General features: G+C 46.6%; 1 protein-coding gene and 1 long non-coding RNA gene across 2 annotated transcripts; both read left to right on the top strand.

Moving 5' to 3' along the window:
* Positions 1–30,865: 30,865 nt before the first annotated feature.
* LOC140213450 (uncharacterized) lies at positions 30,866–35,601 on the top strand. Its single transcript, XM_072284683.1, has 4 exons — positions 30,866–31,403; positions 31,585–32,274; positions 32,683–32,913; positions 35,588–35,601. Exons 1-4 carry the CDS (start codon positions 30,866–30,868, stop codon positions 35,599–35,601), a joined length of 1,473 nt encoding a protein of 490 aa, XP_072140784.1.
* Positions 35,602–38,461: 2,860 nt separating this feature from the next.
* On the top strand, positions 38,462–62,365 carry LOC140213803 (uncharacterized). The gene is made up of 5 exons (XR_011890788.1): positions 38,462–38,563; positions 49,747–49,890; positions 57,550–57,685; positions 58,434–58,631; positions 62,094–62,365. It is a non-coding gene; the product is annotated as an uncharacterized lncRNA (long non-coding RNA).
* The last annotated feature ends 9,724 nt before the right edge of the window (positions 62,366–72,089 follow it).

Raw genomic sequence — 72,089 nt, 5'->3', positions numbered from 1 at the left:
CCATGGTGCTTGGCTCAAGCAAAGGTTCGACTTATCGTACCAGGCATACGTACAAAAGCCCAACTCTCGTCTCCAGCACTCAAGCAGCTTTCACTGCTCTTGCTGTACGAGACGTACAACGATCATCATCATCTGTATACTGACGCTTCAACCATGGTGAATGGGTCTGCAGGATCGGTGATCTTTCCTGCAAAATCTTCCACCATAAAGATTCGACTCTCTCACCAGACTACATCGACTGCCGCGGAGCTTGCTGCTATTCGTTGTGCACTTCGTGTAATTTCTGAAGAAATACCCAAGAAATGGAGCGTGTTCACTGACTCCAAGGCTGCACTTTATTGTTTGGTTTCTGCATTACGCCGAGGACCCCACGAACAACTAGTTCTAGAAATCAGACTGCTGCTTCACCACTTCGTCGAGCAAGGACACGACATCACGTTGCAGTGGATTCCAAGCCACTGTGGCATAATGGGCAATGAACTTGCCGACGCAGCAGCACGATTTGCACATGAGGAGGGCTTGCAAGACTCCATTCCATTCTCAAGAACAGACGCTGCAACGAAAATTCGTGTGCTTGCAAATGAAGCCATCAAAACTTTATGGAACACACCAAGCTTAAAGCATACACGTCTACACCGACTGGACCCATCCCTTCGACTTCGACCCCCATCTGGACTCTCTCGACTAGAAACAGCAGTACTTTGCCGACTGTGGCTTGGTGTCGCCTACACAAGATCCTTCGCCTTCCGAGTCGGTATGGACGACAGCGCGGCTTGCAGACACTGCGGCGGCGAGGAGACCATCGAACACGTGCTCTGCCACTGTCCTCAATACAGCGCGCACCGGCTGTCACTAGCGACCACGTTGGCACGCCTTGACGACAGGCCACTTTCAGAACAGTCAGTTTTGGAATGCCGACGTGAACTGTCGTCGCAGCAAAAGTCGGTCAAGGCTTTGTTGACTTTTCTACGTGACAGTGGCCTATTAGAAAGACTATAATGACCCCATTTCATCCCTCTTCATATTTTTTTCTCACGCTTTTATTTTTGTCACGCTCTTCTTTCCGTCTTTACTTCCCCTTGCCCTTCCCCTAGTGCAGGGTAGCAAACCGGAGGTTTTAAGTCTGGTTAACCTCCCTGCCTTTCTCTCATTTGCATCTCTCTCTCTCGCCACCCGGAGTATTTTGCGTGCATCATCAATGCACCTTACGCCACCGTCCGCAGCAGTTCATGTCGCCGCAGCGCTCTCCTTTGTACTGGCCGAATCAAGTTTCATAACATCGATAATGACACCTGCTGCGTGGTGATGAGCAATAGGCTCAATGCTTACTGATACTACGACAATTCTCAGAGAAGTTTGTACGTGAACTTATTGTAATACCACCTTACCAAGGTACCGGTTACCCTCTACGGCAGAATATGGCTTCTGTAGAAGCAAACGACAAGGGAAAGCTTGATTGACACTTTTCTTGGATGAATATCTTCTTGTCCAACATGGTTGTTAGCCGCTCTGAAATAAGCTCAAACTCTTGTCCTAGATGTTGGCTACAATCTATTTCCGTTGCCACACGATTGGAGAGTATGTTCTGCGGATGAATATTCCCAAGTGAACGATACCCTGTTAATTGCTGAGTTACATCTTGCATCTCATATCAAGCTTTGCTACGGAAAACAACGCCATACAGCAGTTTATTTAGGTTTTCCGTGTTGCTTTTCTAATTATTTAATTAAATTATGGGGTTTTAAGTGGCAAAACCACTTTCTGGTTATGAGAGGCACACCGTAGTGGAGTCCTCCGAAAATTTCGACCACCTGGGATTCTTCAAAGTGCACCTAAATCTAAGTACACAAGTGTTTTCGCATTTCGCCCCAATCGAAATGCGGCCGCCGTAGCAGGGATTTCCTCCCGCGACCTCGTGCTCAGCAGCCCAACACCAAAGCCACTGAGCAACCACGGTGGGCCTTGAGTTTTCTCGTTGCTGAGCTTGCTCGATGAAAGATTATGATGATTTTGATTTCTTTTTTGTGGCCTCAGTAGCCATCGACTTGTTGCTGTTGCGACCTGGTGGCACGCTGAGTTCGCCATTTGTTATATTTTGTATTAACGATTCTCATTGATTTCCATATTTGTAGCAATTGTCTAACCAATCGATGCGTTATTTATCCTCTTCTTGATTACTGAGTACTTGCTTGCACAAATGCGTGTTAAAGTATTCCGCGGTAATTGTTTGTTATACAATAATTATTTTATTTTAATAAGAATTGCGTATGTAGTTGGACAATTTTTCATTTGTATTGTGGCCAACAGGGTGAAGACGCATTATAGGAAGAAGTAGCTACAGACTACGAGAATATAAGTGCAATCATAATTGCGTTTATTTCACTCTTTTATTATTGCGAAAGGGTCGAATGACCCATTGAGCGAAAAAGCCGGCGTCTGTAGCAGTGAAACGGCACCTCAATTCCCATTGGCTGCGACGCCACGTCACTAGCACACCTTGAAGGAGCAGAGCGGGCGAATCGGAACACCTGCTCGATAGCGCGCCGTGTGCTGCGTGAAGGAAAGGGTACTGCGGGCGACGCCACATCAGGAGTGAGCGCAGAAGGAGCAGATACGACGACGGGACGCCGCAGAGCGAGATGGGTTTTTGTCGACGAGACGCTTGCGTGACGCGTGCGTGAGTGTGCCGCTGTCTCGCTCTCGGAAGCTGGCCCGCATCTCGCTCTCTCCCGTCTACACTGGGCTTAGCTGCTGCGTGCGCCTGCCGGCCTTGGTGGCCGCTGCTTCTTTGTCGGTCTCTCGCCACGCAGGACGTCGGGCGCATGCGATGTTAGCACTGCAGGCTGCTATTGCTTGCTGGCTCGGACAGCACGTGCGACTATGGTACATTACTCGCAACGAAAAACTCGGAGGATCGCTCAGCGGCGCTCAAATGGACAATAGTGGTTTCGCATTCACGACTCATACGATGTGCTAATATGTTCCCGGGTTTTTTATTCTTATTTTTATTTCTGTAAACGCCCATGAATCGCACGGCGCGTTGATGGCAGAATACTTTGACCTAAGGAAGAAGTAAACGAACTATGACACGTAAGAAATATTTTTAGAGCAAATATGAACCTTTTCAATATTAAACCGAAACATATAAAGACATACGGCTAATATGGCCCACGTTGTGCCTTATAAGAGCAACAAACACTATATGGAACTAGACTATGTACAAGTTGAAGCAAAATGTATGATCGTGGTATAATTGATGAGCAATAAAATGGCCAATGTCGATACTGGCAGCGCAAATCACTCCATGTTGATAAACTGGCTTTTAAGCTGACGTGCCATCTACTGGCACTATCATCAATGACGGAATAGACGTTGAAGAAGTTTTGATTGGTCCTCCACCCATTTATGATCACAATGCGCTCCAACTGGTCAAGCCGGTCTTCGATCTCTTGAACCGACCCACTCTGAAAGGAATCTGGAACAGGTGAGTGAAGAAGGGTTAAATGAGGTGGGTCGGATCAACGTATGTCTTGTGGAACCTGTCGTGGGCTGGCGTTGACCATGGACAAAAGTGGGCCACGCTTGCGCAAAGGTAGGACGTCCTGGCTGGCTAGTTTCTTCATAGCTTTACACGTTTCTTATAACTGCGCGAAAAAAAACGAGGACACAAGGAAGAAACACACACCACACTACGAGGGCAGATTGCCAACTGTTTATTTTTGAAAAGCAAGCAACATACACATATTTCGTTCAGAAACCTGTGCACGAGTCCGCGTTGTCACTTCTACATGTGCCGATAAACATGAAAACGTAAAAAAGTATCTGCTGGGTAACAGTATATGCAAGATTGCAAGAATCGATCGCCAAAATGACCATAAGCCATCCCTGCAGCATCATAAGAGAGGGAGAGATAAAAAAAGATAGGACGAAAAACAGGAAGAGACCGCGAGTATGTGAAGGAAATGGGAATGGCACTTAACAAATAACCCGTGCAAAGGCGAATAATGAGGGCAGAAAATGGCTTGATGGAAGCAAAAAAAAGGCAAAATAAAATAACAACAGAACAACAAACGGGAAATATCACATCGAGCAACAAATGTGGAAATGACGTCAAGAAGGGATGAAAGCTAAAAATATGGCTTAATGTAAACAACCATGGAAAGTGGGGGTGACAGTGACTATTGAATTGACAAACGGGTCTATTCAAGGAGCGAGACCTGGTGAAAAAGCTAAAGCTTGGCGGCATTCACAGCACAAAGCACCTACAACAAACACAACCAGAAGTCAACCCCCCCCAAAAAAAAAATAAACTTACACTGCCAATAGAATTTTGCTTTTTTATATTTTTTATTTTAAAAAAATTTAAAAATTGTGTGGTATATGTTTCTTTCTTGTGTCCTTGTTCTTTCGTGCAGTTATAAGAAACGTCTATTGCACTAAGGTAGCCACAGGGATGAAAGCTATGAAGCCAAGCGTAGCAACTAATGGCAGAAACAATGTACGTGTGCTGCTACTGGCGACAATATGTCCAGGCTGGAGGCACCATTCCTAGAAAGTGTCCGGAGCAACTGACAATCTTACACAGCAAGTCTACCAGTATCACGCTGTACTGTACACAGGAGCCGAAGAACCATATTAGAAAAGCCGCCTATTTAAATCATAAAGCATAGAGGTGTGTTCTTCCTGTTCGGGTCTCTCGCAGTACGTGGCCTGAGACGGAGTCCCCTAAAGCTACAGTTGTCAGTTTCAGCTATATACAGCAGATACAGTAACACTATGCATGTATATATGTATATTTTTCTAAATATACGCATGTTTATATATGTGTATATATGAGTACGTAAACATTGGTAATACAAACTTGCTAGAACGCTTGGGTCGGAAAGAAGCCTTAACAGGAATTATTTTCCGATCTATGACAGATCGTTTCCGATAGAACGTTACTGCTACATTCGGAAATGATTTGCGATGGAAAATCTGTTAGCAAAATTTAGAAAAATCAAGTGGGACGACTCACACTTAAAGGCTTTCCGTATGACTTTCCGTATAACTTTCCGTATGAGTCTACAAAAGCTTTTGTTGAGAAGTCATAAAAATGTTTTGGTAATGTCCAACAAAAGGTATTGAAAGTACGTTGACTGTCTGAAACATTGTTGGAGGTTTATTGACGAGTGCTAATAACTTTCCATTACATTTCGTTGAATTACCCCTGAGCCATTTCAATTTCAGAAATTGGTTTACCGATACATGCGCATACAGCTGGAAAATGTGCATTAGCAAAGGAAACAAATAGGGAATACGGGCCCTGACGCTTGATTTCTGTGGAACAGGTGCAACCAGCAAAACTGTAATGGCGCGAAAAAACTCGCAGTGATGAAGATTCTTTGATCTGGTAGCTTTCGTTCTATTACAAGATGTAAACAGCCTGGCTGGTAGAAAGGACGAAGGGCACGTACTTGTTGAAGAGCTTGTTCATGAGTTGCTGGGCGAGGCTTACCTCAAATGAGAAAGGCAGAAATAAATCTTGCAATGAATTTATGAAGGAAGAAGTCCTATCGTCCACCAATATATAACTGATTATTTCATTTGTAAGAATAAGCCAAACAAAGACGACGCAAAATACTTGCTAACTCTTGCAACCCATAGAGCTATGTAATAGGCCTGTTGCAGAATTAAAACTGCAAGTATGTTATACCCAGCGTTATATATTAAAATTGCAACGACCCCGTCACGGTTGCTTTGTGATAAAGAAAAAAAGTCGTGGTTGCTTTGTGGGTATGGTGTTGGGCTGCTAAGCATAAGGTCGCGGGATCAAATCCCGGCCATGGCGCCCGCATTTCAATGGGGGCGAAATCAGAAGACACCCGTGTGCTTAGATTTAGGCGGAGGTTAAAGAACCCCGGGTGGTCCAAATTATTCCGGAGGCTCCCACTATGGCGTGTCTTATAATCAGATCGTGGTTTTGGCACGTAATACACCATAACATATTTTTAAAATGGAAACATTTATTTCTAATTACCTTATCACCGATGTGAAACGTTTATTTTTCACGATTCGTCCCTTCAGCGCACGGAACACAACTGTGTAGTTTCCTTCGTATTTAGAATGCTAATTATGTGCAATTGTCAAAATATTATTTAAGTGCTTTAACGCCCAATTTACAAAAGCAGCATTTAAGAAGGCGCAGAGGGAGGCCACAACAATTTAACGTGATATTGAAATCAATATTTGTTGTTAGCAAGTTTGTAGAGAGAGAGAGAGTGAACTTTAATGAGCACCAGCAGTTCAGTTGGCTGGGCCTAGGCCTCCCACGATGAGACGTCGAGGTCTTGCCTCTTCGCCGCTTCGTAGGCCTGCTGGGTCGCCCAGAGTTGGTCGTCGAGATGGGAGCTGCGCAGGGCGGCCTGCCATCTCGACGAGAGGGTCACGGGATTAAGGTTTTGGTATTGTTGTTTGCCCTCCCATAGCATGTGGGGGAGTGTTGCCGATTCAGTTTTACAGACCTTGCACGTCTGGCTCGGGTAGATGTCGGGGTGTATAGTGTGATAGCGTGTGAGGGAGGGGTATGTATTCGTCTGTAACAGGCGAAGGGTGGTTGCCTGTGCCCTGTTTAACTTGCGGTGAAGGTGGGGAAGGTTCTTCTGGCGAGGTAAAATGACTTTACAAGGTCGTTGTATCTTGTAAGGCGGTCGCGTCCTGCGGGTGCACCTGCACCGTCTCCGGCACGGTTGACTAGTCCGCGTGCTACGGAGTGCGTAACCTCGTTGAGGTTGGTGAGGTGCGGGTGGACAACGCCGGCGTGTGCTGGGATCCAGACGAGGGCGATTTGATTTTCAGACGAATGCGGGGCTTGTCGTAAGATACGGAGTGACTGATGAGAAATACGACCTTTGATGTAGTTCTTGACAGCTGCGTGAGAATCGCTCAGTATGGTGTGACAGGCTGGGTCATGAGTGGCCAGGGCGATTTGTAGAAAATAATTATTTTTCACTTTCATTTCTGAATAACACGACTAAAAACGTTCAAAGCGCTGGTCCATGTCGAGGGTGGTGGGGCGAAGCCGCGCGATTGTGCCAGAAGCGATAGTGGGTTGCTGATAAATTAGCTTTGCGAGATAAGAAAGGCATCCAAGAGGTGACAGTACTGACCTTTAGAATCGAAAGGCGGCATGAAGCATCACGTGGGTAGGGCTTCCGGCACACTTCGGGCTGAAGGTTTTTCAATCGAAGCGGAAGGATGGGCACATTTTAGGGCGTGACGCAAAAATCTTCACAACAGATGATGCTTTGAAGTTAGCGTAAATAGTTTCGAACTCACGTGGTGCCTGTCTGCACTACTTCTAATAAGGGCACTAACTGCATTAAATATAGTTAATAATTGATTTTTTTTCAATGGGCTATAAGACAGTGATAGCTACTTCGCCATATGTAACGTCTGCGCATTAAAGGCACGAAGGGCGAATAATAGCCTCCGCAGCAGTATTAAATGCAGTAAACAATTATGCTCTATTAAAATTTTAAAAAAGTGCTTAGGTTGAGCGGGCGAATTGTTACTCAAGAATTGGTCTACAGTATTTCAAAAAATTTTAACCATAGCGCTTAATCGACACGGACAAGAAAGACGACGCGACATGCGCTAATGTGAACTGCAATATGGACATAAAGATGTACAGGACGCTTAAACTTTTCCTTTGAGAGTGGAACTATTTTTCCTGTCCGTATCAATTCAGCGCCATGACCTCAATTACTGCAACTAATCAACTTTCACAAAGCCTATTCTCTTGGAATCATTTCAAGAAAACGTTTCCTTTGACATTTTTGATGAGACTGACGTCCCAATAATGGTAGCGAACGGTACCTAAAGGTACGTGAACTGCAATATTGGCACAAAAACATAGAGGATGCTTAAACATTGCTTTAAGAGTGGAACGCAATAGCAGTCCAATATACCTGACTGCTTCTCACATTTTGTAGCTTTTCTAACTTTAGCTTATGTAACTAATGTTTACCGGGAAATGCTAGCGGTGAACGCTATGTAGGAATGCAAGTTTTGAGGTAGAAACACGGCTGCTTGCGCGGGCCAATCAAGGAGGTTGTGAATTGGCGTGCAAAAAATTACATAATTTTCAGGTTGCCTGTTATTGTTTGGCACTTATAACATCTCAGTCCAAGAACGTTTATCATAAAGGCAGACCCTGTCGGTGTTTCCTTTCTTTCATTTTCTCCCTTTCAAATGTAAGAACCAGAGCAGAAGCGAAATTATCTCACTAGAGGGGGATCACCCAGTGCGGCCAAACCGGATGTGCGCGCCTGTCAATGGTGATGGCTGGACGGCGCGCACTATATTTTCACTTATGCTTGGGCCACGCGCTCCGCTGCTCAAGTTTCATTTGCCGCTGATAGTACTTCAAAGAGCATCTGACAGCAATCTCCCAGCTTTTCACGTTTCTGGGCCGAAAGACTTGGGGAATGTCAGTGCATGCAATGTTGGAATTGTACTGGGCTCTTTTTCTGGGCTTCTTGAGATACAGTTTACCTGTACTGACTAACACTTGCCAGACAAATCTTCGTGCTCTACAGGCTATTCAAGCTCGGGCTCTCAGGGTTTGTCTTTGCTTACCAAAATGCACATCGACAGTAGCGACTATTGCGATCGCCCGGCACCAACCCATAAAAACACACATTACGGTGGAAGTGTTGAGAGTGCACATTAGGCATGTTGCCCGTGCCCGTTCCCACCATTTGGCAACACTACCCTCACAAAGGCCGCAGGCATACTGTGGTACACTTTCGGAGTATTACATCTGCCTTCCATCAGGCTTCACCCCCACAACTAAGCCATCGATCCCTCCATGGTGTTTGGCTCGACCCGCAGTGCACCTCACCGTACCAGGAATCAGGAAAAAATCTGAGCTGTCATCATCTGCTCTTAAACAACTAACTCTGCTCCTTTGGCACGAGAGGTACGTCGACCACGTACATATTTATACTGATGGATCGGCAACTCTCCAGTGTTCCTCTGGAGCCGTGGTCTTCCCAGCGAAAGCCACGACCATCAGTTTCAAGACATGTCACCCAACGACAGCAATGGCTGCAGAACGTGCAGCTCTTCGCACTGCACTTCGTCTCGTCAGTCAAGAAGAACCTCGAAGATGGTCAATATTCAGTGACTCACAGGCAGCACTGTAATCTTTGCTATCAGGCCTGCGGCGCGGATCACAGGGACAACTGGTATTCGAGATTAGAGAACTAATTCATACCTTGACTGAGAAAGGACCTCACGTGACATTTCAGTGGCTTCCAAGTCACTGCGGCGTCATAGGGAACGAACACGCCGATAACACTGCTTGGTCGGCCCTTCAAGGGGACGAAGAGGAGCCGATACCATTATCAAGGACAGATGCTACTAGAAAACTTCGAATGTTCAGCCGTGATATCACGTTCTCCTTGTGGAACGCAGGAAGTTTTCTAAACAACCGACTCCACAACCTATACTCCTTTCTACGCCTTTGCATTCCAGCTGGGTCCTGCCGTAGCGAAGCTACACTTAGTCGAATATGGCTAGGGGTGACCTTCACCAAGTTTTTTGCTTTCCGAAACGGGTGGGCCGACGATGCCTCGTGTGATGACTGTGGTGACGAGGAGGCTCTTCAACACCTTCTCTGTGACTGTTCTAGCTATAATTTACAGAGACGATCGCTCACAATCGCGATAGTGCGCTTGGATTGAAGACCTCTAACAGAGGAACTTATCTTAAGGTACCGCCATCCAACGCCATCGCAGCAGAGGGCGACGAGGGCACTATTGCAGTTTTTTAAAGGCAACAGAATTGAACAAGCGGCCGTAGCCTGAACAGATGTTTATAGTGGTGCAAGTGCTACTGTGCTGTGCGGTGGCAGTATGCGGCGACAGTGACCGACTGTGATTGTATGTCTATGCTTCTTTCCTTCTTTATCTCTACTTTGTTATCTCTACTTTGTTTGAAGCACATGCCTTCATGTATGCTGATGACACAGCTCTTGTGGTCAGTAGCAAATCTTTAAATAATGCTGTTAAAACAATCAACAATGAACTTCAATATTATTACGATATGATTTCGCGAGAGACGAGCAGCCGCGAGAACGACGAAGAAGTTGGTCGGTGCCCTCGGCACGAGCGAGTGTCGGCCTGGCTGCCTGGCTCCAGTGTATATAGCGTGTAAATAGCATCTCTCGTCTGTGTCTTTCCACACGTAACATTTCTGGTGGAGGTCAGCGATCCCCGTCTTCACCACGGAACTCCGAAGTGGTCGGCACACCGAGCTTGTCACCATGCCTCCCGGTGACGCACCCGCCTCCGCAACGGCTTCGGCTTGTCCGACTGCTCCAGTCGTCACGGTTGCCCCACATCGTGACCCAGGTGTGTTCTCTGGCCTGGAGGGACAGGATGTCGACGACTGGATCAAGCTCTATGAACATGCCAGCGCTAATAACAGGTGGGACCCAACGATTATGCTCGCCAATGTCATCTTTTATCTCGGCGGCACCCCACGCGTCTGGCACCAAACACATGATGACGAAATAACCAGTTGGGACAGTTTCAAAGAAAAACTGCGGGAACTGTTCGGCGACCCCGTTGCGCGCAAGGCTGCCGCGAGAAAGGCTCTTGCATCTCGTGTTCAGTCACCTACCGAGCCATACGTTTCCTACATCCTCGACGTCTTGGCTCTATGCCGTAAAGCTGACGATCATATGTCCGAAGGAGATAAAGTGGCACATGTGCTAAAAGGCATCGCCGACGACGCTTTCAATTTGCTTGTTTTCGGCAACGTGTCGACTATCGATGCCATTATAAAAGAATGCCGTCGCCTTGAACAGGCTAAGAGCCGCCGTATCTCAAACCAGATTGCGCGCCTACCCAACACTGCTGCTACGTCGACATGTGAGGGAGACCACGTCAGACCACCACCTGTGACGATGTCACCCGCATTGTTCGCCGCGAACTCGAGGCCGCCTCTTTGCCAGCCTTCTCCACGCCGCATCCCGATCCGCCAGCAACCACCATTGCGATGATTCAGGCTGTCGTCAGACAGGAATTTGAAAACATGGGTCTGAACACCGTGTGTTCCACGTCTCGACCCAGCGTTCCCCAGTTATCTAGCGGCCCTCCTCGTCCCCGGCAGTCCTTTTCGGCCACATCTCGCCGCAACCCGTCCGAATGGCGTACACCTGATGACAGGCCGATCTGCTTCCACTGCTGTCGCATCGGCCACGTCGCCCGTCACTGCCGCAACCGATGGCCACCACCTCCTCGGACTTACGCCCCCACTTATTCCCGTACCTTCGGACCTTCTGTACCCTATGCCACCCGCCATGAACCTACTACTGCTGATGTCCCTGCTCCGAACCTTCGCTACAGCCGCTCGCCCTCACCTCGACGCCACCAGTCTCGTTCGCCCCAACCCCGCCGCTTTTCTTCGCCGCCTATCGCCTCCCGCACCCAGCCGGAAAACTAGGCACTGCAGCTTCTGGAGGTGAAGCTGCGTTGTCGACCCTGCCCTCAAATCCTCTGCTCACGTTACCTACTAACCGAAACCTTCTTGACGTTGACGGCTATCCTGTCACGGCACTCATCGATAAAGGAGCACATCTTTCTATTATGAGTGCTGCCTTCCGAGGACGACTGAACAAGCTCCTCACCCCAGCCTCGGCACGCGTCGTCCGCGTTGTGGATGGCAGTACTGTGCCTATCATTGGCATGTGTACGGCACGTGTCAGCATCGCCGGCCGCCACACTCCTGTACTCTTCACTGTAATTGCTCATTGCCCCCACGACCTTATTCTCGGCCTCGATTTTCTCTCCGCCCATTCTGCCCTAATTGACTGCTCTTCCAGTACCCTACGCCTCGAGTTGCCGATGCTCGCAGAACCTTCTGACGCACCCCACTGCCGCTTACGCTCCACCGGCTTTCTTCGCCTGCCGCCAAAGTCCATAGCCTACATTGAACTGTTGTCTTTCCCACCAGTTCCTGATGGCGAGTACCTCGTCACTCCTCTGGCCGACATCCCAATACAGTATGACGTCACCGTGCCTCACAGTATAGTAACTATTACTGCGAACCACACTCGCATGCCTGTCAGTAACTTTGGATTGGCAAAGCAAATTCTACCGCAAGGTATTTGCCTTGCCACCATTGATTGTCTCGGCGACCAATACGTGGCAGCGTTATCGACCGATGGTTCTCGCGACCTTAGCATGCCCATCGCGCCAGCCTCGGGCTTCGATCCCAACATAAAGAAAATGGTTGCGACGGACCTGTCCTCTACGCAGGCTGAAGACCTTTGCGAAGTATTATCGTCCTACCGCGATATTTTCGACTTTGACGATCGCCCTTTAGGCCAGACGCTCGCGGTCAAGCATCGCATTCTTACTGGCGATGCTGTGCCTATTCACCGACGACCGTATCGCGTTTCTGTGTCGGAACGCCGAGTAATTCAAGATGAAGTGAACAAAATGCTCGATAAAAACATCATTGAGCCTTCATCGAGTCCCTGGGCGTCACCTGTGGTGTTGGTTAAGAAGAAGGACGGCACGTGGCGCTTCTGTGTAGATTACCGTCACCTGAACAGCATTACAAAAAAGGACGTCTACCCGCTCCCACGTATAGACGACGCCCTTGATTGCCTGCACGGTTCCAGATATTTCTCGTCTATTGATCTTCGTTCGGGATATTGGCAGATTGCTGTTGACGATATGGACAAAGAAAAAACCGCGTTCATCACACCTGATGGCCTATACCAATTTAAAGTAATGCCGTTTGGATTATGCAACGCCCCTGCCACCTTTGAGCGTATGATGGACTCCTTGCTCCAAGGTTTCAAATGGTCCATATGCCTCTGCTACCTCGACGACGTCATCGTCTTCTCGCCAACGTTCGACACTCACCTTGAGCGTCTCACAACTATACTTGATGTATTTCTAAAGGCGAAGCTTCAACTGAACTCATCGAAATGTCGTTTTGGCCACCGACAAATTACTCTCCTGGGCCATCTAGTTGACGCTTCCGGAGTACAGCCTGACCCCGACAAAACTCGCGCTGTCCGAGAGTTTCCGGTTCCGAAGACAGCCGCAGACGTTCGAAGTTTTGTAGGGCTGTGCTCGTACTTTCGTCGTTTTGTTCCAGATTTTGCGACAATTGCTAGGCCCCTAACTAATCTTTTGAAGAAAGGCGTACACTTCTCCTGGGGTACTGCAGAAGCCGCCGCCTTCTCTCGTCTCGTCACTCTTCTAACCTCACCACCCATTCTCGCCCACTTCGACCCTGATGCCCCTACAGAATTACGTACAGATGCCAGCGGTCATGGCGTAGGTGCCGTCTTAGCCCAGCGTCAGCGTGGCAAGGATCGCGTTATTGCTTATGCGAGCCGCCTCCTAGCACCATCGGAGCGCAACTATTCCATTACGGAACGCGAATGCCTTGCTGTTGTCTGGGCAGTTGCAAAGTTCCGTCCTTACCTTTACGGTCGCCCTTTTTCCGTAGTCACTGACCATCATGCTCTTTGCTGGCTGTCATCGCTAAAAGATCCTACAGGCCGGCTTGGTCGATGGGCTTTGAGGCTACAGGAATTTTCATATACCGTGGTGTACAAGTCTGGCCGCCTGCACCAAGACGCTGACAGTTTGTCGCGTTACCCTGTTGACGACTCTGACTCCTCCAATATTGCCAGTGCTTCTTGCGTATTCTCGGTATCCCAGCTGCTTCATTTCGCCGACGAGCAACGCCGTGACGCCTACATCAGAGCACTCATCGACCGTTTTGAACACTCTCCGGCCGATGCTACTCTACGCCTCTTCGTCCTCCGCGACGGTACTCTGTACCGTCGTAACCTTCATCCAGACGGCACTTAGTTCCTGCTTGTAGTACCTAAACACCTCCGCTCCACCGTTCTAGAAGAGCTTCACGACGCACCAACGGCAGGACACCTCGGCGTATCTCGAACCTATGACCGTGTACGTCGCCGTTTTTTCTGGCCGGGCCTTGCCCGTTCCGTACGACGTTACGTCGCCGCTTGTGAACTTTGCCAACGACGCAAGAAGCCTTCCCAGCTCCCCGCTGGTAACCTGCAGCCGCTCGACATCCCTGCCGAGCCCTTCCATCGTGTCGGCTTGGACCTTCTTGGCCCATTTCCGGAATCTACATCAGGAAACAAGTGGGTTGCAGTCGCGGTGGACTACGCGACCCGCTACGCCGTAACCTGTGCTCTTCCGACCAGTTGTTCAACTGATGTTGCGGACTTCCTGCTACATGATATTATATTGATGCATGGTGCTCCGCGTCAATTGCTTACAGACCGCGGCCGCACCTTTTTGGCCAAAGTCATTGACGACATCATGCGTGCCTGCTCAATACAGCATAAATTTACCACCTCCTACCACCCCCAAACGAACGGCCTCACTGAGCGTTTGAACCGCACCCTTACAGACATGCTATCCAAATACGTTTCAGACGACCACCGTGACTGGGACCTGGCTCTACCTTACATTACCTTTGCATATAACTCTTCCCGTCTCGAAACTGCTGGCTTTTCCCCGTTTTACCTCTTGTATGGCCGCGAACCGACGCTACCACTGGACACTGTGCTTCCGTCCGCCACAGCTTCAACTAGCGATTATGCCCGTGATGCAATCGCCCATGCTGACCATGCTCGCCAACTTGCGCGCGCTCGTCTACAAGTGTCTCAAGACAAGCAGAAACAACGCTACGACCTCCGTCACCGTGATGTCCATTTTGTGCCCGGAGCCCTCGTGTTGCTTTGGTCCCCATCGCGTAAAGTCGGCCTTTGTGAAAAACTGCTTTTCTGTTACACAGGCCCATATCGCGTGATACGCAAAGTGACCGATGTCACCTATGAAATCGTTCTAGCCACGCCCACGACGTCCTCCGCTGTGACAACCAGTGACATTGTCCACGTTGCCCGACTCAAGCCCTACAACTCTCCATGCCCCTTGGATATTTAACAGCACCGTGACGGTGCTTTTGCCGCCGGGGGGTAATATTACGATATGATTCCGCGAGAGACGAGCAGCCGCGAGAACGACGAAGAAGTTGGTCGGTGCCCTCGGCACGAGCGAGTGTCAGCCTGGCTGCCTGGCTCCAGTGTATATAGCGTGTAAATAGCATCTCTCGTCTGTGTCTTTCCACACGTAACAATATATTAGCAAATGATTTGAAAGTAATCGACTTTCCTTAAATACAAATAAAACTAAATTTGTTATTTTTATGTCCCCGTTTAAGAAAAACCCTTTTGAGGAGCCATGCCGCATTACGAGTGGCCGTGATGAAATTGAAAAAATCGACTCAGTGCTCTACTTAGGGGTAACCCTTGATTCCGTTCTGAACTGGAAGCCCCATATCGATAGGCTGTGTGGTAAGGTCTCTTCCGCATGCTCCGCACTCACAAAAGCGCAAAATAATTTTAGTTTCGAAACGTTGAGAACCTTGCATTTCCGTCTCGTTCATTCTCACTTAGTCTACTGTATTGAAGCCTGGAGATTTACATACAAAACATACTTGGAGCCTGTAGTACGGCCTCAGAAGAGAGCTTTGCGGATAATCAACTACGCTAGCTTTACTACACCGCCAAGAAATCTTTTTCTTGCGAACAAAGTCATGTCAATATCGCACCTGCGAGATTACCGCGTTGCCTTATTAGTGTGCTCGATAACGAGATGCAACACGCCATTTCCTGCCACTATCTTCAATGAATCGACATTAACAGTCGCTCAGCCTTCCTAGAGAAATTTCTCGTGCCGATATGTCACAACCAGTACGGCCAGCGACGCATACATCATATAGGTGTGAAAATATGGAACTCGCTTCCTGCAAACATTAAGCAGTCAGGAAATTTTAATACTACTGTAAAAAAATTATTTCTTTCCGATCTAAACTGATTAGTCTTTAACGAAAGTTATAATGGTGTCAACAACTAGATACAGCGTTGCTGTTACACTTTTTTTTTGTTTCTACGTGCGTATGTGTTCATGGATGTATAGTGACGTAAGTGTCAATGCCGGTGTACCCTTGCTTTTACTCGACACAACGTGCATCAAATGTATATATGGCATATCGGTGTGCATTCTTGCTGCGTTGAGTGGATGATATTTGCATGTTGCCGTTCTGCAGACGGTTCGGCTGGTTTCTTTTGTATGGCCGTTTTATGTGTTCTTGTCGCGGGCATGTATGTGTGCGGGCTGCCGTGGGGAGGGGGGGGAGGCCATGGGTCTTGGCCATGGGTGTGGCGCTCCTGTCGTGGGTGACAGCAGTTTGGACAGAAACTGGACCTTTTCGCTTCTGGGTGCTGCCGATGGCTGTGTCCTCGGCATGCGGGGAATGGCGCGAGCCCGAGCCGGCGGGGCCGTGGCTTTGTCTCTCCTGCGGTGGTCTGCATATTGGTTTATTGGTTTTTGTTTGGTTGCATTTCCTTCTTTCTTTCTTTCTGTTTTTGTTTAGTTTATTTTATCCAAAACAAAGGATTGTGCTCGTGTCTGAATCGTTTAGTTTTTCTTTGTATAACTCCATGGATCCTTAACTAGCCTATGGCTAAGGATCCAGACGTTTTCGCATACCATTTCTGATTATTTGAATAAAAAAATTGCAACACAAGAAATTACAACAACACTTTTCCTCCCCTCCCTCCCCAGCATAGGGTAGCAAACCGGATCTTCCCCTCTGGTTAACCTCCCTGCCTTTCTCCTTTCTTCGGTCTCTCTCTCTCTCTCTCCGCTGTCAATGTTTGCTCTCTAAATCTTCGAAAATATCTACAAAGCTACCACAGCTACATTGATTCTTCACAAGAAAACTAAAGATATACCAATAAGGAAAGGGGTCAGGCAAGGAAACAGAATCGCCCCAATGATATTCAATGCATGCCTGGAAGAAGTATTCAAGCCATTTAATTGGGAGTGCTTAGGAGTGCGGAACTATGGCGAACATCTCAGCAATCCTCGGTTTGCAGACTACATTGTCCTGTTCAGTAACTCTAGGGATAGGTTGCAGCAAATGACTGAGAGCGCTAACAAAGTATAAGGGAAGATTAATATGCAGAAGGCAAAGGTGATGCTGAATAACCTGGCAAGAGAACAAGAGTTCAATATAGCCAGTCAGCCTGTACAGCCTGTTAAGGAATATATTTACCTAGGCCAATTACTCTTAGGGGATCCTAATCATGGGAAATAAATTTGTGCAAGGCTAAATATGGGTTCGAGTGCATACGGTAGACAGTGCCAGATCCTCATTGGAAGCTTACCATGATCTTTGAAAAGATTGGTGTGCAATCAGTGCATTCTACCGGTGCTGATATATGGCGCACAAACTTGGCGGTTGACAAATAAGCTCAAGGACTGATGGAACGTAGAATGTTTGGCGTAGAGTTAATAAACAGGAAGAGAGCAGTGTGGATCGAAAACCGTGGCATCTATCTATCTATCTATCTATCTATCTATCTATCTATCTATCTATCTATCTATCTATCTATCTATCTATCTATCTATCTATATATATATATATATATATATATATATATCTATCTATATATATATATATATATATATATATATATATATATGGAAATTTTCACTCACGGACAACCCCGTAACGTCGACACTGCATTTTGGCGACACGGTGCCCCATGACGCTGTAGCGTTAATAACACTCCGCATTTATCCAAAACTCATTCTATGGCGTCGTCAATGGTGATATTATTGGAAAATCGTCAACAGTAATTTTGTTGAAACTTTGTTGACTGAGCTAAGTTACTCTTGAAATACCGTAGAGAAGTTATTCAGTCAATAATTGCTCAACTACGTGTCAATGATGTTTCAAGAGTGGTCATTATATGGGTAACATGCAGCATACATTTATCCACATTCCTCTAATATTCTGGTCTTCTAAGGCGGAAAGCATTTTTTGCCTACTTAAGCTGTTTTAAGCCTCTTTATCCCTATATCCATCTATCTACGCCCTTACGCCGACCCAGTCGCTCAAGTTGTCTACCTGTTATAGCTATTATGGATTTTGTATTTATTTATTTATTTATTTATTTATTCAGCACTGCCAGCGGCCATTTGGTAGCCAAGGCGGGAGTGGAACAAGCATACATCGCTGTACGATGCGATGCAACAAAGCGAGCGCATACACAATAAAAAGCGAGCACAGAAGCAAGCACAAATATTTTGCATTTCTCAAAAAAACAAAACGCTTGGCATGTGCTGGTATGTGCTGGTATGTGCTTCTAGTCATGATGCTGTCATCATCATTCCATTGTTGTCGTTCCAGCTACGTGATATCTTACCCTGCCCATGCAGTGGTCGTCACATCTTCTACCCGTACCCAATGGCCTACGTTGGTTAATAGCATGGGCCACAAGGTATGGACTCTTCATAATTAACACGGCAAGCTGGGCGAGTTGTCTTTCATCTGGGTTGCGCTGCTCACCCCTAGCAACATGGATTGTTGTTTTAGTCACGTAATGGTTGTATCGCCGTCGTTCCCTCTTTACCATCTGGCACTCATGTCATCGTCATCCCGCTATCCTCACCACACAGTAGCCATGCATTCGACGTCACACCGCCATGGTGATGCCGCCGTGGTCATTGAATGATCAACTTTCAGGCTTCATGATTTGACTGTTATAATGCTGTGGTCGTCACTCCTCCTCCCACCCACCCATCGAAGTTGCCTAGTGGCTTGGGCCGTCAGACATATGTTTGAGGCCGGGCTGCCGCCGTGGTAATAGTCATTATTCCAGCTTTGTTATCCAACTGTAATCATGTCGTCGTCATCACGCCATGGTCTTCACGCATTCGTCGTCTTCATGCTGTTGTTTTATCATTGTCATCACTTCAGTAACATCATGCAGTTGACAAACATTTGTCAAGCCGCTTTCATCGTTCCGTCGATGTCAAACCTTCTTCGTCTTTGGATTGCAACCAAACTGTCGTTATTCAATCGGGAATATGACAGCTTTGTCATGTCATCATCGCCGGACAGTCTCTATCATGCCTCCATTGCCAGACCATCATGATGTCACCGTATTGAAGTCATTATCATCACTGCAGGTTTGTCATGCGACTCTCGTCATGTCGTCGTCTTCATACTATGATCGTCATAAAACTATAGAGACATAGCCATCGTCAAGCCATTGTCACTGTGGTCGTCATCCCTTGCCCGTGAGGTTGTTGCCAGGCCATCGTAATCAGTGATCATCGTTACACAGTCATCGTAATGTATTCGTCGTCATGACAGTGATGGGGTTCCGCCACGGTCATTCCGTTGTCACTAACACAACTTCGACATCCGACTGTTGCCATGCTGTCGTCGTCATTCCGTCATCGTCATTCCATTGTCGTTATGCGACCATCACCATGCTGTCATTTTCCGGTCGTGATCACTTAAGTACTGCCAACGCATTGTCATACCATTTTCGCCGAGCTAGTGGCGTGATATCGTTTTCGTAATTCTGTGGTAATCATGCTATCGTGTTTGCATTGTGATACTTCCACCATTGTTGTGCCGTCGTTGCCTTTGCGTCATACTCACATAGGCGAAAACATGCATCCTTGGTCACGCCGCTTTCGTCATGCCGTCTTGGTGATGCTATCTTCATTCCCACTTCATCATAGCATTTCTTCATACCGTGATGCTGGTACCTGTATCGTTCGTTACTCTAGCTTATATTTATTTTATTTATTTTTCTATATTTTATTTATTCTTAATTATTCATTTTATGTTCATTTGCACGTCACTAGAAACCTAAGGTTTCTAATGATACAACTGATGGCCTTTCTTTGACTTTGTATTGCTTGATTGGTTTCAACAATTTTGATAGATTACGTAACAAAACTATATTTTTTATTTTGAGGCACATTATTGTAGTGTACTTCAGAATATTTTGATCCACTGGCGTTCTTTATCCGTTTCAATCACGGTGCCTTCATATGGGGACGCGACTTTCTTCTTTGCCTTTGTCATCAAAAAGTGAACGAGCCACTGCTCACCGGTGTGGCTACTGTTCGAGACATAAATAAAAGTGCTCAGCGACATCTGATAAGAAGCGGCGGAGCACTACTCTAGAAAAGATGCATCGAAACCGACGACCTCACGTTTTGCGGAAGTTCTGGTTTGTCGCTGATCACATTTCTTTTACAGCAGCCTCCATCATTCAGAAAAGGTATATTAAAAAAAATTTAATAGATTACAAAACCACGATCTGATTATGAGGCAGGCCATAGTGGGAGACTCCGGATATTTCGACCACCCGGAGTTCTTTAACGTGCACCTAAGTACATGCGTGTTTCCGCATTTCGCCCTCATGGAAACGTGGCCGCCGTCGTCGAGATTCAATCCCATGGCCACGTGTTTAGCGGCCCAACACCATAGCCACTAAGCAACCACAGCGGGTTCTTTTGGAACCGTTAAAAACTACTGTTTTCTACATTGAAAGAACTACTTTTTTATGGAAAGCAGTTGCAATATTCAAGGCTCTGTTTCTGAATTGTTTCGACTTTGTTTTCTTACGCGTCTCCGTATAGAGACACCATCACTTATTAACTCTTTTTTTTTTACCTAACCGGCGACACACTGGCAGCGCGCGAAAATGTAAAATTACCGCCTTATTTTGGGCTTGCTGTACTATCTGGTTCTCTGTCGAAGAAGTAAATTTTGTTTTCAGCTTTCAATATCGAGTGGCGGCAATTTAAAAAAAAAAACATGGTGCGAACATCGCCGTACGTGCTGTTTCACCTTGAAGATGGTAGGCACGCTCAGATTTCCGGACCGTCAAGCGAACGGCGTCGATGTGGGAGTTACGTCGCCACCTCGAGTGGTTTCCCGGACATTGGTGACTACTAGTTTGATGCCAGATTAATAGAATTTTGTTCGGGCGAAGTCGACCTACGGAATTAGCACGGGCTGCTGTTTCGTATGCGGAAATTTTGTCTGCGATGCAATTTAGCATTGTTTTTCTGTAATGCAATGCCTCAATAGCTCATTTTATGTCACTGTCATTCCTCTAAACGCGCCGCGATTATGTGAGGTACGATGCGAACGACTACTAGTATGAGAAAGGCCCATCGCCGTTTCCATAGCGGTGCAAGTATGAGAAGCGTTTGTGGAAACCAACACCGCTTCCAGAAATGCAATGTTTTCCTCTATATCGCAGCCGATTAGGACTGTTTCTTCCAATATCAGTACCTCTGAACCCGTTGATGCAGTACTCGCACAACCTTGAAGAAATAAGATCCCTACTTCCTGTGAGGGGCCAAAGCAATTTTGCAAGCAAGTATTTAATTTACTATGTGTAATCACACTTTACTTGTTGAATTTGTTAATTCTGTGCATCACATCATTTATTTAACGAGTTACACAATGTGCTGCTAGCATCTACCCGTAGGATATAAATGTCTCTTTTGCACCTACGCCTCTATATAGGCTTGATAAGGGTGGGTCCCAAATGGAGGCGTTGAAATATAGTGTCAAAAAGGATACTCTAGATAACATTGCGATGTAAATTGAACTGTAATAGGAAAATTCTGCATATACAAAGCATATGTTGCAATTTATGTAACGCGACGCTTTCCTGAAGCACTCAGCTAGTCTTTTACATCTAAATGCGCTACGCACAACTGGCTTTATTTCGTGCTATGCAGCATCTAATCCCGCGCAATGTTTATGCAAAGCCTAACAGAGAATATTTCTTTTGAGAGTTGATTATACCATCTCCACTTTGAGCAATATAGTGAATGCGCTTATTGTACTTTATGACCGGAAAATAACTATGTTGGAACCTGCTTCCAATGCATCTAACATGAACAAACTTCCTGTGATTCAAGGAAGAGTTTCTTTTTGGAAACAAGGTTTGCGATGTAGACCCCTATGGATTCGAGGACGGTGTTGTATGTGGCTTTGATGCGGAAGAGACACTAAACAAGACCACGGAATATGTGAATGCATGTACTACTGGATCTTGCGACATTGTTTATCACTTGACAAGGTATGTGCCTCTTCAAGAAGCATCTTCGCGCGTTTCGTCTGGTTGAAAAATCCTTCTGTCGTTAATTTAGCTCTCCTGCTAAAATAGAAACTATTGTTACAGCTCTCGGGTTCCAAATGACTGCGGTATTCTTCCACGCCTGACAGATTTTGGAAGACCTAAAATACTGATGATGACATAACTTTTTTTATCTTGCTAAACTGCTCTTTCACAGTGTAAAACGGTGGTAAAGCTGCCATTATGAAAAAACACTGGTTTCAAATCTCTAAGCCTAGCTCTATTTTCGTAATATCCCGAAATGTTCACGCAATGCAACAAGCACAATTGTAAAGTGGCCTGAATGGAGAACTGCACCGGCCTTAGTTTTCGGGCGGGACGGGCCCGGATCCCTTCCCGAAAACTCAGGCCGGTGCAGCCCGGGCCCGCTTTATGAAACCCGAGCCCAACTCTAACTGGTGATAACAAGTCCGGGCCTGACGCGGGCCAACCTTACTAAGCTTAGCCAGTGACCACGTATGTATGACCAAGGCTCGCCTGTATGTAAAAAAGTTTTGTTTTCCTTGCAGCTTGTACCGTATGTCTCAGCCTCACCTCAGGGTCTAATCAGCTGCAGTGTACAAGCAGTAAAAGACAGAAATCTGTTTCTCCAATGGAAACAACAGGGATCTGGTGCATTGTCTTGCTGTTTTGTTGACGCTGACGCACATGCATTTAACTTAAATTATGGAGTTTTACGTGCCAAAACCACTTTATGAGGCACGCCGTAGTGGAGGTCTCCGGAAATTTCGACCACCTGGGGTTCTTTAACGTGCACCTAAATCTAAGCACACGGGTGTTTTCGTATTTCGCCCCCATCAAAATGCTGCCGCCGTGGCCCGCATTCGATCCCGCGACCTCGTGCTCAGCAGCCCAACACCATAGCCACTGGGCAAGCACGGCGGGTACATGCATTTAACTTGACCGTACGATGTGGTCATATGAGTTCATTCATTATGCAAATGTATACACGCACACACACACACACACATATATATATATATATATTGTCCCAGTCGGTAATGCGCGAAGAAGGGGACGCTGGTGGTGGCCCTCGAGACGACGAAGAAGAGTTGAGTTTGTTTTCGCTGCTCTAGGCTGGTTGAGGGGCCACCAGGGGGCCTAGTGGAGCGGACGCGCTTCGGATGGGCTGCTGCTTTTATCGCGAGTTATTGCGGTTAACCTTAACCAAACTTCACGATTTTGTGTCGTTGAACTCAACAAGGCAATCGGCATCGAAAGTCGCCAGAATTACCGCGGTGAGTGGATTTGTTTACCTTGACACACCGAGCAACGAGCACCTCGACATATTCGAACACCGTTCTTCGACCGCCGCACGCGCCCCAGAAGCGGGCCTGCGTGGCCTCGCGAGCCCCGAGAATGGCAGCGGAAACGAACGGCAGTGCTCACAAAATGGACATAGAGAACAATAGCCAAGGCTCCACAGCGGTCCAGGGCAACATGGAATTCGATGAGAACAGTGGCAAGACGCTGAGCCAAGCTGGCCCATGGTTCCAAGCAATCAAGGCAAGAAAAAACAAGGTGGTGGTAAGAACTTTATTTCGTCAACAGAAAAGATTTCGTTAACTTTAGTGGGCTTCCAGGGTGCGTGAGGTGGCCATCCGATCAGTTCCTCTAGTGCCAGCTGTAATGGTCGTGAGGCCCTGTCTGTCGGCGACTTCCAAAGCCCAGCTGACGGCCTGCAGTTGAACCGATGGGTCCGAGCTGGACATCGCATCCTCCCACTCTTGCTCGTTAGAGAGATGCCTTAATGAGAGCAGCATTCCGGGCAAGTTGGTAGTTGGTTGCGCTTGGTGTGTCGTCTTCTTTCACGTCCGTGTCGTTTTTATGTCGCGCAATATCATTTAAGAGAGATGCCATTCTCTTTTCGGTTTTAGATTGTCGCAATCGAATAAAATGTGTTTTAAATTTGCCTTTGTGACCCCGCGGAGCTTACATTCAGGGGTGTAGACTTCTGGGTAGGCCTTGGAGTATATATAGGGGTTGCGGAAGGTGTTAGTTTGTAGCTTCCGCCAGGCTACTTGTTGATATTTATTAAGGCTTTTGTCCGGCGGCGGGAGAGTCCTTTTGTTGTTTCTGTAGTATAATGTGATCTCGTGGTAGGTGGTCAAGGCCTCTCTGGCCGACCTCAGGACCGGCTCGCCCACTGCCCAGTTGACGAAACCTCGGGCTAAGTTGTGGGCCGCCTCGCTCCCAGGGTGCGACGCGTGGGCCGGAACCCATATGATTTTAATGGGTCTGGCGTTGAAATTTTGCGGTTTTAGAATTTGTTTGGCGGGTTTGCGGACCCTCCCTTTTGCAATGTTTCGAACGGCTGTCTTCGAGTCGCTAAAAATCGTGTTTGCTTTAGTGCTTATAATGGCTAGGGCGATGGCCGCTTCCTCCGCCTCGTGTGCCTTTGTGCTCCGCGCAGAGGCGGCTGAGATTGGTTTTAGGTCCATTCCCACGACGCCTATCGAAAAGGCATCGTGATCACAGAGCTCTGCAACGTCCGTACAGACTGCCTCCTTATGGTTTGAATATTGCCTGTGGAGGGCTTTGGCTCTCGCCTTCCTCCTTCCTTCGTGGTGTTCGGGATGCATGTTCTTCGGGATTGGATCTATTGTCAGATACTTGTGTATGTCTATAGGCATTTGCACGGCATCCGTCCCTATGCATTCTTGCCTAATATCCAAGGTCCCTAGAATGTGTCTTCCCGTGGGTGTTTTTGTTAGCCTGTCGTACTGTGCGATTCTGTGCGCCTCGGCTAGCTCGGGAAGCGTGTTGTGTACGCCTAACATTAGCAGCCTTTCTCTTGATGTATACTCAGGGAGATGAAGGGATGCCTTGTACGATTGTCTTATGAGGCATTCAACGTTGTTCTTTTACGCTGTCTAAAGTTTGAGATAGGGGAGAGAATATACTATACGGCTGAGCACGAAAGCCTGCACTAGCCTCCTCAAATCTGTTTCTTTCATTCCCTGGTGTTTGTTAGCTATTCGTCTTATGAGCCTGTTGGTTTGTCCAACGCATGCGACTAGTTTGTTTAGTGTAGTTGTGTTTTTCCCGTTGCTTTGAATATGCATTCCCTGGATTCTCAAGGTTTGTACTTCTGAAACTTTTGTACCATCAACCCTAACATCCAATTGTGCCGGGGGATCGTTTTTCTTAGGTCTGTGTCTGATAACTAGGAGTTCGGATTTTTGTGGCGAGCACGTTAACCCGACTCTCCTGGCGCATCCGGTCACTATATTCGCTCCCGTCTGTAGCGTGCTCTCAATATCTTCTTCGCTTCCCCTGACTGTCCAGAGGGTGATGTCGTCTGCATAGAGTGCCGACGATAACTTTGGTATGGCGGCAACAAGCTTGGCCATGGGTATGAGGGTTATGTTGAATAGAAAGGGTGACAGCACTGACTCTGCGGTGTGCCTTTGCATCCTAATTGTAGTGTATCCGACTTGATGCTTCCGAATGTTATTTGAGCCGTTCTGTCGGTTAGAAATGCCTTCATGTATGAGTATGTTCTCTCCCCCGCGTTTAAGTCGGAGAGGGCATTCATGATGGCATTGTGGGTGACATTATCAAAGGCTTTGGTGAGGTCCAGTGCCATTATTGCTTTAGTGTTGGTGTTATTCGGTGTGTCTATTACCTCTTCCGAAAGCCTGAGCATTATATCTTGCGTAGACAGGTTGGGCCGGAAGCCTATCATCGTGTGCGGAAAGAGATTGTGCTTGTCCATGTGGTCTTGTAATCTAGATAACGCCACCTGCTCCAATAGCTTCCCTAAGCATGATGTTAGGGATATGGGTCTGAGGTTGCTTAGTTCGAGTTTCTTGCCTGGCTTGGGTATGAGAGTTACGTTGGCGTGTTTCCACATCTCTGGCAGCCACCCATACTTCCAGCACTTGTTAAAGTATTCCGTGATCCCTTGAATAGAGTCCTCGTCTAGATTTCTTAGTATTTTGTTCGTCACCCCATCCGCTCCTGGAGAGGAGGGTGTTCTAAGTTTCTGCATGGCCGCCTTTACCTCTGCTACCGTTCTGTTTTCGTCAAGTTCAGGGTTAGGGTTGCCGTTGTAGTTGGGAAGCGTCAGGTTTTTCGTTGTGCATAGGTATCGGTTTTGTAATTCCGTTATTATTTCCTCGTCATTAAGTGGGCTTGCATGAATTATGCGTGCTACATCCTTCAGGTGAGCGGCACTGCTGTTTTCTGGGTCTAAAAGATGTCTCAGAAGATGCGATGTGTCTTTGAGCCCCAATTTTCCGCTCATTTGATAACATGTTTGTCCCCATTGTTGTTTAACTAAGTTTTGAGAATGACTTTCGATTTCTCTTTCTAGTTTGGCTATTCTAATTCTAAGTTTTCTGTTGTGTTTTTGTTTCATCCATCTTTTTTTGTAAGCTATTATGTGCCTGCCACATGTGTAATAATCAGCTATCAGCGGCTTTGGTTTCGGTTACTATCTCTATCGTCTTAGTGGTGTGCTCTGCGTCTTTCAATAGTTTGTGAACCCATTCCTTTAGGTTTTCAATCTTCTTGCCATCTGCGTTACCCTGTCTCTTTTCTCTGAATTTATCCCAGTCTACCACTCGTGTCACCCTTCTTTCCTTCTTCAGCGTACTGCTGGGTATAGTGGTCTCTATAATGTTGTGGTTGCTCCCTAGGTTTTCGTTCGTGTTGTGCCATTGCGCATCTACTATGTTTTTGCATAGGGTCAGGTCAGGGCATGTGTTAGCTTGCACACTGTTCCTTATCCTAGTTGGCACCAGCGGACCTGCCAGGAGCGTGTATCCTTCGTCCTGAACATGTTGCCAGAGGCTACTACCCTTCTTTAAATTTGTTCTGTAACCCCATGCCTTGTGTTGTGCGTTCATATCTCCGACTACTATTAGGGGATTCGTGTTACTGATTTTTCTGGCTTCGTTCATGGCTTTTATTATGGGGGAGGGTTCCGCCTTGGGGGTGCTATATATGTTTAGAATGAAGAGCGGGGCCTCGCTTCTTTTTAGGGGTATGACCTCTATCAGAAGGCAGTCTGCACCGTTCGATTGAATTTCATGCTCTATTGCAGTTAGATTTCTATGAACCAAAAAGGCAGTGAATGGTTTTTCTTCCTTGCCGTTTTCATATGTTTTATAATCCCGAACCTATACTTTTTTGTTGGTTTCTTGTAGGGCTATGACATTAGCAATTTTTTCTTTTTCAAGGTCTTGAATGTGCAGGTCTAGGTTCTCTCGCTTTCCGCGGAAGCTCCTACACTTCCATTGCCATATTCTTATCTCCGTCTGGCCCTTCCCCATGATTGGCTTTAGGGAGGGAGATGGATTGTGCTGTGGTGGAGGCTATGGGTTCTAGTTTGCCCATCACCTTAACCAGTTGATTGTCACGTTTCTGTACTAGCTCGTTTGTAGCCTTTGCTGCGTTTGTAAGGACTCTTACTTGTTCTGCTAAGGTTTTATATTGTTCCCTGGTAACGTTTCTGATAGCTGTGAAGCGTGCTTCTATGTTTGCTTCAATATTGTTTTGCCTTTCCTCAATTTTATCTAATCTCGTTGCCACTGTGCTTAATAGGCTCATTACTTCCTCGTGATTCCGTTTTTCGTGATTCTCTGAGTCTTCCATCAACCTCTCTTTGCCGGTGGCCCTCTTGCAGGTGAGGGTGCCCTAGAGGATGCGTTTGACTGGGGGAGGGATGCCCTCCGCGGTTCCTGCGTTAAGATCGCGGGTTGTTGAACAATATCTTTTACTTTCTTGCTGCTGTTGCGTTATTGCCTTCATTAGTTCCTGAATTATTCTTTCCTGTTTTTGTATGATTGCTTTAAGTTCCTCAATTTCATTACTCTCGTGGGAGGATTGCGTGTCCCGCTCACCTGATGTGGTGCTCCTTCCCGCCAGGCGTTCGGTAGCGCCGGGTAGGACTACGAGCGGTCTCGTTTTCCTCGGTCGTTACCCTGGGCTCGGTTTCTCGATCTGCTTCTGCCTCGCTGTTGCTGCTGCTGTTTCGGGTGCGCAGGTTGCGCTCCCTGTCCCTCCGGTCGCTGAAATCCCACTTGAGGCTTGCCACTTCGTTTCTTGTTTCCCTTGGCGGGTGGTCTCTCATATCTGATCTTGCATTGGTTGGATCCCGTGAAGTGTTCTCCCTTGCACAGGATGCACCTCGGCGTGCACGTGGGCTCGTCTTGGACCGGATGCTCATCGCCGCATCTGTAGCAGAGATTTCTTTGTTCTTCCGGACACACGTCCGAACGATGTCCCGGTCTTTTACAGTTGTAGCATGCTTCCAGTTTGGGTCTGAAGAGGTAGCAGTTGTGGATTCCTCCGCCGAATCGAATGGAGTCCGGGACTCTCTTGGTGTTTGCGAAAGTCATGAGCAGGGCTTTTCATGATTTTCCCATCCTTCTTACGTCCACAATCTCTAGCTGTGGGTTGACTTTAACGATGTCGTTCATGATCTTGGCGTGGCTTTGGTCTTCTAGAACGTGATACGCAATCCCCTTGTTGCTGTTGTCCGGTGCCGCTACGTAGGCACACGTCGAATAGACTTGGTCTAGGATTTTGATATGCTGTAATTCCGCGTCTTTTCCTGCGCGTTCCATAGAAGGGGTGCTCACGGTAAAGGAGTTGTTAAAAGGATCGATCCTTACTTGGTTGTGTTGCTTGATTTCCCCAAAGTTCACTCCGATGTCCAGGCACAGGGCGTACAGTAGTGTAGTGGCCGTGTGGTCACGGAGCCGAAGTCCGCCTCTCGGCCGGTGTACGATCTTGTAGTCGCTCTCTGGCAGACGCGGGAGCGGCTTCTTTTTATATGGGCGGCCTCTTATCGATGCGTTCACCCGAATGGTCTGGGCGGTCAACCCCCATTATTATAGTGTATTTAGTTTTCACTCTACCCATCGCCGATTCCACGTCTTCATAGAAGCTTTCGACTTCCTGGTCATCATGACTGGATGTAGGGGCGTAGACCTGTACAATCTTCATTTTGTACTTCTTATTAGGTTAACAACAAGACCTGCCACCCTCTCATTAATGCTATAGAATTCCTGTATGTTACCAGCTATATTCTTATTAATCAGGAATCCGACTCCTAGTTCTCTTCTTTCCGCTAAGCCTCGGTAGCACAGGACGTGCCCGCTTTTTAGCACTGTATATGCTTCTTTTGGCCTCCTAACTTCACTGAGCCCTATTATATCCCATTTACTGCCCTCTAATTCCTCCAATAGCACTGCTAGACTCGCCTCACTAGATAACGTTCTAGCGTTAAACGTTGCCACCGCTGCAACGGGCACCGGGTGCCGCGGTGGCGGCACCCGGTGCTATATAGCACCTGTAAGTGCTATATAGCACCTGTAAGTGCTATATAGACGTAGAACACCCGCCTCGCGTGCAAGAGGTCCGTGGTTCGAATCCCGGTGCCGGCAATTTTCCACCGGATTAAAAAAAAATCCGCGTGTTGATAAAATTGCACAAGAAGGCCTAGAGTGTGGCCTGATCCTGGTGGCCAGAACCGGTAACGCACTCCCTCCCCAGAGTAGGATTGGCCACCCTGGTGCAGTACTTGGCCACAACCTCCTATATGAACACAACAATCAGTGCATGAGTAATGGTGAGCAAGTTTTTACCCTTGCGAACAATGTCGATCGATATGCAAGACGATAGGGAAGGAAATCGCATGTCATGATCGCAACCCTAGTCACGTAATATCCGTCACGATTCTGCCTCATTTTTGTGAGTCTCTTGTCACTCGGAAATGCGACTTGAAAAGGAGGAAATGAGCGAGCGGTATAACACACGTAAGTGCTTCTGAAGCAACCATGACCACACCGGTAGCGGGGAAACTGTGCTTCTGTAGTGCTGACGCCAATATAGTAATCACATCAATGAATAGACGGCATTCATGACGCCTGTTACGAGCTTTTCTGCAAGAATTATTCGTTTCTCAATCAATTTCCAACAGGATTAAATTCACTGGCATTGGGATTAAAATGTGTGGGACTTGGATTAAAATGGCTGGCGCAAGGATTAAATGAGTTGGCACGCGGATTAATTCGGATGGCGCTGGGATTAAATGTGGTGGTGCCCGGATTAAATTATTGGCACTGGGATTAAAAATGCTGGCGCTCAGATTAAATTGGCTGGCACCTGGATTATTTTCAGTGGCGTTTGGATTAAACTGAGTGGGAAAACCTGTAGAAGAGCAAGAAGGACGTTAGGAGGAACGAGGCAGAAGGGCTCAGGCCAGGAAACAAGCCCTGGAGAAGAAGCTCCAACATCTCATTGACCAATTGCGAAAACAGCAGAAACCGACCACAACACCAACACCGCCGAGGGAACATACTTCCCCGATAGAGGACCTAGAATCGGGAATAGAGTAGAAGATGAACAAGGCCCGAACCGAAGACAAGGCCGAACTGAGAAATGAGTTCGGAGCCGAACTGGCTCAGGCCGTCGACACCATAAGCAAATCTGTGGCACCCACCGTCCAAGCAGCTGTACAAACGCTCCGCCAGGAGATCACCCAGATGGGCAACGACCTCAGCCAACGCATCTCCATCCTAGAAATGGACAAAGAGCAGGCAAGGAAAAAGCCAAAATACCCTATCAGAGACGCCCATATGAACGAGACTCTGGGAAGACAAGATGGCGAATAAGATAGCAAAGAAGAAAGAAGAGACCGAGACCCTCAAAATTTGGCAGCGGAATTGCAGAGGAATAAACCGAAAACGGCAAAATTTGCTTCACCTGTTCACCCTACACCAACCTGACGTCATCGCGTAACAGGAAACAGAAACAAATAATATTACGATGCGCGGCTACAAAACGCACATTGCACAAGGAAGCACCCGGATCGCCGTCCTCATCAAGAAGCATTACACGACGCAGCAGCACCAAATCAACCACAGAATCGAACGCACTCTGATTGAGCTGGTTCCTCCCAAGAAAACCCTACAGAGCTTCTACATCTTGAATGTATACAGTCCTCCGCGCGACACGCTAAAGGACGTGCACAAGTTCCTGAAAGAAATGAAGAAAGTCACCAACGGTCAAAAACTTCTCGTGGTGGGTGACTTTAACGCTCCACACGTGGCTTGGGGCTACCGATCAACCACCAAGAAGGGTACGGACGTGCACAACGTGGCAGAACACCACCAGCTGACGATGTGGCCCGATCCTCTAATACTAACTATAATCGGCAACAGTGTCTCCAGAGACACCAGCCAAGACCTGACCTTCTCCACTGGCTTAAGGCAAGTCGAGTGGTCCAGACTCGACGAGACTCTGGGCAGCGACCATCATATCATCCAGACCGAAATCATGCACCACAAAACCCCCGTGAGATTAGGTTAGTCGAAAATTACGGACTGGCCTGCTTTCCGGAAAGATGAACACCCCAGAAGCCTAAAGGACATCGAGGAGTGGACGAAGAACGTGATGGACTTGGTTACCAAGTACACAGAGACCATCCAACTCACTGCGGACAATACCGAAGTCGACCCGCACCTACTTCACCTCTGGGAGGCCAGGCGAGGACTTTTCAAAAAGATGGGAGAAGCAGAAGAGAAACCACAAACTCAAGATCCCCATTGCCGCAGTCTCACGGCATGCGGAGGAGTATGCTGAAAAACTTGGACGTCAGAACTGGAATCAAGTGTGCCACCAGTTACAGGGAACCCTCAGAAACCGAAAGACCGGGGCCATCCTAAAGATCCTTCTGGCGAAGACGGAATCGAAAATTGTCACGACGCAACACATGCAAAGCCTTATACACAACTTCCAGGGAACCGAAGAAGTGCGCGAAGCCATCACCGGGAAATACATCGGAGACGAGCAAGAACGGAAGACGCAGCCAGTCATTCACCCGGAGTACGAGGGGGAACCCGATCCGGATTTATACCAACCTTTCACCAAGTCGGAGATCGTGGCTGCATTAAGAAATCTCACAAGAAACACGATGCGCGGCAGGCATAAAATTAATAACAAGACCCTCCGCAACCTGGACGACGGGGCGACGGATAGTTTACTAAAGTATATTAATGAATGCTGGGAGACCGGCAGTATACTGGCTTCCTGGAGGCACGCGGACGTAACGATGATCCCGAGACCCGGCAAGCCCATCAACCTACAGAACTTGCGTCCGATCTCTCTCAAGTCATGCGCGGGAAAACTCTTCGAGCACATGGTCCACAATCGTCTCTCACCCTACCTGGAAGAAGGTGGGCACCTGCCGAACACTATGGTCGGTTTCCGGCCTAACCTCTCCACCCAGGACATTCTACTTCAGCTTAAAGAAGAAGTCATCGACGGCCTCAGCGCATGTCACAAGAGGGCCATCCTGGCACTCGACGTGAAGGGAGCCTTCGACAACATCTCACCCGAAGTAGTGCTAAACAGCCTACAACATACCAACTGCGGACGGCGAACATACAACTACGTCCGGGACTTCCTGACGGGTAGAACGGCGACTATAGGCCTGGGGAACCTCAGGATCGAGAAGTTCCAAATACCGCAGAAATGAACCCCCCAGGGGTCGGTGATCTCCCCGTTGCTGTTCAATACAGCGATGAGGGGATTGCCCAACCTCTTGGAGAACATTAGGGGTATTCGTCACGCAATATATGCAGACGACCTGGCCATGTGGACGTGCACGGTTTCGGTGGGCGAACAACAAGACGCCCTGCAGGAAGCCATCGACAGGACCGAGAATTATCTACACCGCTGCGGTCTTTCATGCGCGCCAGAAAAGTCTGAGCTCCTGATCCTCAAAAAGAGGACAAGAGGGCGGCCTCCGCAGGAGACACCTGACTTAACGTTGACACTACATGGAGTCAACATACCCAAGGTGGACACACTCTGTATTCGGGCCTCACTTTCCAGAAGGACGGTGCCAGTCTCGCCGCCATTAAAAAACTGCAAGCGACAGTTACCCAAGTCGCGCACTTGGTGCGAGGAGTGACAAACAAAAAGCACGGCCTGAAAGAGCAGGACACAATCAAATTAATACAAGCCTTGATAATCAGCAGAGTCACTTACGGCACACCGTACCTGGGTCTCAAGAACAGCGAGAGAGACAAATTGAACACCCTAATACGAAAGACCTACAAGCTGGCACTGAGGCTTCCACCGACGACGTCGACGGAGAAGCTACTCAGCCTGTGCTTCCACAATACTTGGAAAGAACTAGTAGAGGCCCAAAAGACGAGCCAGATAGAGCGACTCAAGCTCGCCAGCACGGGTAGGGACACGTTAATAAGACTGGGCTACCCAGTCGTATATGAGTCCACAAAACAGCGGGTCCCTCTACCCCATGGGAGAAGATCACGGTGGCCAGCATCCTGAGAAACATGCACCCTGAATACCACAGAGAAAGGAGTCGAGCGAGAGTGATAGCTCTACGTAAGGCCTACGAAGGACCAAAACAAGAAGTCCGATACACCGACGCGGCAAAGTACAAGAACAGAGCGGCCCACGCTATCAGCGTGATCAACGGCCAAGGACAACAGGTAGCAGCGGCCTCGGTAAGCACTCCACACATCGACTGCGTGGAAGAAACGGCGATAGCCCTGGCGGACACTACGGGCCAGCGAGAGGAACATCAAATCACAATCATCACCGACTCACAAACAGCATGTAGAAATTACCACAAGGGCCTCATTTCTAAACAAGCCCTGAGCATCCTCGAAAAACGAGACAATTTTCCAGAACTCTACACTGTCTGGGCCCCGGGACACGAGTCCCTGGCGGGTAATGTAGCGGCTAATGCCACTGCCCGAGATAACATTCTCCAGGCTATCCCACCTGGTTCACGAGCGCCGGTAGACCAACAAGATAGCGTCCCGAAAAGATACGCCGATATCCTGAGCCACAACAGACTGGGTAGGAGGATCGATGCACCCCCGCATCCCAAGCTGACAAGAGAAGAGGCGGTGATCTTCCGAGAACTACAGACCGGCACATTCCCACACGGCACCCTGCTACACGCCATGTATCCTACGAGCTATACTCCCAAATGCGCCTTCTGCTCTACGCCCAATACCCTCTACCACATGGCATGGCAATGTCAACAAAACCCACTGACACCGCCCATCACCGGACCAACCGTCGAGCAGTGGGAGGCCCAGCTGACAAGCTCGAGCCCTGAAGACTAGCATCACCTGGTGAGCAGGGCCAACCTATCGGCTCAGGCCCACGGCATCCTGGACAAGGCACGCCGGCCACCTCGGCTGAATTTTACCGTTGGCTCATTTCTACTAATAAAGCTTATTCCTCCTCCTCCTCTAGGCTGGTTGGCTCCGCCATTAAAGGGGCCGTACTTAAATAAAAAGTACTTAAAAGTACTTAAAAAGTACTTAAATGCGTTCAGCAGAAGCCGAGTTATCAGCAAACAAACACGGCCTCAGCGGCCGTGTTTCTGTGCCAAGCAGAAGGGACTAGTGTAAAGAGCTGGCTTTTAGTGTACCTTAGCAAAGAAAACACAGAAATACTTTTCTTTTCCACAAAAGCGCACATTCTTTTCGCGTATGAAAGAATAAATTACCCAAAGCCCACTTTAAAAGATTTTCCTGTTACCGCTATGGCGCTTGCACTTTTACAAATATGGATACTATATTTGTTCAGTGCTCACGCAAGGCCTCTCTCTTCTCTGTTTATTTTATGATGTACGCTCGCGAATTCTTCTGTCCGTATATATATATATATATATATATATATATATATATATATATATATATATATATATATATATATGTATATATATATATAAACGAGAAGAGAGGGGGATAACCGAGGGTCCCGATTTTTATTAGTCATATCATAAGAAGCCAACAAACACTGACACCAAGGACAACATAGCGGAAATTACTTGTGCTTTATAAATGAAATTAACAGGTGATAAATTAATGGAAATAAAGTGGATGAAAAAACAACTTGCCGCAGGTGGGAACCAAACCCACAATCTTCGCATTTCGCGCGCGATGCTCTACCAATTGAGCTACCGCGGCGCTGTTTCTCCATCCACTTTCTTGGGCATTGTGGGTTCGGTTCCCACCTGCAGCAAGTTGTTTTTTCACCCACTTTATCTCCATTAAGTTATCATCAGCTCGTTATTTCATTTATAAAGCACAAGTAATTTCCCCTATGTTGTCCTTTGTGTCAGTGTTTGTTGGCTTCTTAAGATATGACTATGTGTGTGTGTATATATATATATATATATATATATATATATATATATATATATATATATATATATATATATATATATATATATATATATATATATATATACATATATATTGTTTGCATGACAATGACCGCATAGGACGAAATCGCACGATCAAGTTAAACGCATGTGCACCAGCGGAAACACCAGTACAAGCAATGGGCTAGATCACGGATGTTCCTATTACATGAAACACAGATTTCTGTCTTTCAGTACTTGTACACTGCAGCTGATTAAACACCGAGAAAATGAGGCTGACACATATGGTACAGTCTGTAAGTAAAAAAAAGGCATTTTTTTTTTACTTACAGGCCAGGTCTGGTAATGCGCATGCTTACCCTGGCTAAGCTTAGTAACAGGGGTCCGGGTCGGGCCCGGGCTTTGAACCACGATGAAGGCAGCTTGCGACGTGGGGAGGGATGTAACTAGCCTGCAATATATAAGAGAACGAGCCTAGCAACTGATTTCATTGTTGTTGAAACACCGCTGTCTGTAAGCAACGCATAGTTAGCACTCCCGAAAAGCAGCAATAATATGAAAAGCGATAAAGGGAGAACAAACGGCTGTACGAAGAGATGTGGCGTGCTGCCAATATTACCATTACTACCATCGCTATTAGTCAAGTGTTATATACACCTTTCAGCAGTTCTAGTGGTGGTTTTCATCAGCTGCGCCTGACCTCGACTTTCACAGGGCTGAGTTGACGAATCAGTTTATCATACGTTGCGCAATACAAATGCGCACGTTGTATTGAAAATTACTCTATATTGTGAACAAAATGTCTTTTCCAGAGAAGAGCTGACGTATTATGTTAATGGCACTTTTACTGTTGGGATTGATGGTGAGCATGAATATTTACCTATTCGATTTCCATTGCTACCTGCTTCTAAAAACAGTTAGAACTCAGAGGAAACCCTGCTCCCCACAAAATGACATCTACTTTGCATACGGGAGTACATGGGCATGAAATACCGTATGCTGCCATGGCTAGATTCTAGTAGTGTTCCCGATAGCTCTTGGCGATCGCTTGTGTGCCGGCTTCGATAGCATTCCAACAAAATTTCTCATGTATACTTCCTCGACATTATCAAACGGTTAAGTTCCTTCCTCGTGCGCTTTGTATTTCATAGGTCGGTAGCAAGACGGTGGGACGGAAAGCTATGTAAGAATAATTGGAAACCCGCAGCACTGGCAAGATATTCGACATTCGTCTGGCTAATCGCTACAGGGGACTGCAGCCGTGCACTATGATGTCAGGACAAATAATTTTGGTGATCATCTCGATCATAAACACATATATACGGGGTGCTTCAGCGAACACATTCTAAAATTCCTAAAGGTTGCCTGGTGCAGATAGCACAATTCTAGTTCATGACGGGGTCTACTCAAAGAACGGACACTACTTCCAAAAAAAAAAAAAAATTGAACTGCATAATCGACTAATTGCAAGGCAATCACTGATTAACCTTTTCACTAATTACCTTGTGGTCCATATTGTAATTGCCTATTTTAGCCGCGCAGTCCGCAAGGTTCATCCACTGGGAAGGAATTCTCAGGATAACACCAGTTTCTAGATATTAATTCCCGAAGTTTGCCGTGAAATGCATTGACGTTCTAGTTACTTTTCTACTTGAATGCATAAAACGACGTTTTGTTAAGGAAGTAACTGGAACGCCAATGCATTTTCCCGCAAAGTTCGGCAATTTTCATCTCGAAAATGCTGTCATCGGGAGAATTCATTCGAGGTGTGTCCGTCTTGTGGACTCCACGGCAAAAATTTGTAAATTGGGATATGGGCCATAAGGTAATTAGTTAAAACTGAATGAGGTACTTTTTTTTATTAGTCTATTATGCAAATAAATTTTTGGGGCGAGCAATGTCCACCTTTTTGAGTAGACCAGCTTATGAACAAGAATTTCACTATCTGCCACAGGCAACCATTAAAAAAATTTGGAAGTGGTCGCTGAAACACCTGGTATGTACTGATCTTAGTGATGCGAGAAAACACGAAAACATGAAGCTTTGCTGTGTTTACTGCGTGAAATTCCGAGAACATGTGGACTTGAGGTAGATATTACTCTGCTGGCCCCATACATAGGATACGCGACAAAATATTCCAGTATGCAAGAACCAATTTGTTAGGCAGGCATAACTAGAGTCCTGCTGCAGAATCTTTTCCTTACCTTAAAGGTACACATTCCTCCTCCAAAGAGATAAGTCTCACTTAAGCGCTCGCACTACAGGAATTCTAACGCTTGTAACCTATGTGGAAACGCATGGACAGATAATAGGCACTTCATCCTGTGACTCAGCTAAATGCAACTCAGCACGCCTGCTGTAGCTAGTGTCACCGTATTTCTTGCATGTTGTCTGAAAGTCTATTGCGACACCTTATTTGGCATAAATTGCAGGAATTGATTGGGCTCTCCTGCGCACATTCTCATTAATTACACCCAGGTTCATACATTGTTCTTTATCACTAATGGGTAACTTGCACATGACCTAGCCCGTCTGTTTCTATCCGAATAGAGATAAATATTCAATTTGACTTGACTGCATTTAATTGGGCTAAAGCGATAATTAATTCGCCTAATGACGCCTAATTCTTATATTGCATGCGTAAATGTTATATTTAAACAGATGTATGAGGGACATTTATCCAAAGCCAACTTATTCTCGATACTAAGAGCATTCTCGATGCCGCCCTGGCTGCGTTGTTTCGATGCTCGTAGGCTCAAACGGGTCAGTATTTTCTACTATCGCAAGGCATCACATAGCACAAGTAAGAGACAGCGCAAGTTGGACTCAAACAAAGCCCTGCACAGTGATCTATATAAAGTGGATGAGCTGGACACTTCAGAATCATGTTTGCTAAACATCAAGCACACTTCAAATACAGCTTCATGCAAATTTTAGTAACACAAAATTGTATATATTGTTCATGTCTCAGTACTTAATCTAAACATACCTTTATATGTGCATGAACAATTTGACCCCAATAAAAAGCATATATGTTCATGAAATTGCTCGAATCCTGACATAGCGTTTACAGATGTTCATGCTACATTTTGTTTCTACCATAATAACTACTATTGTTCGTCCTATTTCTTGTAGCGCGAGCTATTGCGGCGAACTGCTTGCACATTCATAGAAATATCTAATGCAAGTTCACTTTCAGGTATATCTGGAACAGCCGGAGTTTGCACAGACGACAAATTTGCTATTGGAGAAGACAGACCACACACATTTAGCGGACTTGTAACGATGGCACACGAACTCGGACATTTGTAAGTACATTACAGATATCAACCGCTTTTGTTAAAAGATTTCTTCACCGAAACTGTATATTGTGTTATAGCCAGGACTATACCATGGTCTAGTGGTAGTGCGCTTGCCTTGGCTGCGGGAGATTGTGAGGCTGATTCCCATCAATACACATGAGGTCGATGAGGTCGGTTCCCATACCCACTGATTCAAATGGGCAAATGTGTACCCCTGTCCTGGCGTTCGTCCTTTTTCAGGGGTGATACGCTTGGGAAAGAAACCTGTGAGCTAAATTCCCATTGAGACCATCATGAGCACACGAAAAAGTAACTTTTGTGCCGCTAGTATGGAGACCATTTCCCACGTGGTGCCATACATGCAGCACCTAATGAGGTGGGGACGCCTTTGGGCTGAAGACAAGTACCCCTTTCCAAGCATTGAAGTCCCGTAATGACCGAGCGCCAGGCGGAAAGCACGCTTCTACCTATTTTACCGGTACATACCCAGCGGCAGCACTTGCTTCCCACAGCCACGGCGCATGCTCTTCCACGACACACCCGCCACGTATGCCTTGTTCTAAGATGAAAGTGTGCAGTGAGAGCTTTCATGGGCAACTTCGCACATTCGTTGAATGACTTATGAATAAAATTACGCCGAACTAACCCGGCGCACATGTTAGCGAATGTTTTTGGCACTATAGTGCATCGAACGCGTGACTACATCGAATACATGAATACATCAAATACATGAATACATGGCACTGTACAACGCTAGTTCGCTTACATTATGCGCGTTTTATGCCGTGCGTAACGTCATGCAGCTTCTTTATCTCCGCGACCATATGACTGAAGAATCTGCATTTTCTGCTGGAACATTTTGATGATTTGCTTTCGTAACTTTCAACAAATATGCAGTAGGGCCCCAGCTCATTCATTCCTGACAACGCTGCTAAGCGTCATGGACAAGAATGCCTTGAAAACATCTCTTGCTGTGTCCTCTCGTGAGACATTCTTGGTTTTCATCCTAAGGGTGCAATAGTTGTTTGTAAAAAAACTTGAATTTTTCCGATGGTAACATTAGTGATCGGCCCCAGTTTACGGACCTAATTACCAGGATATGGCACCCATAAACATGACAACTGATTGTACCGCACCCCTTATACATACCGTCAAACTATCCACCTCGGCAGGTATCGGTAACATTGACCCCAAAATACTAAATAAATGCAGTTTAATGTTCCAAGCAAAATTCCATTTCATGTTTTCTAGCAGCCACGAATAAGTGGGTAGATTCCTGCTGATTAAATTGCCACCAAAGTAGTACCTGTATTTGATAATGGCGACATAAACCAAGTTGAAAACTATTGATTAATATCACTAAATGCCTTTGTTTTGAAATGATAGGACACATTATTTCGTCCTATGTTTATCATCACCTGGAATCAAATATCTTTTTTTTCTCAATAAGGAGCATGGATTTCAAGGAGGTTCGTTATGTGGGGCGCAGTTACTGGAATTAACAGCAGATCTGGAAGACGACGAATTGTCCCTACTGAGGTGGCTGCTCATCGCTCCCGTGAAAAATCTCACCGTTCGGCTAATACGTTCCATACGTTCCATAACGTCAAACTATCCACCTCGGCAGGTATCGGTAACATTGACCCCAAAATACCAAAAAATGCAGTTTAATGTTCCAAGCAAGTTTCCATTTCATGTTTTCTAGCAGTCACGAATGACTGGGGAGATTCCTGCTGATTAGACTGCCACCAAAGTAGTACCTGTATTTGATAATGGCGACATAAACCAAGTTGAAAACTATTGATCAGTATCACTAAAATGCCTTTGTTTTGAAATGATAGGACACATTATTTCGTGCTATGTTTATCATCACCTGGAATCAAATATCTCTTTTTTCTCAATAAGCAGCATAGATTTCAAGGAGGTTCGTCATGTGGGGCGCAGTTACTGGAATTAACAGCAGATCTGGAAGACGACGAATTGTCCCTACTGAGGTGGCTGCTCATCGCTCTCGTGAAAAATCTCACCGTTCGGCTAATACGTTCCATACGTTCCATAACGTCAAACTATCCACCTCGGCAGGTATCGGTAACATTGACCCCAAAATACTAAAAAAACTGCAGTTTAATGTTCCAAGCAAGATTCCATTTCATGTTTTCTAGCAGTCACAAATAACTGGGGAGATTCCTGCTGATTAGACTGCCACCAAAGTAGTACCTGTATTTGATAATGGCGACATAAACCAAGTTGAAAACTATTGATCAGTATCACTAAAATGCCTTTGTTTTGAAATGATAGGACACATTATTTCGTCCTATGTTTATCATCACCTGGAATCAAATATCTTTTTTTTCTCAATGAGCAGCATGGATTTCAAAGAGGTTCGTCATGTGGGGCGCAGCTACTGGAATTAACAGCAGATCTGGAAGATGACGAATTGTCCCTGCTGAGGTGGCTGCTCATCGCTCCCGTGAAAAATCTCACTGTTCGGCTAATACGTTCCGTACGTTACATACTTCAAGAGATTAGACCTCAAGCCATCCGAGAACGCTCCGGACGCTCATGCGCCGTCTGGTTCCTGGCATTCAGTGAGTGCCACTCTATCATCTCTGCAGCTGAATTGGGCAACGGGAGCTAGGCCTAGTGCTTCCGGTGACGCGCTGGCGGCGGTAAATTCGCCGGCGCCGTACGTCATGACGGCATTATCGGCCGCACAATTGACACTTGAGCCTGGATCGCAGCTCCTGGTTCCTGCTCCAAGTCCTTCGGCTACAGCCCGCCCGTCGCCTTCTCAAAATGCGCATCACACCGCGGGTGATCTGCCTTCAGGGCGTAGCTCGACGATGGCTTCCCAGTCATCAATTGGGAATGTGGCTCCAATTGTTGTGCCCGAGGAACGGAGTACCCCTATGGACTTGTCTTCCGCGCTATCATCGGTGCGGCCGGCCTCACGACGTTCTCTGAAGCATCATTCGGGGCACTGCACCAGATTCGTCTTTAGCCAACAGCGGCTCCCAAGGCAAGCATTCCTATCTAACGACTGACCACCCAGGGGCGCTATAACTCATAGCTATTCCAAACTTTTCTATTCCACTTCTGCACTCAGCCCTCCTAGATTGGTCAAAAACTTTGTTGGACTGTATATCACGTCTGTATATCACGACTGTATCGACTGTATATCACGTGACGTCACGAATACCGCGATAGCTCCCCGATTGATAGGACGTGTACGTACTGATTATGCAGGATTTCACCGAACAAAATAAAAATAGTTATTTCTGATTCAAGGCCTTTTCGCCATTAACCCTCGGTTATTGGTCAAATGTTTGGGGCTGCACTCACGTCATCGGCCTGCCACGCGACTTCACGAAACCGCGAAAACTCACCACGTCAAAGTGAGCTGTACGCGTTAAAGATACATTAACATGCCGAACAAAACTGAATTTTTGTCTGAATAGCCGCAGGCTAGTCCGTTCCCAAATGAATAAAATGTGGCTGCCGCCGATCACTCAAGCACTGGCTATTCGCACCTGCCGGAGAGCATGGCTTTATTTCCGTATAATAAAGCTTTCTGCATGGCCGTGTAAGGTCTTCGAGCATTTTTGGGACGTTTACCACCTCGTTCTTCCAGCTCTTCTTTGCTGAAAATCAGTTTTAGCATCATTCTTAAGCTTCCGTTGCATGCCAGCGCAATTTTCGACCAGCCACTGCAAGCTACGTAAGGGAAAGCGGACCGATCGCAGACGCCGGCACCACCCTCATCATCCGATTATCGATGTTTTAGTGCACTGTCTCGGCCCCATCGAAACCCTTTCCACTTGAGCGTGCTCCTCGAATTTTATCAGCATATTATTTAAGACAAGCCGCTCAGGGTAGGCAGTGTTATTCGTTTTTCACGCAAGCAAAAGTGACCTCCTACGAACGAGGAGAGCGTTTGGTTGGTCTATTCAGACAACCCTGCGGGTCATCGCCTGGTGATTGCCTCGGCGGTTACGTGAATTTGACGTTAGGATATTGGAATAAAAAACGTATTCCAATAGTTTTACGTTATAGGGCCCCAGTTCTGTCGGCACCGGGTTCGGTTTGCTATAAATCAATCATTAAAGTTCTGGCCCCCACAAGCCTCCCGGAGATTCTGAACTGGCTTACTGGGGGGAATTAGACGCGTGTCTCGGCATCACAAGCTTCCGCGGCTCCATGGCCAAAAAGAAGTCAAATAGAATCACTGTGTGGCTCCCGACATTAGCTGCTGTAGAGCATTTGCAAACGCTTCAGCGTCTCTCGAACACAAGCGAATTCACGGTGCCGGTCCAGGCGCATCGGGTAGAGGTCTCGGACTTACAGCGCTGTGTCATTTACAACGTTCACTTGGTGAGGACCTTACTACTCTCCAGCGTAAGCTCTACTGTGCTAACCACCGTGTCATTCAAGCGCGTTACACGGCGAAGGTGCAGTTTTGCATCGTCACCCTGCAAGGCCCACAAACTCTCCCAGCCCACCTGTACTACTAGGGCTGCATTCTACAACCTCGGCCATATAAACGCAGTGACGTCTATTGTTGCAGCTCTTTCCGACCTGGCTACATGCACCGATACTCTCCGTTTACAATGCCACAGGAAGCTGTACCAACCGGCACAGTGTCTTACCGATGTGGACTCTGGAAGACCGACGACCACGAGATCACCTCTCCAACTTGTCCCACAGAGCAAAAGGCCACCCAGAAGGTTCGTTGCAAAATTCATAAGCAATGACCTCAACATACTACCACGCAACCAAAGCAGACATCTAATTGGTTTCCAGTGCTCCAGTGGGATGATGATGACAGGCCAGAGCTTTCAGAGCATAACCGGCCTGCACCATCTTCCCAACATACAGTGGAAAAGTTCGCAAAGACCGCCGTCGCAAACTGGATACGTAGAAGCAGAGCATGCCGCAGTACCTGCGTAATGACATGGCAGCAGTTGACGATCAAATTGCCTGTCTCTTAGTGAAGGTTTCCAAGCTCCGACAACACCATAAACTACTTGCGCCTCATAGACGATAAGTAGAATCTCACACCACCATAAATATTGATTCCGCTGCATCATCGTCTATGCCGCGCCCTGCTATATTGTTCACTGATTCTACCAGGTCTTCTGCTGCGTTGTCAGATAACTCTGCAACATCCCTTCTGCGGTTCATGGTCAGGCAGTTATCGTATCTGACATCTGTGATTTTACAACGCCTGGACTCGTAATCAAAATGGCGGCTACAGGTTTTGGTCGTTTGCTGCAGTCGAACTGCAGAGGCCTCTCCACGAAAGTGGGGGAGCCTTAACCCCGTCTTCACATGAACAAGCTCCAGATGTAGGCCCTGTTACTGTGGGCCCTGTTAGATGTGGACCAACGCCTTGCCTGGCATTCCGAGTTCTCCTTCGATAAGCGACCATCGCGTTCACACGGCTGCCCCTCCAGGAAAGGTGGCAGTGTATGTTGATACGCGTTAATCTCAGGTGCGCCTTACTCTTGAAAACTGTTGTAACTCATAGCAGGGGGTAGTGGCAGTAGTTGTGAAGTTAAACAAGGCAAGTGTTGTGGTAGAGTCATACTACGTAAGACCAGCCGGTGGCTCTTCACGCATTAATCTGGGCTGGTTATTGAATGTCCGTCCTCAATACCCAAGGTGCCCTATTGTACATGGCGGTGACTTCAATGCCCTCCACCCATATTGGGGTTACCCCACTTCTCGCCCCTAACGTAGGCGTGCGCGGGACGCCTTCGCGGATCCGTTGTTTGTACTACTGAACCATCCCAATTCAGCAATGCCAGCTGTGTCTCAAGCTCGACGTACAACATACGCACCGGATCTTACTTCGTGGTCTGGTCCCGACACTCCCACTTGACACCTGGCGCCTGACTGCTGGGGTAATGACCACCACCCTGTCATCCTCGCTCTTTATCCGTCGCAAGCCCGCCGATTGCGCCGCAAGTGTACTGTGGTCAACTGCTACACCTTTCGCGCCATTCTCCAAGTCACCTCACTGGACTCGTCACCACTACTTGTTGACCGCGTACAAAGCGCGTTCAGTGAAGCTACAACCATCAGCTGGTTAGACGTCGATCGACCGGCACCGGATGTTGGCCTGCTCAACTTGTGGGCTGCTCGCAGACAAGCTGAGCTGGCACCATCCAGAGACGCCACTTCTGCACAAACACGTCCAAGGCTGAGCTTTCTTACTGCTAAGGCCCACATATATGAACGCGACCTCTCACTGCGGCACTGGCATACGTGGTGTGAGCGGCTTTTATCCAAGGCATACAATGCTTCTCTCTGGCAAACGTTCCGTGCCATAGAACACGGTTGCCACCGTCCCGACGCGGCGGCCTCAGCTTGCTTCGCTGCTGACTTATCGCCGGTTGATTTCACCAGAGAAACAGCCCGGAAGTTTTTCCCCCATTATGACGTGTTGCCTCAAACAACGAATGGTGCTTCATTGGCAGGCAACCTAGCACTTGTCGACAAGTTACCATTTACAGCAGACGCCGAGGGGATGGCAAGCTCTTTCGCCATGCCTGAGTTGCTAGCACCGGTAGATGGTGCCAGTCGCAAGACAGCGCCCGGTCCAGACTGTATTACTTATGAGGTTTGCAAGAATCTGAGCTGCGCGGTACTGCCTCAACTTCTCGACACCATCAACAAGGTATGGTTAGTTGGCATTGTCCCTCCTGGCTGGAAATCGGCTTTTCTGATCTCGATTCCGAAACCCGGCAAGCCACTGACCGACCTTGGCAACTTCCAACCCATTTTCCTAACATCAACAATGTGCAAGCTTGCTGAGAAAACGATGGCCAGAAACTCTCGTGGGGGCTAGAGCACCACAGTTTGTACCACGCTGCTCAATTTGACTTCCGTTCACCCATAGGTACTGAAGATGGGCTCGCTCTCTTGGAATCCTCAGTTTTACCATCAACTCGCAGCCGCACTGTCCGTACTGTTCTGGCCGGCATTGGCAGGAGTACGTTCTGGTGCATGGAAAGAAGAGTTGGCGGATAATAAACCCAGGTTCGCGAACTTCTGGCGGACGACTCCTTGTGTGAGAGACACGGTGGGCACGTTGGCTGAATGAACGTCTGGAAGAACAGCCGTAGGAGCTACTGCTTCTAGTTCGTGACGGACAATGCGAGTTACATCTTCCAGTGCTGTAAATTGTAGACATTGGTTAGTCATCATGTGATAATGTGGCAGCAGTGTTAGGCAGCCGAATAAATTGGAAGGTGATAAGGCGACTCTGCGTGTTGAAAACGTTAGAATTTTTAAACTATTGTATTGACCATCGTGCAGCCCTTGAAGAGGAGCAAAATAAACGCGTCGTTGGCTGTCTGCTTAAAACTCTCAGAAATCTTGTCTGATTCGATCATATTTGTGTTTAATTTCTGACAAAGGCCGAGCCCGTACTGGATACAAGAATGGTTCGATCCCGTGGTTGTCTGGACGCGGCATCCGAGCTGCTTTTTAGTGCCCTCTTGACAATTCAGTGGTCTGCCGAACAACTCAGGAAGCTTCGCCTTGCAAGCGTCCCAACTTGTCAGATCGTCTTCACATGTCTGGTACCACACACGTGCTGTTCCTTTCAGGTAGTATATCACGTCAACTAACATAAGCGTGGGGTCCCACCTGTTGCGGTCGCTCACATGGTCGTACATGTCGATCCATTCTTCTACGACCAAGCCATCGGTTCCAGAAATGTCTCGTGGATGCAAAGAAATCACAGGAGCCTGTAGCTGCTACGTCGTGATTTCTTGGTCAGTCATCGCAGAGCAACCAAGACCGCAACCGCTTCGAAGTTCTATCCTTAATTGCAGGAATGGGCACGCAGCCAGAATGATCCCGCACTTTCACCAAAGAAAGAGGTTACGGGGATAGCGTGTATTTACAAATTATTATCATATGCAACTTTGAAAAAGCCAGAAGCAGCGACGATGGACGCAGAACTATTGGGTGTATCTGGCCACTTCCTTGCTGTCCTCGTCATCCGAACGACAGTAGCAGCCCCTTCACTGTTTCGTGGTTATATGGGTCCCACGTACAATTCTGAGCGTAATAGTCTCACGCAAGCCACCATTCCACATTTGCACAATTAGAAGTTTGGAGCTGTAACTGCAGCACGACTGATGCACACTGTGGAGAGAGAGAAATGAGCAGCCTATGAGACATTATTCTGGTCTGATTCAACCTACTGTCGGTAGGTGGGCAAACTCAGACCCAGAAAATTGGAAGGCTTTCTAATCGAGCAGGGTTAAGCATGTTCAAGCCATAAACCGAGCTCGCCAGTGGCGATACTTTCCGTTGGAATACAGCCCAAGCGATTGACTCACGCGTTACGGTACGAAGAACCGTCTTCAAGAAAGCACCCTTTAGCAGAATGGACCAGACTGGCTAATTCAAGAACCGTAATTTTGGCTCCGGAGACAAGTAGTGGAGAAGAAACAGTAATATAACACGTGACCGTTACAATACCGCTCTCTTCGTAAATATCTCATGTATAACTCTTACCAAGAGTATACCATCACTGCGTAGATTTTCTACTTCGTACAAAACACATGGAATCCAGGCCCAAAAAGAACAGGACGGTTCTAAACAAATCGGACACAAAGAGCAAGACTTGTTTGGTCTCTGGAGCATAAGGAATTGCATTCGGCAATGATTACGCCTTTCATCCTACTAAAATGACATTTGCTGCTTACAGTGCCAAAGAATAAGCAATCAATGCTCGCGTCAGACTGCATAATTGAGAACTTAGGACCAGCGAGAAGCATTCTAGTGTTGTTTCGACCCAGTAAGAAATCATTGACCAGGTCATCGAAACAGCACATTGGTACCTTCTGCGCGTTGGCATTGGTGATGCACTTACTCAGTTACGACAGAGCTATTGGATCAATAATGGTTGACAAATGGCAAAGAAAATAATTGGTTACTGCAGCGTATGCAGAAAATTTACAACAGAACCAAACAATTAACCTTTTGCAGCTATACTCAAAGAAAGAAAGTAGATGCATTAAAATAAAATAGGTTAAATGCGAACCCTATTTCATTGTTGAAATAGATTTCTACTTTCCACTATACTATCGTAAAACATTAGCCTAATACCAGCATATAGTGTCTTCTTCATTTGTGCTTCTATACGTGCAGTTCCTCTAGAACCAGTTTTCAGTGTCATTATAGAAACATATTCAGATGCATCAAGGTGGCATAATGAAAGATTAGTAGTTTGCACGGCAGTGCAATCTGACAAGTGTCTCACGTTCAAACGAGTTTCGGAAGATTTGAAGAAAACATGGAAGTCAGTTGGAAGCAAACGTGGGCTGTACTACTTCAAACACCGAATTAAATGAATGTTTCATGCCAACATGCACCGTAGTGGGAGTGATTTCTGACAACCGCTCATACGAACAGTCAATACTGTGCTACGAAAAGCTTGGAAGGCGAATTTTGATTCTGTTGTAAAGTACAGAAACTCTTGATAGAAACTGAAATAGTGGTGAACTCAAGTCGTTCGACAGCATTGTGGAGTTAACTAAGAAACCACTGGCTAATTTTTTATCTGTCCATCGATTCTGTCACTCACTGAAGACGACGCTGTTGAGAAGGGGCAAAGTCTACATAAAATATACAAAGATGATATAGACGAAGAGTAGTTTGCCTTGACGCTTCCTGCAAAAGATGGCAGAATGAATATATTTTGCAGCTACTATCAGATAGCTACATCAGTAGCACTTGTTCAAGTTACTCGAAAGTCGGATGTGTGGTGCTTATTATGAATGTAAAAGCTCCAAGATTTTTGAGGGGCTCAGTTGTAATTGAAGAAACATTTGGTGACATTGGCAACCGTGTTCATCTGTTTATCTAGAGACAGCCAGATTGCAAAAAGTAAGGTGGGCTATACTGCATCTATACAACTGGGAGGCTGCGTAAGGCTCCGAATTCGGCGGCGAGTTTCTGGAGTCGCAAGCGGCTTCAGACCACTTCTATTTTAGCGTCTTCAAAGTCTGCCTGCATTTTGCCGACGGCGGGGACGTTTTGTGAGCTGCGATCATAATTTCGCGGGAGCGTCACGAACACCCTCATCTCCACCAGATGCTACGCAGAAATAAACTGCGTGTAGAAATAAACTATAGAGGCAAGTGCCTCTAAAACGAACGCGTCTGATCATTTCGCATGTCCTTGCCTAATTTCTCTGTCATGTGCATTGTAAACGGCTCTACAGCGACCGCCTTTGCAACTAAATAGCCTGTAAAACGAAGGAATACAGGTGTTACTGAGGGCTGAATAATTGGTTTGGAACGATCGTACATAGTGGCACCGCCACTTCCCTCCATCGCCGACAGAAAGCGTTAGTGCCCATATGAAGCGCCTAACGACACGGCAACTATGACCGCATGGTATGATCTGAAAACCTTAGTAGCTTTGGTTGACCGCCCCCCCCGTCCCCCCCCCCCCCCGTCCTCATACCTTAAGCCGACGTGATGTGCTGCTCAGAATGAATCAGTTCCAACAACATTGATGCTATTAAGGACCACATGGATCCGAAGGTCGCAGTGATGAAGAGCTTGCAGGCTAACTGAATTTTTCACTAGGCAGGTAATAGCGCTATTCAGCGCTTTACAACTGTACGTTGCTTACCTTCCGGAGTAATAGGCATTTGACTAAACATTTTATTGTGGGCACTAAAGCTTCTCGCGCAAATGCGATCATAGCAGCAAATAGCAGCAAATGCAGCAAATGCAATCCCCTCTTCTCTAATTCAATGACTGCGCTTTCACCTGGTTGCGTTCATACACGTGTAAATGAAATTTCACGATGTGTTCGTCTTAACCTGGCAACGTGGAAAATCTCCGACTATGTATGCGTATACTTGCAAACTTGCACGCCGTTTCTGTCACTCTTGAAAGAAAGACTTTCATGATGCTTGCATTTAATGGTGCCTTGAGCACGTCGTCACTGCTTCACAATAAAAACCTCATAATAAAGTTGAACAGCGAAAGGAAACCATCAAGAATGTGAAAGGAATTCCCTCGGCAATATTGGCATATTAGAAATTAGAGCCACATCCCTATACAAGAGTTGGTTATTTGTTAGCACTGTTGTTTCTTTAACTCCACGCGGTTACTTCAATTTTACTTTCATACAATAATTTTTGGTCTACTTTGCAGGCTCGGTTCTGACCATGACAGCTGTCCAGGTGCAAAGAATTGCCCTGCTAGTTACGGACATCTAATGACAAGCATATATACGGATATGCAGAATAAATCGAAGCTGTCAGACTGCAGTAAAGAGCAAATACGTGCTTTAACCAAGTAAGATGCCATATTTCGCAATCGAACTTCACCGACATATGCATCTGTAATTTAGCTATGTCTGTTTGTATAGCCGGAAAAAAATATACCACATTTCATGCTGCGGTCAATGGAAGTGCAAACGACCATATGAAAACTAACTTAAGGTAGGGTATCTTTGAAGCAACTGTAATGCATTGAATTTTTTTTTCAAGGTGATTATACCTTATTATTTAGTAATTTGGAAAAACAGGGCTTATACCACGTAACTTTAGCAATCGGTTTTCATTCCGATCTCCTGAAGTCAAATTGACGCAACCACCGACGCAAGCATCGGCCAATGACCCGTAGCGTTCCTTAAGCTGCCCAATCAAACGTTCGCCTCGTTTGTAGGAAGTCACTTTTGTTTGATTTTAAAGTAAAGTCCGCTACCTACATTGACAGATTTTTCTTATTTATTTGTTTGACAAGAGACCACGAACAGGGTAAAATTTAGAGAGTTTCAGTGGGTCCGAGCTAGTGCAGTGAAAGTAGGTGACCCGATGATGAGGGTGTTGCGGGTGTCTGGGAATGTCCCGTTTAGTTTTGCTTAAGTTCTGGTGGCAGGACAAAACTCCTGATGACGTGCAGCGGAAAGCTAGCAACGTCGCTAAAATGGGTCATCAATGAGGAAGAGTTGGCAGAACAATGATTGATTCGGGCCGAAAGGGCATGAGAACGTTATACTACACGTCAAAAGCTTTGTTTCCAAATAAATTCGTTCTGCCCGGCTGCTCCAGGTAGCCAGTTCCTAAGCGTATGGTAGGCAGAGATATTCTATTCTATTTGGAGCGGGGCAGTTGCTGTCTATTCCAAAAGAAGTCGCAATTTTGCCTGAAAGGCGAAGCATCGATTGTGATAACAAATTAGTTGAGAGCTATGTAAAGTAAGGAAATGAGTTTTACCGGCCGTATGAAATCGTAAACAGAGACTTACTTTGCTCGCGGACAGCTTTCTGTAGCTATCAACAGCTACTATGGCTACTACTATGGCCACTACTATGGCTACTATGAATAGCTACTATGGAAGCGTGGCTGCGGCACATGTGTTACCGCGCAAACTAGTTTCGCTGCGTTTGACAATGCTTTTGATTGCTCGGAACAGACGCTGAATCGACACAGCTTACCCGTGCGACGCCATCACCTTTCCCCAGATGCGGAAGGGAAAAGCTACAAAATAATTCAACCTTTACACTCAGTGGCGTGTTCGGTCTTATTTAACTGTTGCCAATACAGTTTTTACGTTTTTCTTTCTCCAGCCTAAACTAACATGGATTAAAACATGGGAATCTGTTCAAAAGCACTCTCACTTGTGCGCGCATTGCCTCGGTAGCTTTCCCTTCGTAGCCATAGAATGTTGTGCGCGAGTATAACTAAGTTAACAAGCAAGGTGTCACGCGCGCAAAAGCCAGCATGTACACATCGCACTCGGAGACTGTGGTAACTCGCTGTCCAACACTGCAGTAAGGAAACGCGGCAGCAGCAGCAAGCCAACTGACGTTCGTGCAGCTGCTCGCTTCAACGCGAACTACGCCTTGAGAACGAAGCGCCGCGGACTCTCCACCCGTCGCAAGCGGCTTTCAAGATAGAGTGGCCCGGCCTGGCACGCGCGGCCGCCTGGGCTGCCCTCAGTAGAACGCACCCCCCCCCCCCCTCCCCCATCACCTCCGCCCGAGGACTGGCGCGCGACGGAAGGCGGGGCGCTTCCTCCGCGGCTTCCACCGTTGCGGGCGCATGATTGAGTAGCGATCGCCAGCTCTCCGTCGCACGCTTTCCCTCGCACATAGAGCATACGACGCGAGGCGGCGACTTAATAACCCGTGGACTTTATTCAGAATCTCACAATGTCGGCGACGCTGACGGAACATATGCCCCTCGGGTGTCGATATCATTGCTATCGCAATAAATATGAGCGCCCATCTCTTAGACATGTGACTTTTCGCGTTTTTGTGACGTCGAGGAACAGAAAGGCGAAGCAGGCGCTTCCAAAAACATTTCGCCAGTAGCAAGACTAAGAACAAAAAAATGCGTAAAATTAGAATTTTTTTTCATTAGTTCGACCTAATAATCCATAATCAATGTGCACACGCCATATCAGATGGGGAATTTCACATTGGTGCACGCAAGGTAACATTTAACATAAAATAACCACTCACGTATTAGAATGAATGCTGAAGGAATTACACACTCGCGTCAATGTCATCGCTAATTATTTTCAATGAAAGCAAACAACATATAAAAGTACGGTTACATCGATTCACACAGTGCGTGGAATCCCAGTGTTTTTTCTTTTTTTAATGCGTAAGTATTCTTTGGCGAGTAGCTCAGCAATATCGGTCCGTCCCGTGACGCCCACATCTACTATATAAATTCATCATTGGTCAATTTAACTCATGTAATCGTCATTATAGCGCAATAGTAGATGATTGGTAGCATAAAAAAAGAACTTCGACCAGAATTTTAACCATGGACTAAAGCTTAGCAGCCTGATGTCTGTGCGATCTTTATTACAATGACGGCAAAAAAAAAAGAGAGAACTGGTTACGTCGCAGTCACCGCCTGAACATTGCGAAAAAAATTGAAAATAATGAATTAACACATGTAATTGTTATAATAGTGTAGTAGTACATGATTGGCAGGGTTAAATAACACACTGGTTACGTCGCCATCACCTCGTCAGGGCCGTAACTAAAATGAAAAACAAAGACGTTTGCACGTTTAATCGCTACAATAGTGCAATAGTAGATGATCGAGAGCGTTAGAAATAAATTTCACGGATGATTACGATACTCACTAATGCAAAATTTGAGCCGAGCTTTACGCGTGCTTTCATTTCGCGATAAATTGGCTTGCGCGGACAAACTGCCTCGTCCGGCACGTGGCAAGCGGAGCGATGTGTAGCGCGACTGCCTCGCTAATCGGGAGATCGCGAGAGGTGGCGCGTGGGTGACGCATGGGCGCTATTAACAGCCGCCGCCGCAGACAGACCTCTGTTAACGCACGGCTTTGTTTCCATATAGATGACGCGCGTTACCCTGGCACCATCTCGCCGCAAAGCCCATTTTGCGCGGTACTAAGCTATCTTCTCATAGCCTCGTCCCCAGCTTTTATCTTCACGCTCTCTTCGCTATCGCAGTCGTTCATATCCCGCTGCTCTCAGTGCTCGCTTTCATGCTTCACTTTGTTGGTTCTTTCGGTTACGAGGGACAACGCCTACGCTCAAAGCAGGAACGGCGCCTAAGAGCTGTGCTCTAAAAGCTCATAAAATTGTAAACAAGTCGTAGTTTCAAAATTAAAAAAAGGTCGAAAATCGTCAACAGCCATACGAAATGAGGCTAGTAGATTTATCCGCCATATAACCTTGTACACATTCGCTTACTAACCAAATTAACAAGCGTAGTGTTACGCGCATATAAGCAAACATTAACATATCTCACTCGATTACCACGGAAACTCGCTCTCAAAACACTGGCGTGAGGAAAGGCGGCAACAGTGGCGAGCGAATTGGCCTTCGTGTTGCATGTTGTTTCAATGTGAACTTAGCGGCGAATACACAGCGCAGACGGAGATATGAGCACTCGGCGGACGGTGTCCTCAACGCAGATTTCTTTGAAGATACGCCCGCGCCATCCCGCACGGCTCAGCAATACGAAGCTGGCGCCGGAGTACAGCGCAGCTCCCCTCCCTCCTCTCCCATGTCACTGGTGCCTTACGCGCGACGGAAGATGGTGCGCTTCTTTCCCACTTTCCACACGTGCGCACGCGGGATGGAGCCGCGATCCTTGGCTCCGCTCGCACGCTTTTATTCGCACATGCAACATTATGACTCGTAGACTTGTTTATATTTTCGGGCGGCCGCTTTTCACAATCTAACAAATGTTATCTCTCAGTACGAGAAGCGTTTGTATGTATCGGAAGTTTTTCGAATGTTATCGATGGTTCTGTAAGCTGTCTGTTGTCACCAAACCTTGTGTAATCTTATTGCATGTGTGCGCGATGCGAATGGTGTACTTTCTTGAAGACACGCGCGTAGCAGTGATTACATGGAACCTCCGACCTGAAGTCGAAATCGATAACGCTATCCGAAGATCAAGCGATACCGGCAGAGAGTGCTCCTAGTCACATTTGTTTTGAATGTGCTCGAATATCAAGTCAGCGCCCCGCCTCGCTCCAGCATTGTCATTTTCGTCAGCACAAAAACACCTTCAGATGTTGAAGGTGTCATCGCGGGCTACCAACGTCTACTGCTCGACCTTGAAATTTGTGGCGCAAGAGCGATCGCTCGAGTGCACGGAGTACAAGCGAAAGTGATGCTGACAAACTTTAGCCAGGAATTCAAGCTCATCAACAAGCGCACGACGGTTGCATAGATCGCGGAAATTGTAGAAGCCAGCAATGCGTTTGACCTTTACCCGATGACCATCTACTCCGACGTCCATAGTTCCCGAACCAGACTATGACTTAAATCCAAGTCTCCCCCTGAGTAAGCAGCAACAGCTCAGATCTCCTCTCCAACAATACAAAGGTTGTCTTTCGACCTTATTGAGGATTCGACAAACACCAGTTGCAAAGCACCACATTATAACCGATGAATGCGCTCAACCACTCCGCCAGAGCCCTTACCGAGTTTCGTCGAGAGAACATGAAGCTATCAGGCGAAACGTCGATGACTGGCTGCGCGACGAAATCATCCATCCGCCGAAAAGCCCGTAGGCATCACCTGCATCACCTGTAGTCTTAGTGAATAAAAAAGACGGAACCCTACGTTTCTTCGTCGATTATCGTCAGCTGAACAAGATCACGACGAAGGGCGTATACGACCTCCGAAGGATAGACCACACCTTGGATTGGCTCTCCAACGCTAAATACTTCTCGGCAATGGATATCAAGTCTACCTATTGGCCGATGTAAGTCGACTAGGGAGATCGCGAAAAGACCGCCTTCATCACGCCAGTGGCCTCTATGAGTTCAAGGCCATGTGATGCGAACTGTGCTCGGCACCTGCAAACGTTCCAGCGCGTTATGGAAATGGTGTTAGCAGAAATAAAGTGGCAGAGCTGTTTTCTTTACTTTGATGACGTCGTCCTCTTCCCCAGAAATTTCGACGATCATCTTAGGCGGCTTGCGACCGTACTAAAGGCTATCAAGTTACCAGGGCTCACTTTAATAGTTCCAGCAGCCCATCGACAAAAAGGCAGTGCGTAGATTCTTTGGCATGTATGCCTACTACAGGCGCTTTGTCAAACAATTTTCAAGCATCGCTGAGCCAATGACACATCTAACTAAATGTGATGTCGCGTTGAAATGGAAACTTGAACATTTCAGGAACTGAAAACGATGCATGCAATCGCCACTGGTACTTGTGCACTTCGACGAGGACACCGATACAGAAATCCTCACTGATGCCAGTAGCCTAGGCCTCGGTATTTTCATAGTCCAGAGGAAAGATGGACTGGAACCGCGGATAGTTTACGCTAGCCTGTCGCTGTCAAAAGCGGAAGACAATTATTCTACGACCGAGAAGGAATGCCTCGCTATAAATTGGGCTACAGAAAAATTCCGCCTTTGTCTACATGAGACGCCGTTCAAAGTAGTCAGGGACCATCACACGTTGTGTTGGCTAGTGAATTAAAGGAAACCGAAGGACGTCTGGCGCGGTAGAGTCACAGAATGCAAGAATATGACGTCACTGTACTCTGCATGTCCGGACGAAAACTCTCTGATGCCGACTGCATATCAGCACCCCTATTTACCCGCCGCCGCAAAATGAGGATGATGATGACGCCTTCCTTGGTATAATAAGCACGGAAGTCTTCGCTGAGCACCAACGAGCACACCCGGAGCTAAAAAGCCTCGTCAAATATTTGGAAGGGAACATCAATGTTGTCCCTAGTGCATTTAGGCGGGTATTGTTTTTGTTCTTGCATCAAAACAACCTACTCGTAAAAAAGAACTTCTCACCAGTACGCGCAAACTACCTCCTTATCCCTCAGCATTGCATCCAGAAATACTGCAAGCCCTACATGACAATCCGACCGTTGCGTACTTCGGATTCTCATGGACGCTATGGAGTACACAGGAAAGATATTATTGGCGGCGTCTGACCACCGATATTGCTCGTTACGTCAAGACATGTCGAGACTGTCAACGACACAAGACACCACCGTCAAAGCCTGCGTGCTTACTTACTACAGGTGATTGAGCCTCCTTGCCGACCATTTCAGTAGATTGGGATGGACTTGTTGGGACTTTTTCTGACGTCAGCAACCGGAAATAAGTGGATCGGCGTGGCGACGGACTACCTCACCCGATTTGCTGTAACGAAGTCACTGCCGAAAGTTAGCGCAGCCGAAACACCGAAATTATTCGTCGAGAGCATCCTGCTGCGACATGGTGCTCTAGAAATACTGATCACCGACGGAGGAACGGCGTTTATAGCAGAGCTCACCCAAGCCATTTAGCAATACAGCCAGACAAGCCATAGGAGGACAACTGCTTACCACCCGCAGACGAAGGGTCTTACGGAGCGACTGAACAAGACTCCCGCCGACATGCTGGCAATGTACGTGGACGTCGAAGACAGGGTCTTGGACGCCGTCCTGCCACACGTAACGTTTGCTTACAACACGTGGTGCAAGAAACGCACAAATGAGGCTGTTCAAGCTGGTTTACGGCAAGAACCCGACAACGACTTTCGACGCCATGCTGCCGCACATCACCGACGAAGAGATTCTCGGCGTCACCGCTTATCACCAGCACGCCGAAGAAGCCTGACAGCTCGCCCGTCGGCACATCAATAATCAGCAGAGGACCGACAGCCGGCACTACAATATTCGATGATGGTACGTGGAATACGAGCCTGGCGACCGCGTTTCAGTTTGCACCCCGGTACGTCGACGTGAACAGTGAGAATCTTTTACGCCCCTATTTCGGACCCTACAAGATCATCCGACGCATTGGCGCACTCGACTATGAGGTCGTGCCAGACGACGTTTCGCTTACTTTGGACTTTGTTTCTTTGTTGTTTTGTTACTTTTGCTTAGTAAGTGCCCTTTTGTTTTTCGCCCTCCTGTTATATTTGTAGCATCGGGACGATTGTTCTTGAGGGGGGGAGGGGGGCATGGACACGTGTACTTGTTTGTCTTTCTCGGGTGACCGTTTTTTGCCGTCTTCTAACAAATGTAATCCCTCAGCTCGGGACGCGGCCATATGTATGGAATGTTTCTCGAATGCTATCGATGGTTGCATCTGCTGTCTGTTGTCACGGAAGTTTGTGTACTATGATTGCACGTGCAACGCGAATTATGTAGAAATTTCTCGAAGACACGCGGGCACCAGCGAAGTGGTCACGAAACCTTCATAAAGCGCCTGTAGAGCACAGAGGCAGAGGGATCGACCAATGGCTTTTTTATCAGGGGCCTACGAAAACGGTAGTGCTTTCTCAGTAATTCCGCTGGCCGGGGAAAACATTAGTCTTGACCACCGTGTAGCCTAAAATACCCAACTCGCCGTGTCTTCGCCGTGTATTCGTCAAGCTTATAGACACGTTTGTGCAAGATATTTTTTCTGTACACCGCGGAATACAGTAGTGTCAAATGTGGAACGGATACTTGAAGTATTGTTTTGCTCTGTTCTTGTGCAGGCGACTTCCAAGGTCATGTGTAAACGTTAGTAGAAGTGAAAACTACACAACCGATGAATATCCAGGAGAGAATATGTCCTACGAAGCACTTTGCAAATTGATGCATCCTGAAATGCAAGGCGTAGATGCCTCCACTGTAAGTGTGATGTATACACACGACATTGCTGCTGAGTAGCACGTGCGTGGGGCAGGCTGTCTTAGGAACTCTTAAGTTGTCGTGCAAAGAGGCTCGACTGCATGTTTTGTTCAATGTGGTGTTGTTACGCTGTGGTTTATTGAACACAATGTTTGATGTCATGCTTTACTAAATGTTAACAGCAAGCTATACAAAACAAAGGTTGATGTTCCTTAACAGCCGCTTAAAACTGAATGCTCCATACCTGTTTGAAATTTATAGGTTATAAATTGCAGTTGTGTTTATAAGGTGTTTGCTCAGTAGACGGCTATGAAACGCCCCTTAAAGTAGCATCAATAATATGATTCGTAACAAGATATAACCAGTCAGTATTTAATACACATTCCGCCAACCTAGGCACCTGTTCACTGAAAGGGAGCCCACGGATCAGTGTATACCATTCTACACAAAATTAGGCTATCGAAAATACGTACGGAGTTTTCATAAAACCTTTCGATGTAGGAACAATGACAAAGCTTCCAGTGTTAAAAAAAGGAAGTTCAAAGCAACGTTCATGGGCTACGAAACGGCAGAGCTAGAATAGTTAGTGCAATATTTCGAGCCGTGTTTCTATTTGCCCATGCAATAGTTGTTCTAGAATTGCGAGAGATTTCACAACAATAGCCCCGAGGCTTTTTTCATGTCCAAGAACTTTTGTGTTTTCTCACAGTTATGTGCTATATTACACGTTATTTTGTCCTTTCAATAGGAAAACCTGACAGATTGTCTTATCATGTGCTGCGGTAATATTACATTGGAATCGGACAATCAAGAAAGTTTGGAGAGTTCGGAGCTTGATATATATGATTCAGAGACAACTGAACGAAGTGTAGAACATAGTGACGAAGTGAGTTTATGTTGGGAATATGAGGAACTGCTGGACGGAATGCTATGTGGTGTAAACAAGGTGTGTTGCGGCATGTATAACTCCGTTCTTCTTGCAGAACCTAAGCCTATATATAAAGATGAATACTAGCTCAACATATTTGCATATGTAATATTACACTACTGCCTTGTTGATATTGCATTGTGGCATTCTAAATAAGTTAGTAGCAATTCATTGCTGCAATTCCATTTTCTCTCATCGAAATATGCAAGGTGCAATAATCTTGCTTTACGTATTAGCAAAGGGTTTGTTCATGTGCCACATTATACGCCAAAAATAGGCAAATATATCTTGGAATGAAGCAAACTTTGCACAAGCTTCTTATGTATCCCCGCCCTATATAGCCTTTCTTAGTCGCCTTCCTTCTATAAGTGCAACTAAATTTACTAAGTGAGAAGTGCACGGTTCTAAACATTGTTCTGAGACATCTACTCTACTGTACGTACCTTGTGTGCAGGAGAAAGTCTGACAAATGTGGCATCTTTTTGCAATGCATAGAATTTGATGTTATAGGTTCGACAATGCTAAAATAATTGCGTAGAAGATTAAAAATTTGTTAACAATATACGAATTTTCTTTGACTGTGCGCTATTGCATATTTGTTAAAATATTGTGTTATGTCATTGCACTTCGTAATAAAGGAGAAGAGGTCGCAAATAAGCCTACGCGGCAAGCGTTCAAACGAGATTCAACCATGGTCCAGCGATAGCTCCATGTCTGATATTAGCGGACTATAATGCATGAGCCACGTACTCGGAAGAAAAACACTACAGAATTCCAATAAAGAAACTTACGCCTCAGAATACTAACGAAATGTTTACAAATACAAGAGGCTTCGACATAGACGAACAATGAAAAAAGAACAATAGAGAAGCCTCCCACAACAGCCGAAAGCAATCTCCAACAGCTGGAGATTTACAACTGTAAAAAAAAACGAGATAGAAACACGCCAAATTAAAGAGTACACGTTGCAATCAACGGGACAAGCACTACAGTAAAAGAAAAAAAACCATAAAATTGCATACAACTGACTCATGACGTAATAAACGCTATAAAAAGATAGTCTGACGAAAAGAAAGAGAACAGTTCGAACTAGTGGGCTTCTTTGTGGAGTGCGAGTCGATAGTCCGATTCGCAGAAGCATCAGGCGGTTTCTCGCTGCTGTTTTCACTGCTGAAGCCGATCCTGGACTAGGGCCGTGCGATTTGTCGCGTTACCTAGGCTTGGCGAACTGTCAGCCACAAGACGTCTAATTTCCGGTGCTTGTCCGCGCCGTCCTGACTCCCAAGCAAAATCTGCGGCTCACCGCGGATACACGGCCGCCTTCTTCCTTTCTGCATAGCGGCTATCATTTGAGGAACCTGTTGGGCAAGCCATATGACAATCTGAGAGGTTAGCCCCCTGCAGTCGGTATAAGCGCCGCGGCTGCTGGCGGTGGTAGAGGCGGCAACGGCGTGAGTTACGCGTCCTTTGCGACACCACACCAAGACAAGAATACAATTATGAATAACATTTAGAAACAGAACATGAAGTCGTACTCCCGCAAAGTAGACCACGCTCCCCACGAATTTTACAGTCGCGCTCATAATCGTGCCAATGCGTTGTTCCCCTAGCATAATGTAAGCACTCGCGTACTAGTAACTGTACCGCCCTTCAGCAAAGTCCCAATACTCGTACGCGCACTCTAGATACACAACATCCTGCACATACAAAGAAAAGAAATAAAATAAACGTCTCAAAATGCAACTAACCTCACATACAAAAGAATACACAAATTCTCGTAGTGCAACAAATAAAAGAAAATAGCAAGAAAAGAACTGCTGCCCTTTATCCAGCGCCAATTCGCCTGAAGTGTACCCAATGAGGCAGCGATCCGAATGGCTCCCGAACTTGCCAAACACAATGCGTGTGAAACACAAGCCTCTTTCTGCGGTCACATGCGTTCTTCTGTAGCGACCGTCCGTCACTATAGTTTGTCCCCGCATCTGTAAAAGCCCGCTTTACCTGGCCTAGCCTCCACATGGAGATCATTGCCCCCTCTTCTTTTTTGGAAGGGAGGTGGCTGACGGACTGGGGCGTAACGACAGCCACTTGGCAAACCTGCTTTCACTTTAAAACCAGTAGACTCTCCGTTCTCAACCTGACAAAACGTGTATTACTTGCCTCCGTTGAACGGAGGTTCTAAGTGGTGACACAGGTCATTTACGTTTCTGTTTTGCATACTAGCCCTGGACGACGCTGCTCGTACTCCTGCTGACAGAGACGATGCCACGATTACGTCTCCTCTCATTTATCGCAGACCTTCAGCTTCCCAACTTTTGGCCCAATAGTCCTCGAGTTTGGTTCATGATAGTAGAGGCCCGTTTTAAACTCCGGCGCATCACTTCACCGACAGCAAGGTACCTTGCACGTTGTCACCGCCCTACCCTCCGACATCGCTGATGCCAAAGACGACTTGCTAGCGGGTGCATCTTCGGCCACAGCGTAGGACGACCTAAAACGGACGTTCCTAGAACGCCTCGGGCCAACACAAATGAGATGGCTCCAATAGCTCCTCTCCGAAGAGCGCGGCGACCAACGACCGTCACAACTACTGCATAAGATGCGTCAGTTACTGGGTGAGCCCTCCGCAAACAAGAGCCAGCTACCATTTATGCGTGAGCTGTTCCTGCAGTACCTCCCACAGTCTGCATGCATGACACTGGCGGCTTCCGGCAAGATGAGCCTCGATCGGCTAGCTATAATCGCTGACCACATATTCGACATATTCGACCCATATTCAAATTCGACTTCGCCCTGCCATCTGCTAGCCGCCTGGTTAGCTCAGATGGTAGTGCGGCTGCCCCAGAAAGGCGGTGGTCGTGGGTTCGAGCCCCGGTTCAATTCGCTTCCGACGCGCCTTAAATTTTTAAGTTCTTGGCTCAAGTTATGTGGCACACCCTGTGTACAACGGGAAGGTGACAGGCACCCGTGCGCACGACTGTGGGTGATCGTCGTCTTCGTCAGTCCTCCCATCATCGTTCGCTCCTGCAGCGCATCGTAGCAATATAATGCACATGATATTAAAGAGGTAAAGTAGGTCTAAGAAGTAATGTAATGTTTCAGAAAAACGCTCGTTCCACACCATATCTTATTCCGCAAGAGCACAACATGCGAGTTCAATTTTATGAAACTGTTAAGCACAACATACACGACGGGACGTTGTTGAGTCGCCGTTATGGCATTGGAAATAATTTTAAAAAAATTGGCTACACGAAAGAAATCAGGAAACCTTTAGGCAAGGAATCACAAATTTAGTCGCCCAAATCCAGCATTTTTTGCGCTTCTTATCCTTACACAATTGAAGTTCATAAGGTATCGATTTAGAGAAAGACCATGGTATCTGATGCTGGCATACATTCGTTACATACATATTATCGCTAGCAACTTTTGTCCATTCCAGTCCCATGTAGTAATCCTTACTTTTTCTTTATTTTCTTTCAGACATGCAACAGAGGCGTTTGCGGCAGTCACAACTGGAGTCAGATAACGCGATATATACACACTTCCCGAGCGTTTCCCTAAATCTTGCCATCTGTGCGGCCTTCATTCCTGCATTGTATTACTTCTCTCGGAAGTCAGTACACGTACTATGATTTCACTTAAAAAAAAAAACATGTGTGACAAGACTTGAATGTTTATTCTGAAGGAGGCGGCAATAGATGTTAGAAAGCAACTTGCTTCTAGGTAGACATAACAATTTCTTTTTAGAAGAAATAAAGCTCATTTATTCTACACTGGTGCAAATGTCGAAACATAAACGTTTCTGAGGAACGAAAGGACAACTATCTCGTACACAAACGCAGCAGAAAGTCGTACTGCGCTTTGCTTCCATTCGAGAAGCTTCATTTTTATGCAGCCATTTTTCTTAAAGAACCGGTAGGGATATAATTGTGATAATCTAACTATTAATAATAACCGTATTACTGTGAAACTGACAAGCGAGATTCCAAGACTGCCTAAAGTGCACATTGCACATGTCCACCACGCCGTAACAAGAAGAATTTTGTTTTGCTTTAGGGCACGTGATTTCAAGATGTTATAGCATCGCATAAAAGTTCGGCAGCATGTTACATTCCTGCAACACGCGAAGGCGATAGCCTGCGGCACACGTGGCAGTGCATTAACTCATACAATCGGAGGGGCCATACTTCTTGCAAGACATAATGAATCACAGTGTGAGGTAAATGGATGGCGCTGTAGGTTGACCTCCTCAACGGTGTACACATGCGAGCACCCTATGCATTACCTAAAGGTTCTTTCGCTCTCTGTTTATGGGAAACTTTTGTGCTCACATCAGGCTCTGCATATTTGGTTTTTCGGGTAAACCACCTTCCTGGACCAGCCTGACACCATCACCGCCATCTCCAAGAAGTGGTCCGGCACCTGTGGAGACCAACTGCAGGTCAGTCGAACCATATTTCGGTGTTTTACGGCTGGTTTTCTACCTTCACAACGTGGCGTGCTGCTGTCCCTAACTTCGAATAGGGGAGCAGCGCCGGCGCCAACGGGCAGGCGCGCACTCGAGCATGGCAGCCTTAAAACCTCTGGCTCTGACATCGAAGGCGCGACTTATTACAACGTTGCGACTGGAAGAAGAAATGGATTTCACTGCATCTCAGATGGGTGATGCAACGCCCCATCGCGACTGCAATAAGGCAGCTACGATGAACAATAACATGCAAACCGCTAGCGTGGTCGACGAAACGAAAGCAGAAGCCGGATGGGAGCGCGTTGTTTCCCTGAAGGAAAAGAAAAATCTCGCTCAGGAGCAACGCTCCGTGCAAAGAAGCGCACTGCCATCAGATACGATTAGCAATTCTTACAAACCCATGGCCGGGCCCCCACGACGCAAGCGTCTTCCGCCACTATATACCCAAGAGTAACCTGAACGTGGTCATCAGACCGCAGCAAAGGCTACCACTCAAGAATGTTACCAGTCAGGCTCTGGCAAGAGCCGCCATGGAGGCATGCCAGGACAGAACCAACGACAACAATTTTATTCTAAGAATCAAGTCATGTTCCAACTTTGCAGTGATATCCACCCCTAATCGGGATACGGCCAAGGTCATTCAAGCCATTAAATTCTTGAACAACAATGGACGACCACACCCGGTCGATGCGTACGTTAAGGAAGGAAAGGGCACGACGCGGGGAGTAATCCACGGGACCGAAGCGCACACACCTTCTGACGTGCTGCGATCGAACCTACGTATCCGAATGCAGGGACTGGAGTTGATCGACGCAAGAATGCTGGGCGACTCACAAACTGCTTTGCTAACCTTCTAAGGCAGCCAATTGCCAATGTGTGTTTATTGCTTCGGGGGGGGGGGGGGGGAGGATAAACTCTGCTAAACCCTATCGAAATGCGGTACAATTCTGCCGTACCTGTGGAATCGTGGAGCACGGCACCGACGTATGTTCACAGCCCGACGTAAAGGTGTGCCGCCCGTGCGGGGGTCAGAAGCCTGCCGATGGACGCACGTGCATTCCCAAATTTGCCATTTCTGGGGGTGATAATCCAACGGGTGTCCGCATGTCCCAAAAGATTAAAGCCAGTCAGGCAGATCAAGACCACGGCCCTAGAAACCAATAAAGACCCAGCTACGGTGGTTCGACACCGAAGACGAGGACTCCGAAGTGGAGTTCCATCTGGCTGTGGATCATCGCAGCCGCTCCAGAACCCGCTCGCCGTGGCGGAGCGGAGCTGATTCCGGGCAGCCGGGTCATAGAAGACGATCGGCATCTCGATCCAAGGTGCCCCAGCAGCAACATCACGCAAAAAAGAAGGAGGCCCCAAGGAGCAAGTCACCAGGGGTCCTACTGGCATGCAGCACCTCTCAAAATAATCAGGCGAGCTGGGCGCCAGTCGCATCTCCCACTGCCAATGCTAAGAATACACCTACACCAATCACACAAAACCCGGAGTACAAGAAAATAGTAGAATAAGACAAAATACTTCGTAAGAATTTAGCCGAGCTACGAGCCGAGTTTAAAGCTTTTAAGCGGAAGGTAAACAACAGCACATCAGAGCAACCCGTACAAATTGAGGACCACACTTCCAAATCACCACCGTTAACATCACTGCAACAACGTAACGCCTCCAGCGCTCAATCGGTAACGCTGAAACAGTTAGTACAAAACATGCAACTAATGTTCGCAGAGATGCACAAACTCAAGCGAATGGTAGAGGATGTGCAAAGAAAAGCCGCAGCCGTCGCCCGAAAGAGGATCAGTCAAAGTTGGGGCGCTCGCACCAGGACACCGAAAGCTATAGAGTACACTGATATTAGCAGTATTATCCATAGATAAGATGGCAAACAACACACATACCGGACACATTGAAATCTGGCATGGAATGGCTGCACGCTACTCAATAAATTGGCTAATTTCACGCACTACATAGAATCAGCGCCAATTTCTGCCGATGTTATCTGTATTAAGGATATTGGGAAACAAAATAAAAAACTCAAAGGATACGAGCTTCATGCTCACACAAATTACCCTCAAGTAGCTACCTTTGCCAAGAAGGATGCCGCGATTAGCGTAAATTATTTTGGGGGGAACCTATTCAGCACAATATAATCACGATTTGTCCGCAGAAAAGGCGCAAATCTAAAACAATTATTGTCAACGTTTATAGTTCTGCCAGAGGAAAACAGGCGGATTTCGAAGACGTAGTGGCCACTGCGAAGCGACTCGCTCAAGGTAGTGACAAATTAATATTTCTAGGAGAATTTAACGGACAACACTCAAACTAGGGCTACAGTAGAGACAATCACAGGGGCATCTTGTTATCAGACGTCGTAGAGCGCTATGGACTTTTCCAGCTAACCCAAGCGGATCTCCCAACGCGAATCGGGAACAGCGTCTCCAAGGACACTTCTCCTGAACTCACGTTCACCAACAACGAAAGTGAGACGCGATGGATGAACCTAGGTTAAAACCTAGGAAGTGATCACTATACTTTAAGCATATCGGTTAATGCAGCCAGGATTCGAAGAGCTATCGGCAAGGCAAGGCTATCCGACTGGACCAAATTTCGTGAAAAACAGAAAACAATCGGCAGCATAATAGACGTAGGAGAATGGGCCTAGCGGATCATAGTTATTAACGCTAGGGTCACAAAAACAATTGTAACGACAACGGAGGCTCCAGCCGTGGACCGTCACCGTTGCATCTCTGGGAAGCCCGGAGAGGCTTCACAAAAATATGGCAAAAGTAGAAGCTTAATCGTAAACTCCGGACACGGATAGCTCAGCTAGCGCAGCAAGCAAACGAATACGCACAAAAGTTAAGCGACAACAATTCCCATCAGTTCAGTGACTCGCTTCGGGGCACGTTGACTACAATGAAAACATGGCGCATTCTTCGAAGTATGATTGACCCGGGAGGAACAAAAGCAGTCGCGAATCGCTCACTCAAGGTGCTGGAAAACGAGTTTGAATGTCGGGAAGCTAACATGATTGGCAAAATTAAACAGATATACGTATTAACTGTTCCGATCGTGCAATCTACCAAACCCGTTTACGAAGGTCAGGACAAACCGGAACTGGATGCCCCCATAAGCATTGATGAGTTTTGTGCATCACCACGCTCCTTCAGGAAAAACACGGCCCCAGGGGTAGATCAGGTCATGAACGCAATTATTCGCAATCTAAGTGACGACATGCTAAAGAGCTTGACCAAGTTCTTTAACGACACGGTCTGGACAGAGGACGGCGTCCTTCCAAAGGGTCGAAGGAAGCAAAAATTATTCTCATTCCTAAACCGGGTAAGCCTCGTAACATCAACAATCTTCGGCCCATCTCCCTAACATCGTGCACTGTAAAACTCTTTAAAAAAGGTTATGCAGGTCCGGCTCTCGAACCACATAGAGCTAAGCAACATGTTCTTCTCTAACATGTTCGGTTTTCAACCCCACGTATCGGCACAGGCCGTTTTTCTACTACAATATTACAACGTCCTACACCACAACAGAGGGTCGGACGACAAATTTGTACTGGCATTGGATATCAAAAAGGCCTTCAACAGCATGTCTCACCACACTATTGTGAAGGGACTGGAAGTGGTGAAATGCGGAGTAGAAATTTATAACTACGTGCGCTCGTTACTCAGGGACCGCACGGCCACAATCGGATTAGGCTCCACGAAGTCCGACATATTCAACTGTCCCGACAGAGGCACTCCTCAGGGAACTATACTCACGGCACTGCTATTTAATGTGGGGATGAGAAAGCTAGCCCTGGAGAAATCGGAATTCATTCGGGTGCGTACGAAATACGCAACAAAGAAGGACTGGGCGCCAATCACCCTGACTCTCGACGGGGCGCAGGTTCGTGAAGGGGAGAAACTCAGAATATTGGGGATGTGGATAAAGCAGAATTCTGTAACATCCAACACCCTTCAAAAACTAAAGGGGGTCACAGGAAACGTGGCCAGAATGATACGGAGAGTGGCAAAAAGCAGAGACAGCCTAACTGAGGGCGAGACCATATGCGTGGTTCACGCATTCGTAATTAGCCGCATCACATACGCCCTTCCGTATCAGGTCTTCACAAACCAACAGATCACACAGGCAAACACAATAGTAGGAAAAGCCTTCAAAGCGGCACAATAATATGAAAAGCCTTCAAAGCCAGCCTTGGTCTCCCCGAATGCTCTAGCACAGAGAGCTTCGAGTGACTGCGTCTGCATAACACTTTTGACGAGTACGCACTGGCGACGTTATATGCCCAGAAAGAACGACTTTGTTCTTCAATTCAGGGCAGGAAGTGTTGGCGAGGTTAGGCTTTCCCCTGAGACCCCAGTATTGCGGAGAGAAAACGACACTGATAGACCGAAACGTTCGATAATACATCGCAGTGGTTCAATTTCCAAAAACATGCACCTCAAGTACCATCCCGCACGACGCAGAGCAAAGGTAAAGACTCTTCACAAATGTTTTGGCGTGAAGCCGGGAGTGTATTATACGGATGCCAGTCGAACCAGGTCAGACACCCTCACCATAGTCTCTACATGTAAGAACAACATGACAACGGAATCTTTCAAACCCAACTCGGCATGCGTGGCAGAGGCTGCAGCCATCGCCTTGGCCATTCAGGACGCCGAGCGCCAAACCAATTCGACAGTCATATTATCCGACTCACAAGCGGCTTCTCGCCTGTTTCTAAATGGAACAGCACGCCAATCAATAATCAAAAGTTCAGGCAATCAACTGGAAGGGCACCGCACTGTCATATGGTGTCCAGCACACGAGGGACTCGCAGAAAACGCGAGGGCAAACTATATTTCTTGAAGATTAAATCATGCATCATCGTTAGATGTATCGATGTGCGATGTGAGATATATCGATATCATATCTCACGATATTATGTAAGTCGAAACTGAGGGCCCAAAGCACTCAGTCCGAAAGGACAGTTAGAAGAAAGGACTGTTTAATACCACGCGCTAATCACTTCTTCTTCTACTTGTTCGCTATGTTTCTTCTAAATGGTGATATGTTTTCTTTTCGTCATAGTGCTTTGTCGCACCATACAGACATCGCATTTAAAAAAAATGGGGTTTTACGTGCCAAAACCACTTTGTGATTATGAGGCACGCCGTAGTAGAGGACTCCGGAAATTTCGACCACCTGGGGTTCTTTAACGTGCACCTAAATCTAAGTACACGGGTGTTTTCGCATTTCGCCCCCATCGAAATGCGGCCGCCGTGGTCGGGATTCGATCCCGCGACCTCGTGCTCAGCAGACCAACACCGTAGCCCATCGCATTTTCCTCACTTTCAAAGGAAGCACTGTCCCAATATGAAACCTAAGAGTGTGCATGCACGAAACATTAAAATACGAATTACTGGATAAGTATCACTTTATACGCACCTCAATATGTAACTGCAATAAAAAGTGAGCAACTACCGTTGCTGCGCGGCGCGCCTGCGCCGAGTGCACGACTTCTCGTGCACTTGGCGATAGCTGCTACGGACAGGGGTGGCGGTGGTGGCGGCAGCGGGCACCATCGTCAACCGAAACTGCAATTGGAATGAGCCCACAACAGCCTACGCTGCAAAAGCTCAGAAAATACCTAAACTGTAATGTCTTATTGGGAAGCAAAAACACAGAAAGAAAAACAAATATAGGTAGGTCCTCTGTAGACATTGCGAGAATCAGTTTATGAGATGCATTCATACAGGTTTGCGTGGGGCGCTGTTCTTGTTCTACGACTATCTAAATCACAGATCTCACTACATGAAGTTGGCCAGGGCTTCACCAGGAAACTCCTCGCTCATCGTAAACTTGTAGCGCTCCAGCACTGAACGCACGCCGGGTACAGACCAGTCAACCGCAAACACTCGTCCTGCATGAGTGTTCCTTAACTATCTGTTTTCAGTCGTAAATCTCATGGTATGGTTGTGTAATTTTACATGATTTTGTGACGACTTTAATTTCACGACTTTCGTGGATCCAATATGTTGGATGCAATTGTATGCAATGAGTTTGGAAGTCACAATAATCATGCTAGGCTGCATATGCAAGATAGAAACATTGTGCGATAGCTTCGACATCATTTGAACGAAAGCTCTTCCTCCTGCGCAGTAAGACGAAGAGGATAAATATTGTAATAATGAGGACTAGTTACTTCCTCGTAAGCAAGATGTAAGCAAGCTGTGTTGAATAGATATCACAGATATTGTCCAGTGGTCCACTCCTATCTGTGTTCTTGCTTCAATAGGTGCTAGCCAGGGTTGGTAATTGGCTGCTGTAAGTTGCTCCTCGCACTGTGTATATAATGCATGTGGCCAGTGATTCTTCAACGCCTTCAAATTTTGTAGACTCTAGAGCATCGCGGAAACGCCACCAGTTTGTAGCCGTGATTTCTCACGCTTGGCACATTTTCGCCTCCATCATCAGGCATTAACCAGATCTGATCGTTCTCACAACATCTCGTGTAAGTGCTGCAGTGCCACGTTTGACGAAGCACCCAGTTGCCCAGGTTATGTCGGTATACTGTCCGTGCTTAAGTGGAGGGCATGGCTGTTGGGATCAGAGGTGTCCTTTGCTAATATGGGGTCTGCTGAGTCTGCATTGTCAAGGTGGTGTCCCCTTGGCCGTGCCACTTTGCATCTCCACCGGGAGTGGCACGCATTAACATACCCTCCAGTGAGTATCCTTTATCAAGCAAGCCAGCTTTGCTGGTACTGAAGCCTCGTAAAGTCACCTGCAGTGCAGCAGCTTGTTTTGAGACAGATGCAGACCAATGCCAAAACTACTTCCTTCTCCTACGCTTGAGTACAGCGCCCTACCACATCTTCCCGATCACAATTGCACTATGGATTAATGTTCAGTTCGATGTGTAAAACATCTGTGCAAAAATTAAACATAAATAAAGATAATAAAAGGTGCCACACAAGGCTCTATACTTGGTCCTTTGTTATTTAGCCCATACATCAATGATCTTTCTTACATACCGAATGCTGAAAGTTTCTTTATGTATGCTGATGACACAAATGTGTTTTTCGCAGACTACTCATTACAAATGTTGCTGATTTCAATGTATAATTACATAAATCTCTTGTTTTCATTGATACACAACAACAAGTTGCAATTAAATGTCAATAAAACTAGATATCTAATATTTGCACTAAATAATATCTCGATCAATGTTAAGCGAACAATATGGCTTTGAGAGGTACAAATGGAACAAGTAGAAGCTCATATATTTCTGGGTTTCTGTTTTAAAGGTTATATGTCCTGGAAGACACACATGAAAAAACTGTCTGCCGAACTTGGCAATATCACAGGATGTTTTAACAGAATCTGGGATCTGATTCAACTTTGGCTTAAAGCAGTATTATATTACTCCATGTTTTATGGACGACTTATATATTATTTATTTGTATGGGGTGCAACATATTCACAATATTATCGACAATTGATAGTCTTACAAGGAAGAGTCATTGATATTCGAAAACTACAGGGGCGGGCATCAAGATTTGAGAACGCATACTTTATTCGTTAAGCACACTATGCTGAAAGCCAACTATACATACTATTACACGTTATTGCAACATATAAAAACTTACAAATTCTATACATCAAAATTATCTGAATCAAAATCTCAATATTTCCTATGCAAGAAAACTAGGCAAACAACAAAGTCCCGAATAATCTATGCTAGATTGCATTTGAATCACCTGGTTCTTCAATAATTATATTACCTAAATTTACCTAATTACAGTAAGTTATCTCAGAAATTCAGGCAAATCCGCATTGTAGCACATGAAATGCAAAATAGTTTGTGTATCTTCTGTTATGTCAAGTTGTGCATTTGATTTACACGCGTATTTTGTTGTGACATATGCACTGGATGTGTGTGCTGCTGTCTGTAAGCGGGAATCAAGGCTCAGTGCGGCCCACCGCGTTTTGCCTTGGCTTTCCCTTTCGCTTGAAGAAAATAAACATTAAATCGAATCTAACTAAATATGTATATTTAAGCATTTTATGTTGTAACACATTGTTTTTTTTTTGTTTCAATTATGAAATTCATTTGTGATTACTGTGTTATTTATTTCCCTGACTCGGGAAATTGTATCTACAGATTCATAGCAATTCTGTGTTACTTTTGCATAACGTATGCATTTGTCTTGTATTTCGTGCTAATCTGCTCAATTTAATTTTTATGAATTGTTTGCCTCCGTACTACACAAGTAACACTGATTTGACATGATTATGTACCAGATCATGTTATGTACCACATTTTTGAATTCAAACAGGAGCGGGAGCCATTTGTCAGGCTTTGTAGCATTTTCCTCCTCTTTCCAATTATGTAATAGAAGCAAAATAAACCTTCACCTTCAACCTTCACGATGACCACGTGAGAGTGCGACAAATGGTGCCTCTCATTACCGTGCCTGATGTTCTATTGTATGTCAGACGTATGTCAGACGTTGTGCCGCTGCGTTCCTGGAGCAGCCGGACAACGGGTTGCACCTTTTGCCGAAATAGCACACCTACTTCGGTCGTGCTCGTGGTCAAACTGGACCACTTCCAATGCCGAACATATGAACTAGAATTTGCTTAGAATGACTAAGGAAGGCTGGGAAGAATACACTTTTTTTTTATAGTGGATTTTACAGTCTGGCAATCTTAGGGAAACGTTGGTAGAGTTCCCTCCCCAAAAGTCAGAGTAGCAGTTCTCCTGTTCAGGGAAAACAGTTGCTATTCTTGAACGAAGCTTTGGAAGATATTGCCATGCTGGTCACTGATGTACACTGCCATCTCCTGTTGTTGCTGGCCGCTATTGCATATAAAGTTCAACTATTTTCGCCTCGTCCTCCTACGAAAACCTTCTGAAGCTTGACATACGGAAGTGACATGAATTTTTCAATCGTGATTATTCAGGAAGCGCAGCCCACAATAGACCGTAGCTGTTGAGTGGCGCAGCC

This window comes from Dermacentor andersoni, chromosome 10, assembly GCF_023375885.2.
Source record: "Dermacentor andersoni chromosome 10, qqDerAnde1_hic_scaffold, whole genome shotgun sequence".
Classification (NCBI taxonomy): domain Eukaryota; kingdom Metazoa; phylum Arthropoda; class Arachnida; order Ixodida; family Ixodidae; genus Dermacentor; species Dermacentor andersoni.
Note: the sequence above shows the minus strand (reverse complement) of the source record. Positions and strands in the feature narration are given on the sequence as shown.

Bases quoted from the DNA above. Each gene is read 5' to 3' on its own strand.
- LOC140213450 (XM_072284683.1), top strand. From the start codon at position 30,866: ATGCGCGGCTACAAAACGCACATTGCACAAGGAAGCACCCGGATCGCC. The intron at 31,404-31,584 runs GTTAGTCGAAAA...CTGGGAGGCCAG, and splicing joins CAAAACCCCCGTGAGATTAG to GCGAGGACTTTTCAAAAAGA. The intron at 32,275-32,682 runs GTGGGCACCTGC...CAATATATGCAG, and splicing joins CTCACCCTACCTGGAAGAAG to ACGACCTGGCCATGTGGACG.